General features: G+C 37.0%; 4 protein-coding genes across 11 annotated transcripts; 3 read left to right on the top strand and 1 right to left on the bottom strand.

Moving 5' to 3' along the window:
* The first annotated feature begins 22,146 nt into the window (after window positions 1–22,146).
* LOC122009218 (phosphatidylinositol/phosphatidylcholine transfer protein SFH8-like) lies at window positions 22,147–31,211 on the top strand. Its single transcript, XM_042565291.1, has 15 exons — window positions 22,147–22,371; window positions 22,454–22,563; window positions 23,549–23,843; window positions 24,427–24,526; window positions 25,441–25,707; window positions 25,801–25,878; window positions 25,973–26,074; window positions 26,164–26,213; window positions 26,288–26,387; window positions 26,470–26,568; window positions 26,648–26,764; window positions 29,310–29,442; window positions 30,078–30,481; window positions 30,836–30,910; window positions 31,015–31,211. The coding sequence occupies exons 2-15, from the start codon at window positions 22,530–22,532 to the stop codon at window positions 31,033–31,035; spliced, it is 1,875 nt and encodes a 624-aa protein (XP_042421225.1). The 5' UTR covers window positions 22,147–22,371; window positions 22,454–22,529; the 3' UTR covers window positions 31,036–31,211.
* A 2,469-nt stretch (window positions 31,212–33,680) lies between these two features.
* On the top strand, window positions 33,681–37,935 carry LOC122009217 (proline-rich receptor-like protein kinase PERK9). 2 transcript variants are annotated; one of them, XM_042565290.1, is made up of 10 exons: window positions 33,689–33,794; window positions 33,857–35,029; window positions 35,264–35,674; window positions 35,755–35,841; window positions 35,912–35,982; window positions 36,072–36,148; window positions 36,246–36,393; window positions 37,146–37,307; window positions 37,383–37,572; window positions 37,660–37,935. In XM_042565290.1, the coding sequence occupies exons 2-9, from the start codon at window positions 34,252–34,254 to the stop codon at window positions 37,566–37,568; spliced, it is 1,920 nt and encodes a 639-aa protein (XP_042421224.1). In that variant the 5' UTR covers window positions 33,689–33,794; window positions 33,857–34,251; the 3' UTR covers window positions 37,569–37,572; window positions 37,660–37,935. The 2 variants fall into 2 exon arrangements, with proteins under 2 accessions (XP_042421223.1, XP_042421224.1); XM_042565289.1 differs by having other exon boundaries at window positions 33,681–35,029.
* Window positions 37,936–39,237: 1,302 nt separating this feature from the next.
* Window positions 39,238–49,273, top strand: LOC122009216 (paired amphipathic helix protein Sin3-like 4). 7 transcript variants are annotated; one of them, XM_042565286.1, is made up of 25 exons: window positions 39,238–39,635; window positions 40,054–40,221; window positions 40,308–40,476; window positions 40,550–40,648; window positions 40,730–40,900; window positions 41,127–41,436; window positions 41,554–41,687; window positions 42,041–42,116; window positions 42,231–42,260; window positions 42,444–42,688; window positions 42,790–42,944; window positions 43,150–43,274; window positions 43,416–43,670; window positions 43,793–44,440; window positions 44,528–44,616; window positions 46,035–46,634; window positions 46,712–46,812; window positions 46,900–47,038; window positions 47,122–47,274; window positions 47,551–47,723; window positions 47,784–47,895; window positions 47,986–48,090; window positions 48,385–48,488; window positions 48,630–48,739; window positions 48,882–49,273. In XM_042565286.1, exons 1-23 carry the CDS (start codon window positions 39,592–39,594, stop codon window positions 48,421–48,423), a joined length of 4,140 nt encoding a protein of 1,379 aa, XP_042421220.1. In that variant the 5' UTR covers window positions 39,238–39,591; the 3' UTR covers window positions 48,424–48,488; window positions 48,630–48,739; window positions 48,882–49,273. The 7 variants fall into 7 exon arrangements, with proteins under 7 accessions (XP_042421220.1, XP_042421218.1, XP_042421221.1 ...); XM_042565284.1 differs by having other exon boundaries at window positions 47,986–48,171; XM_042565287.1 differs by lacking the exon at window positions 48,630–48,739.
* A 1,490-nt stretch (window positions 49,274–50,763) lies between these two features.
* LOC122009215 (exonuclease 1-like) lies at window positions 50,764–61,815 on the bottom strand. The gene is made up of 12 exons (XM_042565281.1): window positions 61,635–61,815; window positions 61,477–61,513; window positions 61,218–61,392; window positions 60,841–60,919; window positions 57,624–57,668; window positions 57,401–57,550; window positions 57,209–57,323; window positions 56,168–56,268; window positions 55,576–55,673; window positions 55,411–55,503; window positions 55,028–55,245; window positions 50,764–51,343 (listed from the first exon to the last, which is right to left on the bottom strand). Exons 1-12 carry the CDS (start codon window positions 61,710–61,712, stop codon window positions 50,991–50,993), a joined length of 1,542 nt encoding a protein of 513 aa, XP_042421215.1. The 5' UTR covers window positions 61,713–61,815; the 3' UTR covers window positions 50,764–50,990.
* Window positions 61,816–71,120: the final 9,305 nt, after the last annotated feature.

The following is a 71,120-nucleotide window of genomic DNA, read 5'->3' as shown; positions in this document are numbered from 1 at the left end:
GTGGTACCTGCTCTGATACTACTTGTAGAACCGGAAAGATGCTAGAGTAGGGTGACTAGCGTTTGTCGAAAAATCGCGACTAAAAACATGTACACAATGGAAGAATAAAAGACAACGCTAACAAAGTAAAGTTTTACTTGGTTCGGAGCCTTTTGACGACTATTGCTCCAAGGCCCACACTCGTCGAGTGCTTTCGTTGGGCAATCACTATCAGTTCTTAAAAAGTGTTACAAAAGTTGAGTACAAGAACTGGAAATAATAAAGTTATAGACAAATAGAAATGAAACAAAATACAGTCTCTCGTTCCACAAACTCCGGAGCAACCTTTCAGTATTGTCGGAGCCTTTTCAGAGTAGCACGCAAGTGAGAAACTTGTAGTAGTTGTTGTTCTAAAGCTCCTGGTTGAACACCTTTATATAGGCTCATTCCGAACGTCTGGACCGCGTGGGTCGGTCAGTCGACACACTCCACATCAACTTGTAGATGAGTTTTCGGGTTCGGGCTCCTGGACCAACTCTAGGCACTCGGACCGCCCGGGTGCTCGCGACAGTCGCTCGAGCGAGCCTGGTCCAGGCGCAGGGCACCCGGTTCCCTTCAAGGTGCTCGGACTCTCCTTTTCTTCAGTAGCTTCTTCCCTGCAAAAAGGTTTGTTCAGACAATAGAAAATATATTTACCCTACAAAATAGAGTTTGTGCAACATAATAAAATAGTAGTAGTAATTAGATCTTGTCTCCTCGAGGCCAGGATTTAGTTAAAGTCTCAACTTAGGTTTCCTAAATGGACCTAAGCTGGATCGATGCCTACAGTTTTCTCAACGGGGAACGCGTCCTCACTGGATCTCTCCTCCAGTTGCTTACCTCCACTTACCAACTACAGTCGCTTGACTTGTCTTTGACCCACCAGGTCTTTCTGCCAATTGTCAGGTACGTAAATCCAACTGAATTTCGGCCGATGGTCAGGTCCCGCAGACCCAACGGGACTTCCCACCATATATCACTACAAGAAAAAAGCCTAACAACAACGGTTTTTCACCGTTGTCGTAGCCCCTTTAGAACTATTGTTAAATGTCGTGTTGTTAAAAGGGGTGCCCAAAGACAATAGTTTTTTACCGTTGTCTTTGAAGGCAAAGACAACATTTTTACAATGGTAAAAAACTGTTGTCTTTTTCTTCAAACACAACAGTTTTTCACCATTGTCTTTAAGCGTCTACCTTTAATAACAGGGGCTTCAACAACAGTTTTAAACTATCTATGACAACGGTGAAAAACCGTTATCTTTTTTAGATAAAAAATAAAAAAAATTAACACACAATTTTCCCATATTATAAATCATTCAAAATACTAAATTTCAAAATAAAATTTAATATACAATTTTCTAACATTCAAAAATAATATCTATAACATTCTGAAGAAATTTCATAAGCAACCAACAAAATGATAACACTATTAAAACAAAGGTAGAACAATATAACACGAGATTTTCTACTTAGATGTCGGTGAAGAGGAGGGATTGCAGCTCCTAGTGCTCCTTAATTTGTTAAAGTTTCTCCATTTTGTTAGCTTGTCGGCATTCTTCCCAATACTCTTGAGGACACCTATTCGAATAAAGATATATATTACAAATTAGAAATTAAACTATACACGTGATTCTAATTGCACTGCATAAATATTACATAACCACAAAAACCATTTGATATAATCATGTAACAAAAGTGCAAAAAGCGTTATCTATGTAACATAAATGGTAGCCTCTTGAAACAATATGGTTGCTCTTAAATTTTTTATTAAGCAGAATTTTCATTCTATGTCACTGCATACAAAACTTCTATTATAAACCATGCAAACATTATTTTTCCCAGTGATCAAGTAGCATTAATTCTAAAAGGTACAATCTAATGCAAACATTCCCACACACTCCATATGAGGCTAAGGAGTAAGTCATACATTAAATTCTAAAAGGGACCATTAAAGGAAAGAATGTCTTAAATAAAAATGAATCCAGAAAGTTACCATAGGCTTTGGATTAATACTTTAAGTTTACATTGATCATGAGCTAAATCATAAAAAGAGAAGTGGAATGGCATGTTACATCAGTTGACTTTCTAATCTTTAATTTAAGTTTCACCATTTAAAGAAATAAGTCTATTTCTTCCTCTTGGAATCTCAAGATCTATTACATCATCAAGCTGATGCATAGGATACCAATTTAGATGTTAGCATCTTATAAAGTATATTCCTCATCAAATTTGTGTCCTCACCTTAAGAAAATCTGAAATATACTATTTTAAAGTCATGAGCGCGTTAAGGTTTTCACCAATTATAGTAGGAATGACTACAGTAATTACCTGAAACAACATAAATCGTTAGTTTTGAAGGCAGAGTAGGGAGATGTCATGCAACTTTTAGAAATCAATGCAACATAATCTTAAAGAATAACATTATAGCAGGATAAAGATGCTAAAAAGAGCAGTAGATTGAAACTAAAAAAACCACCAAAGAGTCTTTAATATGTACAAAACACCTTTTAGCTTTATGTTGAATACAAAGTGAACATAATCGAATGAATCGAGATGCAAATATTGCAAATGTAAGTTAAGAAAAAAAACTAAGAAATGATAAAGTAACTGTAATTTAATCTAACTTACGATTTAATTCTAGATTTGGAGAAGTAAGAAGTGTAAGTAGCTTTTCTAGATCATCATGTACAGAAACTGAAATATTAATAGGGCCATTACTTGTCAACACATGATGCTCCTAAGAGGAAGAAATGGACTTTAGAAATAAGACCAAAGAACAAATACATTAACTGCAAGCATAGAATATGCGTGGGTGATTACATCAAAGGTAGACTATAAACATTTTTAATAAAGAAAATGAGGAAGGAAATGAATGAGATTTTCTACTTAGATGTCGATGAAGAGGCAATGGAGTATATGGTTTCTTCTCCTTAGCCTTTACTTTCTTTTGAACATTCTTCCTTGATAGTGATCTTCAAAATTATATTAATTGTCAAGATGCATGCTATAAAATTGTTCAAACAATCACTTAGATAAAGTATACTGATACAATTTTTGATACTATCACTATAAGCCAAGTTTGATTTTCAAAAACTCATTTTAAATGGGAAAGAAAAAACACAAAACTCTTATATGGTACAAGAACAAAAAACTAATTATTTATCCTTAGAACTAGATGAATAGAGACACGTGTTAAAGATGGTCAAGTGATATGCAAACACAAGCAATGGGATTGGTAGTGTAAAACATACAAGTGCATACTTTAACTTGTTGTCAATTTCAGTGTAAGCTTCCAAATAAGAGTTGTCTATTATTCATAAACCACAGTAGCATAGTTAGGCAATCCAAAGGTCTAGGAATTATGACTTTAAAAATGATGACAGTAGAAAGGGAAATTTCAACAATGATGAGCTTCTGTTCGTGAACTAAAAAATAGTTGAAAATTTTCATCTTTATGTTTAGACATTCAAAGAACAAGATAATATCATGTATGCAGAGGTAAAATTCAATGAATAACCAAACAACACAACAAGAAAATTGTTCATTAGCGGTGTAATATTTTCGTCGCTAAACCAAACAAATACTTACCTTTCACTCATATATATGGTCATGTCATCAGTAGAATATTTTTTTGAAAAAAAACTGCACCATTAAAAATAATCTCGCAGAGAACATGAACCTCACAATCAATAGGAAGAAAATCATAAAAAGGATGGAGAAAGAAAAATAACAAGAAGCCACAATTGTAAAGTTTTCCTAACCTGTAAGGTGAACAATCTATCACTGCCAGCTTCAGAAAGGAGAAAGCCATTAGCCGACAAAAAGGTGATCTTTTTCCACACAACACCAACAAAATACCACTCGACGAAGACATCTAACAAAAGAGATTCAGAAGCACACCTCCCGTTCGTGTAACCATTAATATCAGAGAGAGCCGCAGAAGCTTGGTTAACATCCACTTTGTGTCACAAGCAGCAATGGCAGCGTTGAAGTATATAAAATGAAAAAAAAAAAGAAAAATAATAAACCAGAATTTTGCTGCAGGGCAAATATACTGGAACTGATGATACTCATGAACAACTATGCCCATATTTACAGAGGATGAATTCATTCGCAGATACAAAATCCATCAAATTCCTTCCTTCCTGAGATCCTATAGTTTCAGTCATAGTCAGTTTGAGCAAAAGAACTGTCCATGAACAATTTCAGTTTGGCATCAGACGTCTCTCCACAAGATGTTGTCATCATCCACATCGTGAGGCTTCTCAAGCGCTGCAACCTTAGACCTATTACTTCCGATCACACTGCCTCTTCCCCTCTCCGATTGCTGCGGTAGCTCACAAGCTTCGCTAACTGTTCCACGTTTTACGTCGGCCGGAGGGATGAAACAGTCAAGTGAGAGGCTGGGAACGTTGAAAGCCACTTCATCGATCGTCCATTCCTCCTCCATTCTAGTCTTGCTGTGGCTCATCGCCACTTCACCGAACCGGAAAAGATTGGCGACTGAACGCCCAGAGTGTGCGATCATCACGCCCTCGACCGGGCGATAGTCATCGATGGAGGAGTTAATTGAGGTCTCCCAGTACACAGCATCGCCTCCGGCGCTCAATTGAATCCAGGGCCATCACGCACTACGGCGGTATCACCGTCAAGGCACTACGGCCATCACGCTTCTAACGACCCGACCCTTTTGGCCTCTTGGGCGGCCCTTGTGGCGGCCCAACTGGTGGCCCTTATGTCGTCGGCCCAGCCGTGTCGTTACTCACTAGGACTTTCCACCCCTGGTCAATGGATTTTTGCCTCCCCAGGATTCGAACTCTAAACCTCCAGGCTTAAGTATTAGAGTTTATGAATCCTGATAACCAAGTGAGGTCCTAGACCTCACTTGGTTACCAAGATTCATAAACTCTAATACTTAAGCCTGGAGGTTTAGAGTTCGAATCCTGGGGGAGGCAAAAATCCATTGACCAGGGGTGGAAAGTCCTAGTGAGTAACGACACGGCCAAGGGTCGTCGGTCGACGACATGAGAGGTCGCCAAATGGGCCGACGACATAAGGGCCGACGGTCGATGACCCGAGGGTCGCCAAATGGGCCAAGAGGGTCGGGTCATCTCACTTGATTACCAGGATTCATAAACTCTAATACTTAAGCCTGGAGATTTAGAGTTCGAATCCTGAGGGAGGCAAAAATCCACTGAAAAGGGGTGGAAAGTCCTAGTGAGTAACGACACGGCCAAGGGTCGTCGGTCGACGACATTAGAGGTCGTCAAATGGGTCGACGACATAAGGGCCGACGGTCGACGACATGAGAGGCCGCCAAATGGGCCGCCAAATGGGCCATCATCTCACTTGGTTATCAGGATTCATAAACTCTAGTACTTAAGCCTGGAAGTCTAGAGTTCGAATCCTGGGGGAGGCAAAAATCCACTGCCAGGGGTGGAAAGTCCTAGTGAGTAACGGCACGGCCAAAGGGTCGTCGGTCGACAACATGAGAGGTCGCCAAATGGGCCGACAACATAAGGGCCGCCAGTTGGGCCGCCACAAGGGCCGCCCAAGAGACCAAAAGGGTCGGGTCGTTATAATAAAAAGGCGCCTTTTTATTGTAACGACCCGACCCTTTGGCCCATTTGGCGACCTCTCATGTCGTCGACCGTCGACCCTTGGACTTTCCACCCCTGGCAGTGGATTTTTGCCTCCCCCAGGATTCGAACTCTAGACCTCCAGGCTTAAGTATTAGAGTTTTTGAATCCTGGTAACCAAGTGAGATCACACTTGGTTACCAGGATTCATAAACTCTAATACTTAAGCCTGGAGGTCTAGAGTTCGAATCCTGGGGGAGGCAAAAATCCACTGCCAGGGGTAACCAAGTGTGATCTCACTTGGTTACCAGGATTCATAAACTCTAATACTTAAGCCTGGAGGTTTAGAGTTCGAATCCTGGGGGAGGTAAAAATCCACTGCCAGGGGTGGAAAGTCCTAGTGAGTAATGACACGGCCAAGGGTCGTCGGTCGACGACATGAGAGGTCGCCAAATGGGCCGACGACATAAGGGTCGACGGTCGACGACATGAGAGGTCGCCAAATGGGCCACCAAATGGGCCAAAGGGCCGGGTCGTTACAATGCTGCAGGAGGTCCCTGAACCTCCGCGTAGTCGTCGGGGCGGGAAGGGAAAGGAGAGGCGGTGAAACGGGGAGGACCTCCGAAGATGTCAACGTAGACTGACGAAGCAGGCTTCTTGGAGACACGTTGCCCCTCCATGGCTGGGAGGAAGAAGAGGTGCAGTTAGGGTTTCGCTTGTGCTTTCCTCCATGGCTGGGGCCTGGGAGGAAGAAGAGGCGCGGTTAGGGTTTCGCTTGTGCTTTCCTCCATGGCTGGGAGGAAGAAGAGGCGCGGTTAGGCTTCTTAGAGACACGTTGCCCCTCCATGGCTGTTGACGAAGCTGTAAGGAAGCGCCGAAAAGCAGCAAGAGCGATGAGGAGCGTCTTTCACGGAGGAGGAGTCAGAGATAGGTTTTTGTTCGTTTGAAGAGTCACAGAGAAGTGGGTTTTAGGTTTTTTTTTCATGAAGTTAAAAAAACTGTTGTGTTTTTAGGATTCAACAACATTCAATAGACAACAGTTTAATAAAACTATTGTATATTATCACATAAGCAACACTAAAAGACAATAGTTTTTTAAAACCGTTGTCTTTAACACACATTAGACAACAGTGTTTTGAAAAACTGTTGGTATTTAAAAATATTATGGTGAACAACAACAGTTTTCAATAAAACTGTTGTTAAATGGAAAAAAGACAACAATTTCTTGAAAAATTGTTGTCTATTAGGTGTGGTTAAATCCAAAAATTCTTGTAGTGTATCGGGCCTCACAGACCTATCTAAACTTCCCACCTACTATCGGGTCCCGCGAACCTAGTTGGATTTCATCTTGGTGTTAGGTCCTTCATATAAGTCAACTCCTGCACACTTGCTAGAAGGGTTAGACAAATAACACATCTAACTTTAACTTATTTGTTATACATCAAAACTAGATTATTAGTGTAACTTGCATCAACAGAATCCTCCCGAATATTGATAATCAATGACAAGCCAATTTGTAATATCATCCTCTCCTTATAATTTTTTTTCTTCTCAATCATCATTCTCGCTCTCACACAAATCAAGGAGGGATAACATAGATGTATCTAGGATCGTCAAAGAATTAGTAACACCATCTAAGATTTTAGAGTTGAGCAATGAAGCGAGTTTGGGTGTGCGTGATACCAAACAAACAAAGTGGTCAATGGACGAAGAGATACACCTTACAAAGACATGAATCAATATTAACACCAATTCAATCATCAGTAATGATCAAAAGGAACAAACATTTAGAAATGAATTATTGATTACTACAATAAGTATCAGCCTAATGAATTTGTGGAATGACCTTGGATGAAGTTAAAATCATATTTTTATAGACTTTGTCCGATGGCAAATAAATTTATAGCCATATACAATAACTTTTATGTATATCGTGAAAGTGGGTGCAGCGATGAAGATGTGCTCATAAAATGTGATGGAAAATCATGACAACAAGTCAAACTATAAAAATGTTCAACGAGTTCTCAGATATTGTGAGAAATATGCTCCACATAAAGTTGATCATTATGCTAACAAATGGTTTAATATCTCAAAATCAAGGAGGCACACATCCTCATCTAATCCGAATGCTTCTATAGACGTGGATGATTGTAAAGTCTATACTCGTCTAATTGGACAAAATGTAGCGAAAATAAAGGGTAAATCTAAAAGTAGAGATATTAATGATATGAAATTCGATAATAGATAGTAAAAAATAAAAGAATTATAAAGAGAACGAATTGAGATGCAAAAACATATGATGACAATGAAGGAGTACATAAAAACCCCACTTTTGAGGTTCTTGAATCTTGGTCATCTCCAATGTAGAGAGGTTTTTGTGTGAGCTCCGCCACAAAATAAAGGAAAGTGAACCAGAAGCGGGTCTAAAATTTTGAACCCTGCTCTTTTATTTGTCATTGGCACATCAACATAGAAAAAATTAAATACAAAAAGCTCCGATTGGAGATGCCCTAATGATTCAATTGGTTAGACCCCACGTGGAGTATAAAAAAAATAAGAGCAATGATATGCTCAAGGAAAAAAACTCAAGGAAAAGCTCAAGGATAGACACATAAAGTCATGATCCATCATTTCACTTTTTATGGGCCCCATCACTTTATGTGTCTATCCTTAAGTTTTTTTCCTTGAGCATATCATTTTTCAAAAAATAATGAATCAGATAATATTAAATATGGAATGACTGATTTGATCTCATGAAAATTTTTTACTGGGAAAAAAAATGATAACTTAGTTAACCTCATTGACTAACTTTGGGGTGACTAGTCCGATCCTACAAAATTTTTCTACCGGTCACTAAGATAAATCGGGAAGTACGTGTGATGGATTATTTAGAATATTTTGATTACATGTTCTATTTAGAAGAAATTTGTTCCCAAATATATCATATCTAAGGCTCAAATAATGAAAATATCTAAATTATAATCTAAATATCTTACCATAGTACTATATTCCCAGGAACAAATTTATACTGAAAAACTTCTATGAGAGATGCCCTAACGACTCAATTTGCATGTGTTGCACGTGGGGTCGAGTGAGGAGGAGGAGAATTCGTACGAGTGTCGTTTGGGGGTAAGATCGAAAATTAGATAGAAAATAAATCCAAGAGCTTTATTATCTTTAATTTTTCTCCTTTAGTTTTTTTGCCTATTATAAATTTTCCTTCTAAAGCAATGGAACATAGCAAATGCCATAATTAATTGGAGAAATATATTTCAAAAATTATTCCTTGTATTTATTTGATGAAAAAATTGGCATACCCAGCAAGTAATAAAAAAAATTGCTCCCTTTCACTTTCAAACAAGCAAATTCTATCCGCATTAAAAATATATTTGGAATAAATTATATTCCTTGTGAGTAGAAGTAAAAATGGATTTACCTCGAAGTTCATAATACAATGGACTTGAATTAATATCATTAAAGAGCACTTCATTAGAAAGATATTAAAATAATATTGCATCTATAATTTATATGCTCAAAATTTTGTATTTGAAATTCATCTTTGATTAAGTTTAATTAAACTATACCACTTTAAAAATGCACCATTTTAAAGAGATTTAATCAAAGTTATATCTCGGCATTTTACCTATCATCTATTTTATCAAAGAGGCATCTGAGTTTAGAATTTTTTCAAAAACCCCACCGTACTTTTATATTTTTCAAAGTGCGCTTTTTCCTAACATGCTGTTTTTATTTTTAAAAAAATTATGATCTTTGCTAGCCACCAGAGCGACTACTAGGGGTGAATAGTCAATCCGTCAAACCGACCAATTCATTTATGTAGGACCGTTACGACCAGCTGGAAGGGGAGGTTGTTGGATATCCTATAAAATAAAGCAAACAACCCTTTCTCGAACTCTTTAAGCTAACACTTGTAAAATAAACAAAGCAGATAAATAAAACATTAAAAAGACGAGGCACAAGATTGACTTGGTTACAATCGGGGAGGTTGTTAATCCAAGGAAAGGATGAAGCGCACTATCAATCTCCTTCAGGCGGAGAAGCCTCTTACAACGTCGAAGCGCAGAAAACAGAAGCTTTAAATACAACTCTAAAGCACATAAGCGTTGGAAATGAATTACTGGAGTTCGTTTAAAAAGCTTTTTGACCAAGGCTATATTTATAGCCTTAGTCGGGGTGTCTGGAAGGGTTCTGGGCGCCCTGGGGGGATAAAACTTTATCCACCAACGTTCAGAACACATTAGACGCGCTCTGGTCAAACATGCTGGCCCGGGCGTCCGGAGGGGTTCCGGGCGCCCCGGGCTGGTCCGAGCGCCCCGGACCAGTAAGTCAACCCGTGTTGACTTTTTCATCCGGGACCACTGCTCTGGTTCAGTTCACCTCGGTCCGGATCTTCAACTCCGGATCCGCTCACTTGGGTGATCATTGACATCCGCAAAAGAGCTCAACCGAACCCAACTTTCGGTCTTCTCGAGCGTGTTTCCCTCCGGCTTCTCGTCCCTCGTAATCGCCGCGTGTTTCCTTCTCGTCCGCCAGCATACTCATCCGCAGTCTTCATCCCTCGGTCGTCGACCTTCTCGCTAGCTGCGTCTCTTGCTCCTCGAGCAATCTTCCGCTCCCGCTTTCGTCCCTCAGAACCACCGCACGCTTCCTTCTCGTCCGCCGGTGTACTCTTCCGCAGCGCCTCATCCCTCAGATGCACCGTGTGCCGTCCTTCTCGCTAATTGCGTCTTTCGCTCGAGTACCTGTGCTCCTAAGCTCCTGCACACTTAGACACAAGGTTAGAAACACACAGGACCTAATTTAATTTGATGATCACACCAAAATAACCTTGGGATTCCAACAATCTCCCCCTTTTTGATGTGATCAACCCAAGTTAAGCTAGAGTCTTAAATGTTGGGGCAATATCCCTTAGGTCAAGGTTGACCTGGTTGACCAAGCTTGAGTCTTGGTCATGGTTTCAATGTTTGACAATACATATAGACAACACATGGAGATTGCAGGTGCGATTGTTCATGTGGGGAGATGGTTGAAGAAGAAATCAAGTAGGTCAAGGTTGACCAGATACTTGATTGTGAAAGTCCTAGTGAGTAAAGCTAGGCAGTATGAAAATCCTGTGAGTGAAGTCAGGTGAAAGACCTAGTGAGTGAAGCTAGGTAGTTGGAAGTCCTAGTGAGTGAAGCTAGGCAGTGAGAAAATCCTGATGAGTGAAGCCAGGTGAAAGACCTAGTGAGTGAAGTTAGGCAGTTGGAAGTCCTAGTGAGTGAAGCTAGGCAGTGAGAAAATCCTGGTGAGTGAAGCCAGGTGAAAGTTCTAGTGAGTGAAGCTAGGCAGTTGGAAGTCCTGGTGAGTAAAGCCAGGCACGGGGAAAATCCAGATGGGTCAAGGTTGACCAGACATCTGGTGAAAATCCAAGTAGGTCAAGGGATTGATTGGATACTTGGCAAGAGGAGAAAAGTCCAAGTGGGTCAAAGGGATTGACTGAACACTTGGTGAGCGAGTTCTAGCAGGTTAAGGGTGACCGGATGCTAGACATGATAAACCAATAGGTCATGGTTGACCAGATGTTGGTTTAGGAGGCTTTAGACTTGATTTTAGGGAGAAATCATGAGCTGGATCGATCACCCGATCGATTGGCTCATGCCCAATCGATCAGCCGATCGATTGGATGAGTCTTCATGATATCCTCCTCCCAATCGATCAGTGGATCGATTGGGACAATTGCGCGATCGCACAGAACAGTTCTGGATCGATCGGTCGATCGATCCAGATACCCCAATCGATCAGTGGATCGATTGGGAGCTGCGATTTCGCACGATAAGCCCTGGATCGATCACCCGATCGATCCAGGCAATTTACCGAAAGGACAAAGGCACTCTGGATCGATCAACCGATCGATCCAAAGCCTCCCCGATCGATTGGGAGCAATCCAATCGATCGGGATCCGACCGTTAGCGTCGATAAAAGCCGCAGACGTTCGATTCCTTCGGGAGCAACTTTACGATTCATCTCCGATCCTCTCCAGCAGCTCTCCACACTTCTTCTCCACTCCACCGCCAGTTCTTGAAGGGTTCTTGGAGCAAGGTTGCAAGTGATCCAAGATCAAGAGGCGGGCAACAACAAGAAGTTAGGGTTAGGGTTTTTGCTACATAACTTGTAAGCTTTTGCTTGTATTTTGTTTCCTTTTCCTTCTTCTTGTATTGAGAGTGTTATAGGGCTTCTCTGCCTTTTGTAGTTATCATAAAGGAGTGTTATTCATAGCGGAGGGTGTGTGTGTGCGTGGATCCTTGGACTAATCACCTCTTGTGAGGTGGATACCAAGTAAAATCCATTTGTTAACGTTGTATGTTTTTGTTTCTTTGTATTTCCGCTGCACATCCTTGAAGAAACAAGCAACGAAGCACACAAGTACGCGACGAGCTATTCACCCCCCTAGCTACTTTTCGGTCCCAACAAGTGGTATCAGAGCGAGACCGCTCTTCACCGGAATCATCGTCAGAAGGGGCAAAGAGCTAGAGGGTGAAGAAGTTGGAGAAAATTCTACAAGTCGAAGACTTCATCAAAAGGCTCAACTTCAAAATGGAATTCCAAGATGGACTTGGATTTGACACAAGGGTGGCTCCACCATACACTTCAACAAGTTTCGATCTTTGGAAATCAAGGATCGAGAATTTCTTAATGGTGGAGATAGAGCAATGGTTTGCTCTTATGGAAGGCTTCGAAGCTCCAACGAATTCAAAGGGAAAAGTTCTCAGGAGGAGCAAATGGAGCCCGGAGCAAGTCCAAAGGTGCGAAGCAAATGACAAGGTAACCAAATTATTGGTTAATTTATTGTCTAACACAATTCTATGCAAAATTGGAGAGTTCAAGGATGCCAATGAGCTATGGTGCAAATTGGCATCAATTCATGAGATCCCCTCCACTGTACAAATCCAAGAAGAATCCAAAGAGGGTGACTCATTGGAGCAAAATCAAGAGGAAGAGGAAGAGGACTCCGAAGTTGAGAGATGCTCAACTTTCGAAGAAGAAGAAGTTCAAAAAAGCATCATCCTCAAAGGAGTACAACCAAAAGAACAAGGAAGGAGCATATTCCTTGTTTAACGTGCAAGAGGATGAAAAAGAAGAAGAAGCCTCCACCTCTAGGATTGAGGGGGAGCAAATTTCAGTGACATCGGATCAAGGAGAAGAAGAAGTCTCCACATCCGGGTCAAAAGAAGAAGAGGATGAAGAAGCTTCCACCTCCACAAGTCAAGCTAAATCAAATGGGGGAGCTTCACTATCGGATCAAGAGGAAGCCTCTACATCCACATCACATGGAGGACCAAGTGTCATCCCTACATGTGAAGGTATAAACATTTCAATTAAAAATAAAAATCATATTATATGTTTTGAGTGTAGGGAGAATGGACACTACAAGAGCAAGTGTCCCAAATTGGCTAAAAAGAAGGGCTAAGTGGCACCCAAGGGCAAGGAGAAGGCCAAGGAGACCACCCCCACAACAAAGAAGAGCAAGGAGCACATTGTGTGCTTCTCTTGCAATCAAAAGGGGCATTACCGAAGTCAATGCCCTAAGGGAAAGAAGGTGGTCAAGGTTCAAGGAGGAAGCTCAATTCAAGGGGGAGCCTCCAAGGTAAAAAGGAAGGTATCATTCATTGAGCATATCCCTTTAAATTATGGTAAAAAGCATGCTAGTTCTAACTTATATCATTTTAACGCTATTTACCATAAAAATAGGAAGCATGATAAAGTTAAGAACAATCATGTAGCTTTTCATGCTAAAACCTCTCAACCTAAGGCTAGGAATGTAGATAAAACTCTGGGCAAGAACACTAAGATCAATAACTATACGTCTAGAAATAAAAACGCTTAAGGATTAAATAGAAAACCAAAATCTAGGGATTTGTGGGAAGAAAATCAAGTCTTGAGGTCAAGACTTGATAAAATGGAGAGGACCCTAAAAAGGATGGAAAATATCCTAATAGGGCAAAATGAGCAAACCCTAGGGCTAGGAGTATCAAAGTCATCCAATGACCATAAAGGTTTGGGATACAAACCAAAGGTCAAAAAGGATGTAATTTCCTACCATAGAGTTCCATATAGTTATGGAACAAACCCTAGGTCTAGTAGGCAAGCCAAAAATACTAGGGAGATTATCCCTAGGAGTATTTTTGCAACTAAAGTGACTAAGACTTCTAAGAAATCTAACAAAGTCACTAAAAAGGTCACAAGGGAAGAAATTCCTAGGGTTGACCTAGAAAATGTGACCAAGGCTTCTAAGAAGCCAAATAAGGTCACTAGGAAGATATCGAGGGAAGTTATCCCTAGTGAATACCTAGAGCATCCAAGGAGTACAAATAAGCTTTGGGTTCCTAGGAGCATTTTCTCTACCCCATAAATGGGTTAGAGAGTGTCAACTCTAAGAAGGAGGGTAGTTAACCCAACTTTGAAGAAATTGACACTCAAGGAGCATTTTCAAGGTTATTATTGGCCTTTGAAAATGAAATGGATTTATGATTCACTCTTTGAAAGAGTAAAATGTGCCAAAATTGAGAAGTATTGATTTTATTTTAAAATGACACAAATTTGGGAAAATATAATAAATAATAAGTTGGGATTTTGGTATTTTCTTAGTGCTACTCTTGAGGAAAAATGAAATATGCCAACATTTGAGGAATAAGTTTAATTTAAATTGACATAAGTTAATCAAGAGAACTAGAAATGCCAATTTAGGTTTTGACATTTTCTTGGAGCGTTTAGAGGGCAATCTAGGTTTAATTTTTTTAATTTAGCTAAGGCTTAAGGACACTTAGATAGGTAATCTAAGTATTTTATTTTTATGCTAAACCTTGCCATGCCTTGTTTGCTCATTATATATCATGACATCATGATTATTTTTGCATTCATACCTTATGATGAAAAACACAAAAATACAATGTCATGACATACATACATCATGTAGTTATAGGAAATTTTCTTTTGAAAATCATTTCTTTTTGATGTATGTCATAACATTATCAAGCATTATGTTTATTTCCTTAAAATTAAGGACAAATGACATTTATCAACAAGTATCAACAAGTGACATCCTAGGTGGATGTTCAATATCCACAAAATGCCTAGATAGAAATGCATGATCCCTAGATTAGGGCAAAAACTAAATTTTACATCTCACAAAGACCCATAAGGTGACTTGTATGTGTTTTAGTGCACATTAGATACAAGTGAGATGTTAGGATGATGAACAAAACTCAAGATGGTGATTTAGTGCAGTCTTTTGAGTTTTAAGTTCATCAAAATCCATAGTTATGTGTTTTCCCATAGTTGGGAAAGCTAATGTACAAGTCATGTGCATTAAGCCCAAGGAACATGGTGGGATATTGGTTTTGAAAATGTTTTTAAAATGATTTTGGAAAACCTTGGTGAAGACTATCTTTTGATAGTAATCATCATTGAATAGTTAGACACAAACTTGAAGAAAACACTAAAGTTGTTGCAAGTTTTCAAGTTTGTGTCAATCTTTGAAAATATGATGTATTTTCATAGAAAACTATTTTTCCATGATAATATATGCCCTAAATAATGTCTACAATGATTTTCATGATTTTTGAAATTTTGTAGAATTTTCTAAGGGTTTCTGAAGTTGACTGAAATGAAATTTCAACAACTATCAGACCTCAATCGATCACCCGATCGATTGAAGGGTCTCAATCGATCGGGCGGTCGATTGAGAGTAGGCTTCTCGCGAACAAAAGCCTTCTGGATCGATCCACTGATCAATCCAGCCCTCTTGAATCGATCAGTGGATCGATTCAAGCTGGTTCAATCGATTGGAACCCAACTCCAATCGATCGAAGATGCTGATTTTGGCTGGGAAAGCTTATTTTTAGCATTTTGAACCTATTTTAGTCCAGGTAACCATTCCAAACGCCTAAAAATACATTTGTATACATAAAAAGAGTATTTTCATGTTGAAAACAAGGATGAATTGATTAAGGAAGACTAAATTGAAGTTTAGGTTGAGGTTTGATTCAAATTTTGAACTTTTGAACCTCAAAATTTCTAAATTTGGGTTTCCTAAAGGTTTAGGGATTCTAAGTCATTGTTGGTGCAATGATAGAAGTTTACAATCATGTCTTTAGGGGGAGGTACTCTTTAAAGACATGAAAACTATTTTTCATACACCTTGGAAGGTGGTTAACCTTCTTTTAAGTTATAAATGCTCAAGGTTGGACATTTGTCTACATTGGGGGAAAATGTAGGGTTAAGGATAAATGAAGGGTATGAGACCTTCATTATCGTATTGATCACAACGAGTGAAGTTGTGAACAACGATGAGCAACTCTTCAAGGGAAGAGTCTCAAAGGGGAGAGTTTTCAACAAGAAGTGTTTTTCGACAAGTAAATTTGTTGATGTGTGCCAATAGGGGGAGAAATATAGGGTTTAAGTTAGGCCTCCATTATCTAAGAGGGAGTCTGCCTTCTTAGAGGGAGAATGAAGGTTGTAACTTACGCCCTCATTACCTAGTGGCATGAGAAAGATGTTGAGGCTATGGGACTAGCCTAACTTAAAGATATTGTCAAACATAAAAAATGGGGAGATTGTTGGGGCAATATCCCTTAGGTCAAGATTGACCTGGTTGACCAAGCTTGAGTCTTGGTCATGGTTTCGATGTTTGACAATACATATAGACAACACATGGAGATTGCAGGTGCGATTGTTATTGTTCATGTGGGGAGATGGTTGAAGAAGAAATCAAGTAGGTCAAGGTTGACCAGATACTTGATTGTGAAAGTCCTAGTGAGTGAAGCTAGGCAGTTGGAAGTCCTAGTAAGTGAAGCTAGACAGTGAGAAAATCCTGGTGAGTGAAGTCAGGTGAAAGACCTAGTGAGTGAAGCTAGGCAGTGAGAAAATCCTGGTGAGTGAAGCCAGGTGAAAGTTCTAGTGAGTGAAGCTAGGCAGTTGGAAGTCCTGGTGAGTGAAGCCAGGCACGGGGAAAATCCAGATGGGTCAAGGTTGACCAGACATCTGGTGAAAATCCAAGTAGGTCAAGGGATTGATTGGATACTTGGCAAGAGGAGAAAAGTCCAAGTGGGTCAAAGGGATTGACTGGACACTTGGTGAGCGAGTTCTAGCAGGTTAAGGGTGACCGGATGCTAGACACGATAAACCAACAGGTCATGGTTGACCAGATGTTGGTTTAGGAGGCTTTAGACTTGATTTTAGGGAGAAATCATGAGCTGGATCGATTGGCTCATGCCCAATCGATCAGCCGATCGATTGGACGAGTCTTCATGACATCCTCCTCCCAATCGATCAGTGGATCGATTGGGACAATTGCGCGATCGCACAGAACAGTTCTGGATCGATCGATCGATCGATCCAGATACCCCAATCGATCAGTGGATCGATTGGGAGCTGCGATTTCGCACGATAAGCCCTGGATCGATCACCCGATCGATCCAGGCAATTTACCAAGAGCACAGAGGCACTCTGGATCGATCAACCGATCGATCCAAAGCCTCCCCGATCGATTGGGAGCAATCCAATCGATCGGGATCCGACCGTTAGCGTCGATAAAAGCCGCAGACGTTCGATTCCTTCGGGAGCAACTTTACGATTCATCTCTGATCCTCTCCAGCATCTCTCCACACTTCTTCTCCACTCCACCGCCAGTTCTTGAAGGGTTCTTGGAGCAAGGTTGCAAGTGATCCAAGATCAAGAGACGGGCAATAACAAGAAGTTAGGGTTAGGGTTTTTGCTACATAACTTGTAAGCTTTTGCTTGTATTTTGTTTCCCTTTCCTTCTTCTTGTATTGAGAGTGTTGCAGGGCTTCTCCGCCTTTGATAGTTACCATAAAGGAGTGTTATTCATAGTGGAGGTTGTGTGTGTGTGGATCCTTGGACTAGTCACCTCTTGTGAGGTGGATACCAAGTAAAATCCATTTGTTAGCATTGTATGCTTTTGTTTCTTTGTATTTCCGATGCACATCCTTGAAGAAACAAGCAACGAAGCACACGAGCACGCGACGAGCTATTCACCTCCCCCCCCTCTAACTACTTTTCGGTCCCAACATTAAATAGATATGAAATAAAACCAACTTAATTTGCAATTTAAGTGCAACAAGATAGAAACATTAAATTTCAAAAATTTCCAATATTTAATTTTCTACCTCCCTCTAGACTTATATTTTTTCTTCTCCCCCTTTGATCACATAAAAAATTGGGGTTGCAAGAAAAATCTAAGAGTTGACACTTAGAAAATTTATTAAAAATCTATTTCAATGGTTTTCTGGAAAATATTTCTAAGTCAAGATGATTTTCTGGAAAATATTTCTAAGTCAAGAAATTTTTTTAAATCGCTAAGAACTTTTAGAAAATTTTGAGAACTTTGAAAATTTTGCAATAATTTTCACAAAACCAATCTAAAAAATATCAGAGAAAATTTTAAAATTTTTTTGGAACGTGTAGAAATAATTAAAAAAAATTATGCATTTATTTTTAATTTAATTTAATTTTTTTTATGCTTTTATCATAAAGTTTTAAATTTCCATTTTAACTTATTAAAATTTCTCAAATTTGAAGTAAGAAAATTTGAGCATACGAAGAATTGTATCATGTTAATTTCCGTTAATAGTTCGTTGAGATACTTTAATTGGCAGGTTATTTCTTTCAGCTTTAAAGCAACAAATGTTAAACATGCAAGAAATTGTATTGACGAAATAATTGGTAAAAATTCGTTTGACAATTTCTCTAATTTGCAAGATTCATTCGACAAAATATTTTGTAACTTGCAAGAATCTTTTGGCAATATTTCTGATTTGAAAAATTCTGTTGACAAAATAATTTGTAATCCACAAGAATCTTTCGTCAAAACTTTTTGCAATTCGATAAACTCTTTCGATAATGTTTCTAGTTTGCAAGAATCTTTCGTCAAAATATTTTATAATTCAAAAAATTCTTTCAATAATATTTCTAATTTGCAAGAAGTGTTCGGTAGTTGATTTTCTAATACGAAAAACTTTTTCGATGATTCAATTTTTAATTCGCAAAAATCTTCAGGTAATTTTTTGATTAATTGAACCAATTGTTTAGAGGGTAGAGGTCATACCTTACTTACCTCGTCGGCCGTTGGTTCTCCCCCTGTTGAATTACTTTCTTCCGAAGATTCTCCCCATTTATCGATGTTTGTCTCGGTTGAGCTTTCTTCATCTTTTGGTGGGTCTTCTGCTATGATTGCTGTTTCGGCAATTTCTTTTGTCTCGGATTCGGCTTCTTCTGATTCTTCATGAATCTTCAAGAACTTTTTCCAAAATTCTTTTGCGCTTTTGTACTCTCCGACTCTGTTGATATCTTCATTTGGTATTACGGTTAGAATGTGAAATTCTGTCCGTCCGTTTGCCATCGATTCATTATGCTGTTTGCTGGTCCAGAGGTGTAAATCAATTTCTTCTTCATTCGCGTTCTTCGGTTCTTCATAACCAAATTTCATTATTGAAAAAAATACCAGAATCAGAGTTTAGATATATCCCCATTTTTTGTTTCCAAACAGCAAACTCCCCCTCGAATGCAGGTGGGTAGTCGTTGGCTCCGGCCATCACTTCGTTGCTTCAGACGGCGGTTAGTCCTTCTGAGGCGTCTCGGCTCTGATACCACTTGTAGGACCGTTGCGGCCGGCTGGAAGTGGGGTTGTTGGATATCCTACAAAATAAAACAAACAACCCTTCCTCGAACTCTTTAAGCTAACACTTGTAAAATAAACAAAGCAGATAAATAAAACATTAAAAAGACAAGGCGCAAGATTTACTTGGTTACAACCGGGGAGGTTGTTAATCCAAGGAAAGGATGAAGCACACTATCAATCTCCTTCAGGAGGAGAAGCCTCTTACAACATTGAAGCGCAGAAAACAGAAGCTTTAAATACAACTCTAAAGCACACAAGCGTTGGAAATGAATTACTAGAGTTCGTTTAAAAAACTTCTGAACCAAGGCTATATTTATAGTCTTGGTCGGGGCGTCTAGAAGGGTTCCGGGTGCCCTAGGGGGGGATAAAACTTTATCCACCAACGTTCAGAACGCATTAGACGCGTTCTGGTCAAACATGGTGGTCCGGGCGCTCGGAGGGGTTCCGGGCGCCCCGGGCTGGTCCGGGCGCCCCGGACCAGTAAAGTCAACCAGTGTTGACTTTTTCATCCGGGACCACTGCTCTGGTTCGGTTCACCTCGGTCCGGGTCTTCAACTCCGGATCCGCTCACTTGGGTGATCTTTGTCATCGGGAAAAGGGCTCACCCGAACCCAACTTCCGGTCTTCTCGAGCGTGCTTCCCTCCGGTTTCTCGTCCCTCGGAATCGCCGCGTGTTTCCTTCTCGTCCGCCAGCGTACTCATCCGCAGTCTTCATCCCTCGGTCGTCGACCTTCGCGATAGCTGCGTCTCTTGCTCCCCGAGCAATCTTCCGCTCCGGCTTTCATCCCTCGGAACCACCGCGCGGTTTCTTCTTGTCCGCCGGTGTACTCTTTCGTAGCGCCTCGTCCCTCTGACGCACCGCGTGGCGTCCTTCTCGCTAGCTGCGTCTTTCGCTCGAGTACCTGTGCTCCTAAGCTCCTGCACACTTAGACACAAGGTTAGAAACACACAGGACCTAACTTAACTTGTTGATCACATCAAAATAACCTTGGGGTTTCAACAGTTTATATCGACCCGAATCGAATCGAAAAAAAAATCCTCCGGATATAGAGTCGGATGTAGGGTCTTGATATTACATTATCCGTTCTAGTAGAGTCGGATAGTTTTTTTATCCAAATAACCGAATCAACCCGATTCGCGATCATCCCTACTTGTAGCAACTACTGTTGATAAGTTGCTACATGTTGTAGTAGCTATTACGGATAAGTTGCTACATGTTAGAGTAGCTACTGCCGATAAACTGCTATACGTTGTAACAGCTACTGACGATTAACTACTACACCATGTAATGAGTAATCTTTATTATCATTTTAAAATATTTTTTTATTATTTTATATTTATATTTTATATTTTATTGGATATATGGTCAGATATCCAAATAAATGACAACCCGTCGGATATCTAATACATAATAACCACCGGATATATGACCGGATGTAAGTCCTGATATTGTATTATCTGATCTAGTAGAGCCGGATAATTTTTTATCATATAACCGAACCAATCCAATCCATGATCACCCCTAGCAACTGCACCTCCCTGGCCGTTAGGTCAAATTACACAATTATCAAATGACCTGGATGAACCAGGTCGCCTAGCTGCATGGTCGTTTGGTAGCCGCCCGTGATTTACCTCCTCCGTGTTGGCCTTGGGATGGGTTGACAGGGACACTGAGAGCGAGTGTATCTACCTTTTACTATAATGGTCGTTTGGTAGCCTGCCTGGTCGCTGAATCGCTCGATTGCCCTAGCGCTTGGCTTGACCGTGTGACTGTCTTTTTTTTTAAAAAAAATAAAAAAATTTTAAAAAAAGTGTGCATTTTGATTTTTTTTTAATGAAATTATGATGCGGAAATTTCGAAATACAAGTACCCGTTTGGGAAAATGCTCTAATATGAAAGATGCTTTTGATTCAAATTATTCTGATTTATTTTGATTAAAGTCAGGGGTGGATCAGTGGGAGGATTAAACTTATTTTTAAATCATTTGAATGATTATTTATATTCATAAGATTAGGCCAATTAACGACAAATGATAATTTGGATAGATAAAAATATTATTTTAATTTTTTAAGTATAATTTTTTTATATTTTTATGGTTCAAAGAATACTCCCTTAATAAATATTAGTAGGAATGAATGATCTTCACTTATAAAAAAATAGATAGAAATTATTTCTCATCACCAAAATATATATATATATATATATATATATAGCATCTTTTGAATAGTACAAAATCGAGCTAGAGGATCCCTTCTCCAATTTTTAAATAATAATAATAACTCTCTTCGTATAATTTCACACTTGTTTAATTTTTCCGTCCATATTTCATAATTTACGGGAAAAAACTTAGGACCTAACTCTTAAGTCAAAGCTTAATTAATTGGGCAGGATTAGACTTGCAACCTGCCGGTGCATTATGATCCTAACTACTAGTCCTGAGCGACCGCTATAATTATGATATATCGTGGTTATTTCTCTTCAATATGTTGACGTGTATGCTTGCAATGGCGTCTATGTAACGGCCACCTGCTGTATCGTAGCTAGCCCTAGCTCCAACATAGGATTCTTCTCCACGTCAATTGTCAACAATCACACATTCCCGTATTTACCACCTTCTTACACACCGTAATCGACTCTGCCCCAACCATCAGCTGCTGGAACCAGCGGGTACGTTTGGAGGTGGACGTATGCATAAGCCAAAATAATAAACCCGACGCCTCGGCAACGGTGCGCGGGCCCCCACCACACTGCGTCCTCTCGTTTCGCTGGGACCACCAACACTCGGACTTGCTTCCTACTTGCCGTTTCGGCTCGCTTCAATTTCCGAATTATTGCCCTCGAATACTCCGCACTGCTTTCCTTTTCCTTCATTTCCTCCTTTTCTTTAATCGCGCACCCTTCTCCCTTATTACTTTCTCTCTCACAACCGCCCGCTCCTCGGCTCGTCTTCGATCTGTCGGCGCTTCATCTTGCGCACCGCCCTCCCGTCGATCTCGCGCATAAGCGGGTCTTCCGTTGTGGAGGATCATCCACGGAGTTGTGACTTGGTTCCGCGTGCAGCCTGATCATTTTGAGGTACTTCGATCTGGTTTTGGTAGGGTTTCGGCGAGATCCTGAAGATTTTGGAGCTTTTGAACTGAATGCAGTTTCTTTCCAGGGGAATTGGCCAATTTGGTTTTTATCAGTCATCTTCCTCCGAGTGGTTTTCTCTCTCTCGTAATTGGTTGGTAAATATGTCAGGGCCGCTGGATCGGTTCGCTAGGCCTTGTGAGTTGCTCTCCCCTTCTATGTCAGATTACATGGACCGTTAGAAAATGTGCGTGTTTATTTAGATACTTGTCGTAGATCAATCTGATATGCCAGGTTACCTAGCAGCTTTGTTAAAAATTGAGATTACTTGATACATGCAACTAGCTGACTATGTTATCGAATTTTTTTATCATAGTAATGGGGCCGCCTGTCAGCTTCAATTTCGCATTGTTTACTTTTCACCACTCTCATGAATGCCAAGTATGTGCCACCCCAATTTTTCCTCGCATTTGCCATCAACTAGTTCGCTAATTGAGAGGATTTGGAGGGTCTAGTTAGTCTATTATCATAAACACGAGCTTAAAAATTTAACTAGTGGTTCAAGCCTACCAAATCAATGGATAGCTTCTTCATCAAAATGTTAGTGGAGTTCAAAATTTTTAGGCCACTTTGAGAGAGAGAGAGAGAGAGAGAGAGAAGGGGGGGGGGGGGGTGTATTTAAGTGTATCAGTTTTCTCACTTAACGTAAGAATCTACTTGAGGTTGCTAGTTGCATTGTTTTTTACCCAAGTATTTGGCTTAGTAATCGAATTCTTTGTTTAATTTTTAATCAGATTGAATTTTCTCTCAAGTGCACTCGGAGCTTTACCCATGCCTTTGATCGTATCTCTTATTTCTTTTGACCATTACTTGTTTGATAAGTTAAATAGGATATAATAATCTTTAAGTAAATTATTTCTCAAATTTCATTCTAAGTTTTTGTGGTTAATTGAAAATTTTCTAAATATTCTTATGGCTGATCAAGAAGTCCTCACTTAATTCTGTTCAACTTTTCTCTAGTTAAAATAAAGTAGAATTTTCCTTGTTACAATTTGTTCCTTTGTTTTTTGTTTGCTGATAAAAAAGTCATTTGATAAATTACATGACAATAACAACAAGAAACCATGAATCCCAACTATTGGGGTCCGCTACATGGATCTTATACTTCACTAATTTCTCATAGGTTTTGAGGGTTTTTCAAGTCATGATGAGCGAAAGGAGCGCAAATCAGATATTGAAAATTCAGAAGATGAAAGAAGGACAAGAATTGGGTCACTGAAGAAAAAAGCTTTGGATGCATCTAGTAGATTTAAGCATTCTTTGAAGAAAAGGAATAGGAGGAAGAGCGACAGAAGAGTTGTTTCTATTGAGGATATTAGAAATATCGAGGAGCTAGAGGCTGTTGATGCTTTTCGCCAATCATTAATTTTAGATGAATTGTTGATAGCTAAGCATGATGACTATCATATGATGTTGAGGTAAATTAGTAGGCTTTAGTAATTATTTTGACATTACATAACTTTAATATTCTTCTGCCATTATTCAGTAGTGTTCCTTTTGTGTGTTGCTTAATCCCATTGTGCCTTTGTTTTTCAATTCTTGCTGGTAGCCAGTCATGATTAACTAGATTCATAATGATACTATATCAAAAAATTTGCTTTCAGAATGATCTCATTCTTTTTGCATTTTTAGTTTGAAGTAGTTGATTTAGTTGTACTTATTTTCTTCCCGTACTGTTGTCTTCTTTTCCATTGTATTTCTAAAACTTTGCTTGTTTTTGCTGTGCACTCTAAGTTAAGACACGATTGTGCTTTGATGTTTGACTTGCATGTTTTCCTTTTCTCATATTAGTTATTCGATTTCTGATTTAATTTCATTATTTCTCCTACCTAGCATAATAAAACTGGCATTTTTTTTATAGATCTAATATTTTAAAATTCCTATTATAGCTTTTCCAAGCATCATATCCTATAATCTATGTTTCCATCTGAAATAATTTTCTTTTCTTTGCTATGTAGCTAACCTTCTTACCTAATATTTCAAAGCCTTCTTATTGCTTAGATTTCTTAAAGCAAGGAAATTTGATATAGAGAAAGCAAAGCACATGTGGGCTGAAATGCTTCAGTGGAGAAAGGAGTTTTGTGCAGACACAGTTATAGAGGTAGGATGTGTTCTGTGTTGGCATGTGGGTTTCATCTTTTGCCAAGTATTTTTTTTTTTTTGAGAATTATATCATACCTTTATCTCTTCTTGATACTGTTATAACTAATAAATGCGTCTCTTACCTGAAATACCTAGCAAAAATTACTATATACACATGGCAAAGTGCCACAAGTTTAAGATCAACCACAGTTGCATCAAGAGCGAGATTAAATACATGCCAAAAATGCACTTACTCCTTATTTTAACAATAGCAAAGCGTTTGTGGTCACATAAATATCGACAACCACACATTTTCATCATCAGTTCAGCAAAAATGGAACATAAGGACTTGGGTAAAAGCGCCCCTAATCAGATATGAACACTGAACTGGTTGTTTTGGATTGCATGCGTAACTATGTGAGATTTGTTGTTGCTTTTGATAACTTGATTTGTCTTGCTCTTGTACTGACAACATATAAAACCAAGATCCCCATAAAGAAGAAATTCAAAATATTGAAAATTTGATGAACTATATGGTATTCAAATTCAAGATCCCTGTATATCAAAAACATGGATGAACTATATGGTATTCACAATATTGTTAGCAGCTTGTTAAACTGCAAGTTATCATAATTGTGACCTGATTATTAACATGAAGAATTGCTTTATATTTATATTTATAATTCCTTAAGTATGGTACTATATGGTATTCACAATATTGTTAGCAGCTTGTTAAACTGCAAGTTATCATAATTGTGACCTGATTATTAACATGAAGAATTGCTTTATATTTATATTTATAATTTCCTTAAGTATGGTACTATATCTATAATTAGATCCATGGGATGTTTTCTGAACTATAAATTGCAGAACCTACTTGCCAAAACCAATTGGCTTTATTTTTACTGTAACTCTTGAGTTTTTTTTTTCCAGGACTTTGAATATTCCGAACTAAATGAAGTTCTGAAGTATTATCCGCATGGTTACCATGGGGTGGATAAGGAGGGAAGACCAGTTTATATTGAAAGGCTTGGGAAAGTTGATCCTAACAAATTAATGCAGGTGACCACAATGGAGCGATATGTCAGATATCATGTGAAGGAGTTTGAGAAGAGCTTTGCAATTAAATTCCCAGCTTGTTCACTTGCTGCAAAAAGACATATTGATTCAAGTACAACTATTCTTGATGTTCAAGGAGTGGTATGGTATCAGAGACTCCATATAATGCTGAATTTATGAATTTACATGTCATGGAACATCACTTATTCTTACTGTGGCACTCCTGGTTTATAGGGATTGAAGAACTTCAGCAAAACTGCTAGAGAATTAATTCAGAGATTACAGAAAATTGACAGTGATAATTACCCTGAGGTGTTCTGAAGAATCTTTTTTTCAGTTGTGTTTTCAGATTTGTTTAACAATATAGGTTTTGATTAGAGATATAATTGTGTGAAAATGTTTGTAGACCCTGCATCGTATGTTTATTGTCAATGCTGGCCCAGGATTTAGGCTACTATGGAATACCGTGAAATCCTTTCTTGACCCAAGAACTACTACAAAAATTCATGTAAGTTTCTTATTCTATTCTGATAGAGTATCACTTTAATCAGAAACTGGAGGATGCATATTTAAGATTATTTATCAAAATTTCACTAGGTTCTTGGAACAAAGTACCAGAATAAGCTCCTGGAGATAATTGAGCCCAGGTGTGTGCTTTCACATTGTCTTGTAGCAATTTGAGAATTAAGAAAGTTCTCTTATCTTTGATTTCTATTTCTAGTGAGCTGCCAGAGTTCCTTGGTGGTTCTTGCAATTGTTTAGAGCATGGAGGATGCTTACAAGCTGAGAAAGGTCCTTGGAAGGAGCCCAATATACTGAAGGTTTCTGTCCTTCACAATTTCTTTTTAACCTTTTCCTTTTTCTTCATGTATTGTATGCCAACTGGCTTTTGTTTGCTTTCAGATGGTGCTTAGTGGTGAAGCACAATGTGTCAGGCAAATTGTAACTGTTTCCAATGGTGTGGGAAAGATCATTGCCTATGCAAAGCCACCCTACCCAACAGTGAGTTGTATTTCAATTTTTTCCTTTCTGACATCTAATTTATTATGCATTGAAGTTTATTTTTTTTTCATGGCAATAGATAAAGGGCAGTGATACATCTACTGCTGAATCTGGTTCAGAAGCTGAAGACATCACTTCTCCAAAAGCACCAAGGAATTATCTGTCAAATCCTCGCTTGACCCCAGTACATGAAGAGGTATTCAATTGTATCTTTATTGTTTGTTTGTTTTCATTTCCTGCTGCTCAAATGCGGTGCCCCAGGATTTTCAAAATGATTTTGGTGTTAATTTTATGACATGGCTTACATTCCTTCATATTTCTTTTGTGGCATATACATTAGTTACTTGTATATTCATCTGTGATGATTGGACCTTTTTCTTCTCTTAGCTTCAACTTAAAATGACAATTTTCTTTTGTGGGCATGAAATTTTCATAAGCAAGACTTTTAGATATTTTGAATCTATTGTTCAAGGAGATGTTGATGAAGATACGGATAAAGAATGGATGTGTGAAATGGAGAGTATCCTTATAAAGATCTTGTGCACACCATCTTTAGCAAAATTGGTAAATCCTGATATGAATTGGTCGACTTGGATTTTACCTACATTGGTTGATTTCATTCCAATTGATTTCTGAGACACCGAAATTCTCACTCTCTCTCTCAAAAAAAAAAACTAATAATGGAATAGAAGGAAAATTGATAGAAACATAGAAAATAAAGGAATCAGCCAATTCTGTCACTTTGAGAAGAGAAGCGATAAAATTGTCACTTTCGTGCAAGCTTCAACTTCTAGAATCAGACTCTCAATGACAAGGAAGAGGAGCGCTGAATTTTATTAGTTTAGATTGAATAAAATCAGATTGAATTTAATTGAACGAAATTTATCATAACTAATTTATTCTAAATTATTTATTAAAGATAAATGATTTAAATTAAATTAAAATCAAATTCATCCCAATTTACTTTTACGAATTTAATTAAATTATTAAAAATCAGATTTAATGATTTAATTCAATTAAATCTAATTTATTTAAACTTATTTTTTTAAATACAATTTATTTAACATAATATTTAACTTAATTCATTTATTTAAAATCAAATTCAAAGAAATCTGATTTAAAATTAGTAAAATAAGATTTAAATTAATATAATTAGATTAACTTTAACTAAAATCAGGCTTCGGTAGATCAGATTTAACAAGCTTTAATTTAATTAAATCTAAATTAATCTTAATTTTTTATTGACAATATAATCTAATTTAGTTATTTATATCAGATTTAATTAAATCCAACTAAGTTAAATCAAATTTAATTATAATCATTTTAATTTAAATTAAAAAAATAATTTTATCAAATATAGATTAAATTAAAATTATATTTAATTAAAATCAGATTAATTTAATTACGATCATATTATTTTAATTAAATTCATATTTAATAGATTTAATTTATTTAAAGTTGGATTTAACTAAATGCTGATTAATTCAGATTTAATTTAGTTAAAATCAGGAATGAGAACTACTTAATATCAATCAAAAAATTTACTCCTATACTCTCAATATTAGTATTCATATTTAATAAAATAAAATATGTATTTTTCTTGGGTTCTTTGAATATATTTTGTTATCTTATTATTCATTAAACAAGTTATTTTGTTCTTTTCATATTCTTCTTTGTTTAAATTTCTTCTCACCAATTTTGATTCTACCGGTCCCACAGATCTGTTACAGGCAGTGCCTATGTATTAGAACATCTTATACCCATCCCGATATTGATAGCCATAGTGCAACTGCCATGTGCCTAACTCAGTCTACTTTGTTGATCAAAATACCGAGCTATGAGCAAATACCACATATAATTTAATGTAATAGAGATTTGAATGCCAATATTGATGTGGAGTTCCTAGGAAGATTAATATCTGAAAGTATTTAGCTGTTGCAGCAACAAATGATACAAAGAGAGAAAATAGGTTGAGATTCCTTTGGACATTTGCAAAGGCAACTAATACTTTCTATTGTTGGAAGAGTTAAATTGATTTGAGTGGAAATTTAGTATAGAAAATACAAAAAAATAAAAAATTGATTTGATTGAATTAAATACTATTAGTGATATTATCTTATAGAGCTCAATGGAGAGGTAAGTTTCATGTAGCTGATTTCAGTAGTTGGGATAAGTGTAACTTGCATATTTCTCAAAAAAAAAAAAAAAAAAAAAACCTTTGTCTATTCAATTTCCTGTGAATTTTGTGGAATTTAGGTATCTTTGTGCTTGAGGCTTGCGGTAGGAAACAAAAAGATATGTAGTTTCCATTTGTTAGTGTGGTACAGGATGACCATGCAATAATTCTTTTGGTTTTTGCTGCGTCTTTTTGATGTTTGTAGGCTTGGTATAGCATAAAAGATTCAAGTCTTGGATCATTCATGCTAGTGACATGTTCAACGGAATTTCTTTCCCAATTTCATTTTATATTTAATTGAAATCCTAATTCTGGAATTACATTGGCTTTTCAGTATTTCAAAAGTATAAAATGTATGTTTGTGTACTCCTTTTATTGATTTTGTGTTTGTTTTGTGCTACAAAATTATGTTTTTTCAAGATATAGAAAGGACTTTCTGGAAGAAAATTGGTTTACCTTTTTTAATTGATAGCATGGCTCCAGTTTTGCCACTTCATAACAATATCTTATGGGTTTTGATAGAAGTTATTCCCATTGTTGCCTTTGCATTTTTCTATCTTTGCAGGCCAAAATGATGAAGACAACTAGTTTCTCTTCTGGTTTTCAAGAGTATGATGAACAGGTTCCCATAGTGGACAAGGCTGTTGATGGTGGATCCAAGAAAGAAATTTCTAGCAGAAGGCTTTATGCGCCTAAAGGTTGATGAACCAAATATCGTTTTTGAATTGTTAAAATGTCCTAATTTATATTAGTTGGTTTTCTACTTCTATGCTAACACAGGGAAACTAAGTTTAAATATTTTTGTCAATTTGATTTACCTTGGTTGTGCATTCATATAAATAGAATTAGCTTAGTTCTTTATTTCTTTTTCATATATAAGTCTCCCTTGGAGTGTTAACAATACTCTTTTGCTATCATCTTGTTGGAGGATGATCAGCTTTTGTGCCCAACTGTATGTACTTGCTTGCAAACGTACTTGTCCCAACTATATGGTCCTTCATTTATGGTTCCAATAATTAACAAATTGTCTTATAATAAATAAATCTATCCCAATCATCAAACTCCAAGTAAAACAAATGCTGGTTTTAATCATTTTGATCATGTGATCTGGAAATTCAATATTTTGTAATTTTCGGCATCTGATTAAACCTGCGCCTACAAATTATTATAAATTCTGTTTAATTCGGTGTTCTAGAAAAACTTAGATGAGCTAATCCAAAGACCTATGGTTGCTTTATTGCATGACACTTTGCAATTATGTGGGCTAATCCAAAGACCTATGGTTGCTTTATTGCATGACTCTTTGCAATTATGTGGTTTATTCTCATTGCAGGAGAATGCTCCATCCCTGAAATCCCTGAGTCTTCTGAAGGAGTCAAAGTTCGAATGACTCAATTCGTCATCACTCTCATTGCCTTTGTTTTTACAATGATTTGTTCAGTGACCAATTATATGTCGAAGAGGTTCCAGAATGAAGTTTCTCAAACAGATGGGCAAAATATTCTGCCATCTGTTGACACTATCACTGAAGAAGAATTCCGTCCTCCTTCCCCTGCCCCTGCATTTACAGAGGCAGACCTCCTTTCCTGCGTTATGAGGAGGTTAGGAGAGCTAGAAGAAAAAGTGAATGTTCTTCAAGCAAAGCCATTTGAAATGCCCTCGGAGAAAGATGAGTTGCTCAATGCAGCTGTTTGTCGAGTGGATGCACTTGAGGCTGAGCTTATTGTCACTAAAAAGGTTATTTCATTTTATTTCCTATTCATTTTATGAAGCTCAAATCCTACATATATATAGTGGAACTTCACGCTCAACCAAGACCTGTTTGGTGCGGACACACTTGTCAAGTGTTGTCAGTCTGTTTTATTAGTTTTTGTTCCTATGATTTCAAGGTTTTCATGCCGTATTGTCGAGTGAAGCCCTTCTCAGTCTGTTTTATTAGTTTTTGTTCCTATGATTTCAAGGTTTCATCTCGTATTGTCAAGTTACATTTACTCATTCCCCTTCATAGACCAGTGATATTTTTGAGATGTGTCAAATTATAATACTTTGCAAATTATTCTCAATTGATCCTTTTATCTATGGCGAACTTAGGCACTGCATGAGGCTCTCATGAGGCAGGATGAACTTCTTGCATACATCGACCGTCAAGAAGAGGCAAAGATGCAGGTTAGTGAATACTGATCTGGAGTTTTGTTTATTTAGTCTTTTTGTTTAGTTTAGTTTTGTTTTGCTTCTCAAGACATACCAAAAATTTTTTGTGCATTCTGCAGAAGAAGAGATTTTGCTTTTGAGGCGAGAGTCCAATTATAGCTTTCAATGCACAAACCCTGTTGTTGCTGCGGTTAAATGGTATTTAGATTTTTCTTTTAATGAGTTGTTAAAAAAGCACATTGGCTTCCCTGACAGTAAAAATTTAAAACTTTGACAATGAAGCATACGAAGTAAATATCTGTTCGGTTTACGTTAATTTTTTTATCATCGATTCAGTTTGCATTTGTCCAAGCTGTATGGTGGAACCAGATACAAAGCACATTTCCACAATCGTAAATAAACAAATATTATGTTCTTATTAGTTCAATCTATTCGCTGTCAACTACTCGTGAACTCTGAAATTGTTTGTCCTTGGGCACAAGAAAGCTATGTATTAACGTCTGCATAGGGCCGGTGCTGAATGGTCAAAGAAAAAAAATGGCATTATTATTTTAGTGAATTGCATGCATAACTTTCATAATACTCAACTTATATTTTATTTTGAAATGTTCTTTTTTTTAATGAAATAATCATGGGATTTTTTTATATATTTTTACTATATCCATTTAATTATTGTTCTTAATTTACATTATTAAATTCAGATGGGAAGGCATAGATGTCAGATTGGTGTTTGTGAGGTTGGTTAGTGAGTATTATTTGTAATGAGTGTATCAGTGTTCTAAGTCTTATAATAAATTTGTGATAAATTGTCTTATAATAAACTTGTGATAAATTTTATCTAGTTGTGACAAGTTTAAAAATTATTATTTTCAATTTACAGTCAAATTGAGATTCAAGGGCATAACTACATTAACGTGGCTTGCAGGATTATTTTAGTTCAAGTTTAAGTGATTTCAATTTCTCTAGATTTATTACTCAGTTTTAAAGTTCGGTAGGGAATGTAAATTGAGAATTTAGATTGCATTAAATCTAATTGATTCGTGTTTGAGCACGATTGCTATCGTTGAATGTCTATCGTTGAATGTCGGATTTTTCCAGATAAAAATTGCCTGAGTAAATCAATCAATATTCTATCATTTAGATTATTTTCATGATATATGTAGAGGTAGATATTTTGGTCCATAACAAAATGAATTAAAAAATGAATCATTTGTAATTATAGTCGGATCATGATTATAATTGGTTGCGATTTCTTCTTGAATTCACTGTCTCTCCAAGTTATAATTTGGATCGGGGCAGATGGCCATAAGTCGTTGATGATAAACAAGTGGCTAGATAATTTGGCGCTAAGTGGGGAGAAGTTCTGGATGACTTCCAATCATCTATCCCAACTCAAATTATAATTTGAGGAGATGATGAACATAGAAAAAGATTACAATCAATTACGATGAGATTATAATCATGATTCAACTATAATTATAAATGATATATCCCCTAATTTACTTTTTAATAGATCAAAAGATCTAGGCTCGACATGTAGCACCCCATCATTAATTCTCGATCAACTCTTGGCGTTTCAAGCTAGTTGGTGAGAGACAGTGAATGGCTATTTCTTAACCGTTAAGCGACAATTTGTTCCGAGTTATCAAAGGAGGCTCGTATCTTAAGAGTATCAAAGGAGGCTCGTATCTTAAGCAAAAAGAGGAGAAAAAGAGAGTTCATCAACTCCTCTTCCATGTTCTCCATCTCTCACCGGACAGTTTGGCTTTCTGCTTGAGAGTTCTCCCAATGTTCAAGTATTGTTCAATTTGCTATAAATAGCAAGTATTTGGTTGCTAAATGTGGTTGACGCATTGTATTTTGGAAAACATACATCCATGTAATCTCTAAGTACAGTGGAAGAGGGGACAAATATATTTTAAATAAATTGTCTCTAAGCCTTTGCAGTGCTCAACACACCTCCTCGGTCGGTAGCTTAGCCTCTCGCTTCAACAGCCCTACTTCTTACTTGGTAGCTTGGCCTGCTTGAGAACCTTGTCATCCCTTCCCTTGTTGGCCTCTCGGCTCAGTAGTTTGGCAACTCCCTGTTAGGTAATCCCATATTGACATTTTGGCTTCCTAGCCTGGCCTCCAGGCTCAACAGTGCGACCTCATTGTCTGGCCTCCCCACTTGGTAACTTGTCCCACTCAACACTTAACCAGCTTAGTCAACTTGACAACTTATCTTTCCTTAGCAGCTCGGTCTTCCTAGATAGCTAGACCTTCCCAACCAATTCCATCTTCCCTACAATTCGATCTTCCTTGACAACTTGGCCTACCCAGCTCAACTCTTCGACAGATGGATCTTAACAGATAGCCTATATTCTTCATAAGTTTTTCGAACTATCCAAGTGTGATATACTTTAGATGAGATTCATACTCCGTCTAAGAAGTCCGTCCGCTTACCTTCTCTTCTCACTGTAGCACGGGGACAGGCAAGAATTGCACCACAATGATCAATCATCAGCTGTAATTAAATATCAGGGGAAGGAAATTTTGGGGGGTCCAGCACCCAGGAACGCGTTTGCTCAGGCACTGAACGAGTCAAAAGTCCACTACTTTTACTTTAGCCCAAATCACTGCGCGTTCAACGCGCATCGTCAGAAAAACAACAATTTACTTATTCATTTTTTTTTTCTCCAGTAATATTTTACTATATTTTTTTTTTTACATTTATGAGTTATACTTCTTTATACACTATATAATTTCACATGGAGAGATTTTTTTTTTTGTCCAAAATTAGCAACCTGTACCGAGGGAATAATACAATACAAGAGCTACGTAAGTAGTTTAAGTTGGTGGCGTTGACGAGCTTACGAGATCGCTGGAGTTGCCGTCACGTCTGAGCCGAGGAGGCGAGGTCTTTGCCTGTCGACAGCTATAACTTCTATTTTCAAATCTTACTTGAAATTCGCTTCTCAGGACGTGCGGAAGTCGCCCTGGATTTGTTCCTCCTAATCGTTAATTTGCATTTCCCCATCCACCATCTTGATCAAAATCTGAATTTTATGAAGCTCTGCCCTGCTCATTTTGATCAACATTTGCATGGGGAAATTCTGTAAAAGGTGGGATCTTGCATCTTTTTTTTTGCTCCAAGAAAGTTCAGATCTTTTGGATGAATATGAATGGCTTGCTTAGATTGTGCTAAGTCTGCGACCGCTAGGGAGTTCGTGTTCTTGAAATTTGCTGTTTTCGGCATTGCAATCTTCGTGTTTAATTGATTGGGAAGGAATACCAGTCGAAGAGATTTCCATCATTGACCATGAACTCTACTACGGAATCGTAGTAAGAGTTGTTTCTCTGGAAAAAAACTAGTAATGGCTTCCCCTCCATCGGCTGACTCGCCTCCATCACCGCCGCCACTTTCTTCTCTCTCCCCTCCTCCGGCGTCTGACTCACCGCCCCCTCCTCCTACCGCCCCTCCTCCTTCTCCTCCCGCCCCTCCTCCTTCAGCTCCCGCTCCACCGCCAGCTTCATCACCTCCCCCATTACCACCGCCACCACTTCCCCCTCCTGTTGCCCTTACTCCTCCGCCTGATGTTACTCCTCCTCCACCGCCGCCGCTGGTCTCTCCACCGCCGTCGCTTTCTCCTCCCCCTCCAGACGTGACGCCTCCTCCCCCACCTCCTTCTGCCTCTACCCCTCCCCTTCCTGATCCACCGCCACCGCCTTCCGCAACGCCTCCTTCTAACACACCGCCGCCGCCGCCACCTGCCACGCCAGCTACGACTTCTCCGCCTCCACCGTCGCTGGCCGCACCTCCATCTGACAACTCTACAGGCATAACACCTCCTGCCCCTCCAAACCCCCCTTCTGCGCTCCCATCTCCCTCCACACCCCAAATTCTACCGACTCCGATCAGTCCAAGCTCCAACAATTCAGGAACTCCTAGTTCGCCCATAGAGCGCAACAGTAGTCCATCTCCTGGCGGCGTGAATTCAGGAACTGCTGCTGGTATTGCTATTGTAACTGTGGCGGTGCTGCTCAGTTTTGTCGTCGTCGTCTTATGGATGGCAAGAAGGCGTAAGAAGCCGGCTCTCAACTATGAAACAGGGTTCGCCAACCCATCACCATACCAATCATCAATAATGTCAGGTAATGCTCATTCTTCCTCATAGCAATTACTTCACCACTGATAAACATTCTGACTGTAGTTTGTTCGATGAAACTAGATGTTTATACATGAATCTATTTTGTATTCATATGGATTTAGAATACTATATTGTAGATTTGTGTTTCCTTCATTCTTATTATCTTTGAGTTTAACAAACAATTCATTTTTTGAATTAGCATATGCTCATTGTGGGTGACCATTCCTTTATTTATCAGATTCTGCTTATTCAAGATCTCCATCTGCTCCTCTTGTATCCAACTCCCACCATAAGTCTGCAAGCGTTGTATCGGAGTCAATAGGCGGCGCAATGGCTGGCTCGACATCGTGGTTCTCTTACGAAGAGTTATACGAGATCACTGACGGCTTCTCGCCTCAAAATGTTCTTGGGGAAGGAGGTTTCGGTTGTGTCTACAAAGGTTGCTTGTCCGATGGAAGAGAAGTAGCTGTGAAGCAATTGAAAGTTGGCAGTGGGCAGGGAGAGCGTGAGTTCAAAGCTGAAGTTGAAATAATTAGCCGTGTGCACCATAGGCATTTGGTTTCACTTGTTGGTTACTGCATATCGGATAACCAAAGATTACTCGTTTACGATTACGTGCCTAATGGAACGCTCGAGTCTCATCTACATGGTAGTGAATTCCCTTATCAACAACTACATACTGATGGCTCATGTAAAGACCACTGATCCTGTGAAATTTACCATTTGTAGGGAAGGGACAGCTAGTTATGGAGTGGACGACTAGGGTTAAAGTTGCAGCTGGCTCGGCTCGTGGCTTAGCGTACCTGCATGAAGATTGTAAGCTTTCCTCTCTAACATTTAGTAATGAATTAGTGATCTGTTTTTAGTGATTTGATATTTCAACCAGGTCATCCAAGAATTATTCATAGAGATATAAAGACTTCAAACATTCTACTGGATAACAACTTTGAAGCACAGGTAGTCAAGTCATCTTATATAAGACTGTTGATCATAATTAACATTCTCTATACCTTTAGTTATATTTAAAACTTCTTGTCATTTATCAGGTTTCTGATTTCGGGCTCGCAAGGTTAGCTATGGATGCCTGTACACATGTTACTACGCGTGTAATGGGAACTTTTGGGTATGTTAATGCAAAGAAAACTATAATTCAAGTAGAAGATTCCGAAATTGTTTGGTGGATTGTGTTCATTATTTTGATATGCTTTTCCTAAATTTAGATATTTGGCCCCAGAATATGCATCGAGTGGTAAGTTGACTGAGAAATCCGATGTATTTTCGTTCGGCGTTGTGCTTTTGGAACTAATAACTGGAAAGAAGCCTGTTGATGGCACTCGCCCTTTAGGTGATGAAAGTCTTGTTGAGTGGGTAAGAAGTATTTCTAATTTCCTAGTTTCTTTGATCATATCAGCTTAGATGTTGCCGCTTATTTGTATTAGAAAATCTGGTGAAAATGCATTTTTTTTTAAAACACAGTTTAGACATTCATCGCGAATGAAACATAAGTTATACAACCATCAAAACTTGTATCATATTCAAAGTACTGAGAGCACCTTAAAGTGATGTGTTGGTGCTTCAAGTTTTTCTTTTCCTTTTATTCTTTGGAGGACATTTTGCGATTCACTTTCATCTAGGAAATGCAAAAAAAAAAAAACACTGAATTCAAGGGATGTTCCCTACCATAGTTTCAAAGATGCACTTTAGTTTTAATGCTTCATTATGAATTTATGTTTTGTGCTGAAGCATTTATTTAGCTCTAAGATAGGCAGATGAAACAAAACAATAATCAATTTGTCAGTCACTAGAGAAATTTACTCGATAATCTGTTTTTGCTAAGTTAAGCATTTATGTATTAGTTATGAGATATGTGTTTGTAACACAAGCATTTCTACAAGGACAAGTCCTATTTCGTTTACTCACCATGTTCTTTTACTTTGGAATTTCTGAGAACCACAATTTGGTACTTTCTACATTGATCAAGGAAATCAGTTGATGATGTGGGATCCAAGAGTTATACAAGTTATTTAAGTTCCACAAACATTAGTCATGCATTCCGAAAGATATGCAATGTAGGCTAAGTGTGACATTTGGTTTAATTTGGTTGAATTGTGATCTTCCAGGCACGGCCGTTGCTTGCCCATGCAATTGAAACCGGAGATTTCGGAGAATTGCCTGACCCCAGGCTTGGAAATAACTACAATGAAACTGAAATGTTCCGTATGGTTGAAGCAGCTGCAGCATGCACACGCCATTCTGCTTCAATGAGGCCTCGTATGGGAAAGGTAAGCACGAAGAAGAACCGAATCGACACACTATGCTCTCTAGCTACATTGCACACAAGTTGATTTGTTTTTCAGGTGGTGCGAGTTCTCGATAGCTTAGCAGACATCGACCTCACCAACGGCGTCAAACCAGGCCAAAGTGAAATGTTCAATGTGGCACAAACCGCCGATATCAGACTATTTCAGAAGTTGGCATTTGGAAGCCAAGAATTTAGTGCCGAATACAGCCAGTCAAATTGGAGTCGCCAGTCAGAGCTGTGATCAGGTGTCCTTTGGCTCTTGATTCTCTAATTATTCTAATAGCAATGCTGCTTTTTTCCTGATAGATTTTACTCCTTATGTTATATTGCAGGATAAGTTTGTTGGTCTTGGAACTGTTTCTACCTCTCTGCTGGCACATTGCACTAGCCACTACTTGCCTACTCTTCCTTCTTTTTTTCAGAAACGTTGTTGGAGCCTTTAGGTTCCTATTACTCTGTTGATCCTTATCAGGATCAGAGATGTAAGCTTTTGAGAGAGTTTCTCAGCTCAAGGAGGATCTTGTATTTGGTATCAACATCATCTGCATTGTAGATGCAAAACTGTCACATTGATTTTGATGATATCTAAGTCCTTATTTTTTCATTTCTGTTCCAACCTTTTGGACAATCCTGTCTTTGTAGAAAATGAATTAAGGGTTGCTGCTTTTTTTCTTTTTGCATATAAATATCTAAAATTCATACATGTTCCTCTTCTATTACAATCCTTTTTCACTGGATTTTCAAAGATATCTTTCAAATCTATCATAAAAGAAAATGCTAATTCATTAGGAGGCCCAAGAAAGAAAATAGGTATAATGAAATGTTAATTAACTTCTATGTGCCCCATTCTATCATTTTTGAACCTAAATTATTAGCAATCTAGATATAGTTTGATTGCCATCCACAAAAAAAAGGCATTTATGGAGAAGAATGGTGGTGTTTTATTAGGGAAATTGTTGGTACAATCATACTCATTTTGGTATAAGTTTAAGTTAGACGTATTAAATCTTTAGTGTTAATGATGTTCAAATAAGTTGAGGTGGACAAAAAATTTGGCAAAAGTAGAAAGTCCAATAATATTGATAGATAAAAAGCCTATAGAGTTGAGAGATGAAAAATATAATACAATGTCACAAAAAAAGATGCAATGTGTAATCTGACGATCTTTCACGATTACCATATATAATTGGAAGTAAGGAAATTAGAAAATTAAAATTAACCATCACATGATAATAATAATAAAAATCTAATATAATGTGGAACTGTCACATCAGCGACTCTCTTAGAGCCGATATCACGGATATGGAAAGAGATAAATATAGATACATAGTTGAAAGCAAATGACAAACAAAAATCTAATATAATAGATTGTGCGTCGTATGATGATGGGAGGAGAGGTGAATATCATTTTTGATATACAATGTTCACCCATTTTTGATATCACTGTGTTTGAGTTATTCTATTTTCCATTGTTTTCACTCGAATTATAACAAATACAAAAGGTAATCTATTTTACCACTATGTTAACTACCTTTAAATAGAAATTTTATATTTATTTTACTATTTAGTATTTGTATTCATGTTAACACGTAGAAAAGAAACTTATTATCGGATAAATAAATAAATATACTAAAATTATGGTTTAATAAATAAATAAATAAATAAATATATATATATATATATATATTACAAATGCAACAGATAAAGACGGTGAGCTTACCGGTCATTCGATAGACGTTCCAGACTCCCAGTGCCAGTGCCAGAAGCAAAACTTCCTACCCTAGAATTCATCACTTTATCTGCCGTCCACTTTCAAATCCAACGGCCACGACAGGAGAACTGGGAGAGCTGGAGGTTTCGGAAACTTCTCGGTTCTATATAAGGGTTTCGTCACCCCATCGCTGTGCTTTTTCTGTTGTTTGGTTTCAAGCCCCTTTCTTCCCCGCTCGCTTCTGCCTCGCCCTCTTCATTTCCATTTCCTGGCGATGGCCAAGACCTGGAGCTCTTTACGCCCTCTTCCTCACCACCAGTACGCCTAATGCTTCTCTTTTCGCGCGAGCTTTCTTCACCTTGACCCCCCAATTCTCGCTGTCAGATCGGGCCGGCCGAATTGGACCCGCCGGTGGAGATCAAGGATTCGTCTTTTTCCAGGTTTTATCTCTGCAATCTCTTGGTAGGGAAGGAGGCGAGTTTACTAAGAGTGTTTGGTTTTCCACTGTCGGTTATTTCATGGGTGCATGTGAGGAACGTAGGAGGAGGTTTTGATGGGTTCTCAGCTCAAGTGGCCAAACGTTTCTCGAGCGGATCTGTAAGTTTCCTTCCTCTTATCCGTATCGGTAGTTTGTGGATTTGTTATTTTTTGAGATTCTATTATTTGGGGGGCTTGCTTCTTCTCGGTTCTTTGTTTTTTCTCTCATAGTTTATATTTTTGCTCGTATATTGTAGTTCTACGAATTTTTAATGCTCATGTTGTCCGATGAAAGTACAAAAAGATTGTCTTTTTTGTGTCGTAAGTAGGTTTATTGTTCTTATTTTTTTTTTCTTTAGGATTTCTGTTTAGATTTAGTATACAAGTTGTTGCAATCATGAAAGGTAGAGGAATACCGATAAAGGCTGCTCATCTGCTTTACTTATTGTTTATGGTGGTTGTCGCCTTTAATTTAGGTAGGGGATGATATGGTTCTTAGATCTGTTGCGATTCAACAGATTTTTGTGTTTCTTTACAGGTCTGGGCAAACTCATATGGCGCCAGCACCTGCGCCTGTTGGAATTACCCCGAAGCTCACAACCAACGATGCCCTAGCCTACTTGAAGGCTGTGAAGGATATATTTCAAGACAAAAGAGAAAAGTATGATGAATTTCTTCAGGTCATGAAGGACTTCAAGAGTCAGAGGTTCAACTCGATTTCCTTTTAACTGATATACTTTTATATTTTTCTTATGACGTTTTTTTTAATGCATTTTATTGGACTCCTTGCAGGATTGATACCAATGGAGTTATTATGAGGGTGAAGGAGTTATTTAAAGGGCACCGAGATTTGATCTTGGGGTTTAACACCTTCTTGCCAAAGGGTTATGAGATTAAGCTACCAGAAGAAAAGAAACCGGTTGAGTTTGAGGAGGCAATTGATTTTGTTAATAAAATTAAGGTATGAAGGTTTTAAAAATTATTCTGTGGCAGAATATTTTTCGCAAGTGCTTTATGCCTTTCTTTGATTGCAGAGCCGTTTTGAGAATGATGAGCATGTTTATAAGTCATTCTTAGATATACTGAATATGTACAGAAGAGAGAACAAGTCAATCCATGAGGTCTATGAAGAGGTAATTTTCTCTAAATTTGTTACATATTTTCTGCCAATACAAATCTGTGAGTTTAACATCTCACAATGAATATCTTCATAGGTAGCAGCCCTATTTTTGAACCATCATGATTTGCTCGAGGAATTCACACACTTTTTGCCAGATGCCTCAGCAATATCTGCTCCACATCACAGATATCCTGGTCATGCTTTTTCACGTCGAGATGACAAGAGCTCTATCATGCTTCCATCAAGGCATTTTCATGTGGACAAGGTACAGACCTTGTCATCATAAATGCTGTGGTTCTGAATTGCAGATGTTTTTTAAAACTAATTGATGCATTTTTGGTTGTGTGGGATAATCTCATATGTTACATCCCTAAATTGCTGGCTACATTTCAGCTATTTATGTATATGCTCGGGCACACACATACATGTGTGTGTATTTTTTTACAACATAGCACTGATTTTTTGAAAATTAACCTTTCCTTTGTTTCCAGCGGGACAGAGCTTATACATCACAAACTGATCAAGATTTCAGTGTTGATTGCCCTGATATAGAGCATGATAGAAAGAGAAGGCGTCCGGATAGAAAACCAGATAATGATAGGAAAGATCATGAACGAGATGAGAAGGACTTGGAGAATGATAGTGGGGATTTAGATAATCTACAGCATAGGCATAAACCTTTATCTCGAAGGCCTGATGATTCTATTGCTGAACATGTGCAGCAAGGAGCTGATGGTCCTGAGAACATTGACATGTATAGCATTTCATCTTCAACAATTGATGATAAAAATGCTATAAAGAGTAAGTCTTTTTATCATGCCAGTTGATTCAGATGTCTTATTCCATTAAGCTACATATGCTTGCATATGTTTCATATATTCTGAATATTTCATCTTTTGCTCAACTTATTTGTGGCAGGTGTATATACTAGAGAATTTAATTTCTGCGAAAAAGTGAAGGAGAAATTGCATCCTGACACCTATCAGGAATTTTTGAAATGCCTTCACATATACAGCAAAGAGATAATAAATAGAACAGAGCTAAAGAATCTGGTAGGCTATTAATACTTGAAATCTTGAATTATATGCAATGTGACCATACTTCACTTAGCATGCCTTAAATAATAGAACCATTTCAATTTGCAATAACCTGTTGAATATTGTAGTATCTAATTAATCTCTCCAGTTTAGATCCCCCAAATGAAACATATCATAGTTGCACCTTTGCACTTGATAGCTTGACTATTATAGTATTCATGTGATAATTTAACATGTGTTGTTAGTGACATGATGCTGTAAAAATTTTTGTTAGTAACATATTTTTTAGCAGATTTCTCAGACATACTCCTGGCGCTTGGAAAGATATAAATTAAGAGATATGCTCTGAAAACTATGTTTGTTTACAGGTAAATGACATCCTTGGAAAGTATCCTGATCTTATGGAAGGTTTCTATGAATTTTTGGCCCATTGTGAGAATATAGGTGGGCTTATACATCTTCATGATGCCAGTAGTGCATCTATTTTTTTTTTCTCTGTTTTGTCTAGATCTTCTTATATGGATTTTCAGATTTTTCTAATTAAAACCTTTTCCGCAGATGGATTTCTTGAAGGGGTTTTCAACAAAAGTATGTCCAAAAATCTTGTCCTTGTTACTTGTTAATGTTAGTTGAAATTGGTAACTATGTTTCCTTCTTAGGAGAGTTATTGATATAAATTCAACAAATTCACTACTTCAAGTAATATCATTTTTCCTGTGCTGTTTTCTACTATGTTATTCCTTGTCCTAACACTACCCTTTTGCAATGAAGGACACATGACTAAGCCTGTTAAGATAGAGGATAAAGACAAAGAAAGGGACCAGGAAATGGTTGAAAGGGAGAAAGATCGTGAAAAGGAGAGAGTCACTGAAAGGGAAAAAGTTGATAAAGGCATCTCACAAAAAACTAATTTATTCTCAAACAAAGAAAAACATAATTTGTGGAAACCAATTTCAGAGCTTGACCTTTCAAATTGTCAGCGATGTACCCCAAGCTACCGCCTTCTTCCAAAAAATGTAATGTTTGTCAAAAAGTTCGAGCATCTGTGCCATCCTTTTGCAATTTAGTCTTGTGTGACTTTATTTTCATCTTTGTTTCTTTGATTGTTGTTTCTCAGTATCCTATACCTCCTACTAGCCACCGAACGGAACTCGGAGAGTCAGTACTAAATGATTTTTGGGTGTCGGTGACTTCTGGAAGTGAGGACTACTCTTTCAAGCACATGCGAAAAAATCAATATGAAGAAAGTTTATTTAGATGTGAAGATGACAGGTGTTGACATAGATCTTTTCCTAGTTAAATTCTCTTTCATTGTAGCCAAGGCCACTTTGTAATGATAAATAATGTCTTTATATTTTGGCTGTATTTTGGCTGTATTTTGTTCTTTGCCTCATCTTATTCATTCTGCACTTTGGTCATTGGGTCTTTCACAGTGACATTTTCTTCCAGTGACATTTTCTTCATGATGTGAATGTAGATTTGAGATGGATATGTTACTGGAATCAGTTAATACAACAACTAAATGCGTGGAGGAATTGCTGGAGATGATGCAAGACCCTGTCAAGCCAGAGAATCCTGTTCATATTGAAGACCACCTCACTTGTTAGTATACATGTTGATTTTGTAGATCTCTCACTATAAAGTATCTTAAGTTTCTTTTAATCATTTAATGTGTTGGTTTGAAATAATGCTTATCTTTCAATTGTTTTGAATTTCTTTGTGTTCTTTTGTCCCTTCAAATAGCTCTGAATTTGAGATGCATTGAACGATTATATGGAGATCATGGTCTTGATGTTATGGATATACTACGGAAAAATGCTAGTCTTGCATTGCCAGTGATATTGACTCGCCTGAAGCAAAAGCAAGAGGAATGGTCTAGGTGTCGTTCAGATTTCAATAAAGTGTGGGCAGAAATATATACCAAAAATTATCACAAATCACTCGACCATCGCAGTTTCTATTTTAAGCAACAAGATTCAAAGAATTTGAGCACGAAAAGTATGTAGTTATTTTATCTTTTACAATTTTTGAAGTGTTATAGAGAAAACATTTATTGAAAGACATTGGTTCCTTTCTTGTTTTGTAACCCTGTTAATACGTCTGCTGTATTTTCTGGACAGCTTTGTTGGGTGAAATTAAAGAAATCAATGACAAGATGAAGAAGGAAGATGACATTCTTCTTGCAGTTGCTGCCAAAAATAGGCATCCAATCTTTGCCAATATGGAATTTAAGTATGCAGATGTAGACATGCATGAGGATTTATACGAGATCATAAAATACTCAAGTGGAGAAGTGTGCACATCTTCAGATCAGTTGGACAAAGTCATGAAATTATGGAGTACATTTTCGGAGCCCTTGTTGGGCATTCCCAATCGAAATCAAAGTTCAGATGCTCTAGATGTAAAACTGAAGGGGTGCTCTGTCAAAACCAGTATCGCAGGTTTGGCTGAAAACAATGTACATCCTGGTGCTACCAAGCAATGTAATGGTGATGGGAACAATCTACATGAACAAGTAGGTACATGCAGACCGGGTTTAGTAAATGAAGATGGGACCAATATTGAAAATTGTTCCCACAATGTGGACCGAGGCACTCGCCATTGTGAAAATCATGTCATTCAAGGAAGAGTGCAGAGTAGTCCTCCTATATCTGATGAAGGTACTCGAGCAGCTGTGCTAAACGTTCTTGCAGAACATTTTCCAGGTGGTAACAATGTTGCAATTAGAGCTGAAGTTCACACCAGAACAGGCCTGGAGAATACATCAGGTATGAATTCAACTGTTACTTGTTCTTAGAAACTATCCAATTTTTGTTTTCACTTTTTTCTCACCATCTGTCATTTTGCTTTGGAAGGGATCACTGGCGCTTTAAGAACAGTGCATCTTGGAACAGAGATTCTAATGGAAAATCAAGTAACTAGTGAAATGTTACCTACAGTGGAGGTGCTAATTTCTGCTCGATAGTTTTTTTTTTGCTCAACCCCACTAACAACTTTGATATATATTTTAATCATTAATTTAACCCATTTTTTTATTGCTTGAGCTATATATTACACCCCTTATTCTGGCTTCTCCCAAATCAAGCACCTCTATTTTTATTTATTATTATTATTTTACATCTTCCTTTAGAGTGTGATTTGTGAATGAAACAATGTAGGGAGTGTAATATGTAAAAAAAGCAAAACTTAGGTATGCGCCTATGCCTGCTGGAAAATCTGCTGAAAACCTAAATGAACCCATTGTGATATCTACCCAAACACTAAGTACCAAAATTATCTCTTTTTTATTATATATAAATTTTTCTATGGTCCTAAATTAATTATTTTTATGAAAAAGTGTGGATTTGTGAGAGTGAGTGCTACACCTAGTTTTTTTTTTTTAAAAAAAATTCTCTTTGAGTTGAAATGGTTTAAAATGGATCATGAAGGTGATTTTGCACGAACATTTTAGGACTCAATGCTTGCCAAAAATATTAAATACTTTACTTCTTGAACTCCTTCGAACTAAGATCTTCTTACAATATGGGTACTGTAGGGTCATCAAAGTGGTTTTGAAAACAAAAGCACTTTCTTGTCCTTAACTTGCTAGAATACGAAACAAGAACATATTTTTGCTTCTTGGACTCTCAAGAACCTATATTTGCCTTCAATTTTACCATATGGGTAGTGCAGTATCAGCAAAGTGATTTTGCGCCTTGGGTCCAAACACCTTGTCCCAGATGTTGTTCATGATAAAAAGGTGTTTGTTGCTCCTGTAAAAAGAAGAGATTATATTGATGCTCCTTAGCCTATCAGGAGTCTGCTCATATTTGCTTTTATACCAGTTGTATGTGTAGGATGACTATGCAATGATCAAAGCATAAGATAAAATCATATTTTTTGCTTATTAGACTCTCCCAGGAATTTGTGTCTATTCTCATTTTGGCTATAGGAGCAATGTAGGGTCATCATGGTGTTCTTGGTAGTTTTGTATTTGTCAAAAATGTAAAAATGAAATCACAAATTATTTCTACTAGAAATAATTTGTATTTGTCAAATTATTTCTGGTAGAATAATTTTGATCTTATCTTTTCTAGGAATCCTGCACATTCATCTTCACATTCTCATTTGTTATGAGTTTTCTAAATTGCCTGTTATTTTTTTAATTAAGTATGATGGATTGTGCCCTATTTTATAAAAGCATATTTCATCTAGGATAACACAACTATCACACAACTTCCAAAGCTCATCTCCATTTTCAACCATCGATTACTTATCCTCCTATGACGGTGTCCATGACCCTTTGACTTTGCAAGTGAACTTTTATGTTTTAACTTAGAGATGACAATTTCATGTAAACTCAATGTTGTCTTTGTGTGATAGGTTGGAAATTCTGGAAAGCTAGGTATATCAGCAAATGGTGGTGGCAGTGTGGAATGCAACAACAATCTCAGGCGTGAAGGTTCTGCTTCACTTAATAATCTCAAAATTGAAAGAGAAGAAGGTGAATTGTCACCTACTGGAGATTTTGAAGAGGATAATTTTGTGGCTTTTGAAGATGCTTCTGTAACTGCAGCCCCTGAGCAAAAGGATATTTCTAATGCTGAAGTTGATGATGAGGATGAAGAAAGTGCTCAACGGTCCACTGAGGTCAGTGAAAATGCATCAGAGGCTGGTGAGGATGCATCTGGCAGTGAATCTGGCAATGGTGAGGAATGTTCCCCTGATGATCATGAGGAAGATGATGATGCAGAGCATGACGATCATGATGTAAAGGCTGAAAGTGAGGGTGAGGCTGATGGTATGGTTGAGGCACATGATGCCGAAGGGGAAATTACATCATTACCATATTCAGAAAGATTTATTAACACAGTGAAACCTCTTGCAAGACATGTGCCTGCAACATTACAGGATAACCATGATATATCTTCTAGGATATTTTATGGAAATGATTCATTCTATGTGCTGTTTCGGCTTCATCAGGTAAGGCGGTCTGTCTATATTTGAATTCTTTGAGCTCATGTTTGCAGCAGTAGACTATGAATGCCATTTTCATGCAGATGCTATATGAAAGGATACTCTCTGCTAAGACAAACTCATCAGCTGCTGAAAATAAATGGAGAAGTTCTAAAGATTCAAATCCTCCTAATCTATATGCCAAGTACTGTCACAGGACTACCATGTTCCTCATTTATTTTGGTTTTATGGATTCTTATATATACGAGTCTTACAATATATGACTTTGCAGATTTATGAGCGCCCTATACAATCTACTTGATGGTTCTTCTGACAATACCAAGTTTGAAGATGATTGCCGATCTATCATAGGAACTCAATCTTATGTACTTTTTACACTAGACAAGCTAATTTTTAAAGTCGTTAAACAGGTGCCTTATTTGAATATGATAAATAAAAGGTCTTGAAAGTGGTTATTCCTCTTAACATAGAGCATTTGCATGTTTGCTTTCAGCTTCAAGCAATAGCCTCAGATGAAATGGATATTAAACTTCTCCATCTATACTTGTATGAAAAATCAAGGCGAGCTGGGAGGTCTTTTGATGTAGTTTATCATGAAAATGTTCGGGTACTTTTGCATGATGAGAACATATACAGATTTGAATGTGTGAGTTGCTACCTTTTTTTGTCAATATGCTTAGTGACACAAACTTCCACTTATGGCTTCATTTATTTTGTTTGTACTAACTGAGACTGGTTGCAACAATGAATTTTATTTATATTAAGAGAGAAGTAGCTTCCTTGATTGTAAAGAGTGAAATAGAAGTCTCACTCCAAATATTCATTATAAGAGTCAATGCACATAAAACATAAAACAGTACTAATCAGCTAATTTCTTTTGTAATTGTTTTTTGATTTTCATACAATATATTTTTTTTTCCAGTTTTCTCAATCCTCGGATGTGACCCAGCTGTCAATCCAGCTAATGGATTATGGACATGAAAAACCTGAAGTTACTGCTGTATCATTAGATCCCAATTTTTCTTGCTATCTGTACAGTGAATTTCTCTCAAGTGTCTCAGTTAGGAAAGGATTATATGGTGCCTTCCTGGGAAGGTAAAGTTATTTACACATGTTCTTATGGTAGTGAATGTTTTGACTTGATATGTTTTGCAGGAACAAGCGTAAATATGGCAGAGCTGATGAGTATTCCACTATTTGCAAGGCTATGAAAGGAATTCAAGTACTCAATGGTTTGGAGTGCAAGATATCTTGCAGTTCGTCTAAGGTACTCCATTGAACTTCTGCAAGCTTAAGTCTGCCAATCTCTTTAACCTGCAAATCCAATAACTTGGGTAATTTTTGCTTGTCTTCCTAGGTTTCTTATGTGCTAGATACTGAAGACTTGTTATTCCGAGTGAGAAAGAGAAGACGGTACTCAAGTAGAAGGATCATATTAAATAGCCAAGCACACCCCATACAAGTAAATGATTCTAAAGTACAGCGCTTCCATAATTTCATATCCAGTTTCATGTCAGGTTCCTAATGCATTTTGCCTCTAGTGGTATGATTTTTCTCTCATAAAGAGGGAATAGTATTTTCTCCATTGTTTCTATTCATTTGTTTCCAGCATCTAGTTTTGTCCCAGGAATCTCTGTAACTTGTTTCTGTCAGTTATTAGGATATGATTTTAAATATGAGAAGGTATGCGATGTCCGATATGTGCAAAGCTTAATCAGTCTGTAATTACAATGTATTTGTCTTCGTCATTTCTTAGGTGGTCTCTGAATTGAGTCAAACACACCAACAAGCTTGATGGATCTTCTAGGTGGCTTTACTTTGACTACCTTCCATTTCCAGATAGCATTTGGTTGCATTCTGGTACATACATCAGCATATAAACATTATTCTAGTGTTTTTTCCCCTTCCATAACAAATTTGTACATATGCAGCCCCTAACTTTCTTCTCATATGATGCTTAATTTACCTCCACCTTATGTTAACATTTTGCTAGTCAACCAGAGCAAATATGTAAGCATTCAGATGTTAAATGTTTATTCTGCTACATTAAGCACTTCAGGTGCTCATGTCTGTTCAAGTTGCTTATGTGGACATAGGTTCAGGTTGACAAGGTAAATTTTTTCCTTCTAAACATGTCTTCTAAATGTAGTGTCAAGAGAGATTATCGAACAAGGAAAAATTTTTAGCATTTAGTTCACCCTTTTAATCAGATGTGATAATTATATGTTACAAAACTTATTCAACTATATGCAGATAAAGGACTGAATCACCAATATTCTTAGCATCCAAATCAATATATGCAAAAGCTTTTGCGAAGCTCTCAGAGGCAATCTCTTTCCCCACAATAATAGCTTTCTCATCGTGCATAATCTTTTATTGTTTTTTTTTTACTGGTGCGGTTGATAAGAAAATTTCATACTGGACTTGATTGATTAAAAATCAGTTATATTACTCTTACTTTTCATTGTAGACATCTTTGTCTGCAAGGATTATTTTTAAGATTTTCATGGTATTGAAATGATTGCTCACATCTTTGTAACTGTTAATGTGTTAAGGTGATGGATCTACTAACGTTTCAATAATCTCTGTAGCAACTCAGACAACTGAATTAAGCTCTAATGTTGATGAGGTCCTGTTACCTCTCATTGTTGCTGTAGTGACTAATGGCTCTAGTAATGTTCAACTCATTTATGTTGATATCGGAAAACCTTTCTTCTCGATGATAAACTAGTTATCAATTTCAATCATCAAATAATATTCACATCCTACCTTCCCCATCTCTTTAACAATATGCTTCTTTGGCAACTAGTCCTCTGGAGTGGAGTGGCTGAGCTCTAATACCATTTATTGGATAGCAAAGAGAGGCTAGGAGGTGAATAAACTTGTTTACTTGTGTTGTTTGTTGTCTACAATGATAGTATGTGCAACAAAAATATATAAAATAATAAATCAACAAGAGTACAAAATAAAATAAAATAGCAAACCAAAGACAATGATTTAACATCTGTCAGTGGAATACTCTTTGAAAATTCTAATATCTTTCTTGTTCATGCAAAATGTGATAATGTGCATACCGAGTGTTCTTCCAGTCTCACGGTGAGAAGATAAATCAAACATTGAGTGATCCTCTAAATGGGAGGGTTATTTATCTTAGTCACGACTTGAATCCTTGTCAATTGATACAAGGCTACCACTTGAACCCTTGTCCATTAACATAAGGCTACCACTTGGGTATCAAGTTAACTACACCATGACAACACTGGAGGTGAGAAAACTTCTTACGATTTTATCTCCTTACAAAAGAATAACAAGTTGAGAAAGAGAAGAATATACAACATAAAGAATGAACTTGGAATGATTTTTTTTAAAGGGTATTCGAAGTTGTTGGTTGTTAACCTTGGCTACAAGGTGTTGTATTTATAGCCTCGTTAGATTCTACAAGTATTCTATTTGTTTGCGTAGCAGTAAGTTGACTGGAAAATAAAATTAAAAATAGAAAACAGATTATTGTTCACGCATTAAAGGAAAGATTTTAATTGAAAAAAAACTAATAGAAAAATATAATGCCTTTTATTTTTTGAAGATATTAATAAATTAATTTAGTCAGCCTCAAACAAACCAGTAAAATAAATATTAATTGAAAAATATATAAAAATTTCAAAGCTATACACTAAAAGTATCAAATCCACGAAAAAATTAAATGTAATAAACATAAACTTATTTAATAATAAAATATTTTAAAAACCGTATGCCTATTGAATTATTTAATTCAAAATTAAGTAGTATCAATTAACAATTTAAAAATAAATTTAACATAAATACAGATTTTCAAAACCAAAAGAGGGAAAGGATACTAATTGAAAATGCTACCTTAGATGAGAATAGAACGTCGACATTTGATCTCATGTTTGTCTAAGCTCCCTAATCATCATCTTCAATACTCCTGCTGTCTGTCTGGTCTTTTAATCATCATCTTCGATACTTGTGAAACTAGCGTAACATCAAAACTTAAGCCTCACTGGAAAATTGCTAAATTATACATTGTCTACGCAATCAATGATTGATTACTTAATGGAGCAGTAAAGTGATTCTATTTCCCAGTTAGATATCACACAACACCAAGTATTAGTCGCTGAATGTGATCATGCAATATCACATATAAGACAAGTGATTAAGATGAAAGACAACTCAACCAAGTGGCTAATCATTTAACTTAATGAACCAATCAATAAGGCAGTCAGGCAGATAGTAAAAGATGATTCCAAACTTTTGGAGGCATTCTGCAACCTAAAGCTCTCCAGAACCTCAAGACAGCGAAAGCCGTGCTAAAGAAAGATGTGAGGATGAAAAATGTAACATAAGTTATTGTAGCAAACGCTGGAAAAACTTGAGTATACCATTTTTCTCATTTCTTAAGCTCTGTTTTTTCTCTGTCTTCACTTTGGGCTTCTTCTGAATCTTGTCCTTTTCAGCTTGTGGTGTTACGGGATTTGATTGCATGCTTCTCTGCGATGATTCCGGCACGAAGAAATTGATTTTTTCTGGACCACTTTTTTCCATTTTCCTCCTCTTGAATGGATTGTTATCAGGTACCAAGGAAGTTTCACTCAGTTCAATCTCTTGTACTCGTTGGCACTCCTTCGGTGCAACCAACTTGCTTAGTGCTACAGCTTCTTTAATATACATGGGATCCAACTGTGTGACCCTTGTGATTACTAAACGCATCAATATACATTAAGAGATGAGTAAAAGAACATGAAATGGTAATGCAGATATCATGCGGAATGGTGACTAGGGAAAATAGATACTTGGGCTATTTGCTTTCATAAAATATAATATTTGTTGGAAAATAGTTATCAGTTAGTTGGAAAAGTGAGTTCTAGCAATTGTCAATCTTGAAGCACATGATTACTTTCCTTGAGGTTTGATTCAACTCCGCCAATGTGAAACCATTATCTGACATTTTCTTTGGATACAATAAGATTGGTTGTCATTCTTTGAATTGCACTGCAGAGAAAAAACCTATGATCCACCTCTCTTGGAAACACCACCACCAAAATTTGACATCCAGAATATGCAATTTAATGGATGGAGATGTCCACAAAGAGGAAGTGGATTGCTATTGCTTGAGGGAGATAGATGACTTGATGATTGTTGCATTCTTACTAAATTTGATGCATTCAAATTATAGACTTATCTTAAGCCCTTAGATATTTAGACGATCCAAATCTCACTGTCTAAGGCACTAATTCACCCAAACTTATTATGTCAATGGAAAGTCTTTTAAGAAACACCTCTTTTAGGAAAACCCTTTTAATATGGTGTATATATTCGGATTCAGAAATTTTAGGATGTCACGAATAAGTGATTGACCTTCATCAAATCCACCCTCATTATTTATGTGGATCCTAGAACTTCCAATGGCCGCAACTCCTTGCTGCCAATTATCACTGAATAAAACTTAGAGAACCTTCAATTAAGCAACCAAACATAATCATCAAACATACAAGACCTTCATGAACATCTTTATCATATCATTTGTTACATGAAAAGGAAACTTTGCAACATATGAAAAAACATTGAAAATATGAACATGGAAGAGCTTAGTGGAGTCCAATAGAAGCTTGGCAACATACTTGAAGTTGAAAGGTAGATTTCAAGATCTGGGTTTGAGCTTGTGGAGAAGCTCATGACTTAGGTTTGAGCTCGTGGAGAAACATTGAGCAATGTTTGGTAAGACATGCTTAGTGATTCAAATTTGAGCTGGTTTAGTCCTTTTAGCATGCCCATATCAATTTTATAAACATCAAATCGAGACCAAGGTAGACCCAAACCCGGGCGAGGTCCGAACCGAACTCGGCCCAGAATAGGCCGGTTGTCCATGGTTAATCGATTAACTGACACCTAAATAAAAAGAAATCAGACCCTTGGAATGGAAGGGCAAACGTGTATTCTCATGCAACCAAGGAGGACACTATTGAAACCAATGTCTAAGAGGAAGGCACCCAACTAAGGATAAGAGAGGAAACTCAAGCTTAGGGAGAGCTTTTAAGATAAAACTTAAGATATCATTTTATAATGAAATTCTTTTTTATTATAATAAAAAAGCATGTTAGAACTAAATTTTATGATTTTAGTGCTCCTTATCATGAAAAATTTAAGGGCAATTCTAAATTATGTCATGGTAGACCTACCTCAACCAAGGATAGAAAGCTAGAGAGAAATCTAGATAAGAATCCTAAGAATGATAAACATATTCCTAGAGAGAATAAGATTCAAACTAGACATGAAAAATCAAGAATTGAGGATTTAGAGATGGAAAATTAAGTATCGAGTTTAAAACTTAATAAATTAGAGAAACCCCCTTGGAAAATGGAAAATGCATTTAGTGGTTAAAGAAAGAAAATCTAGGATTAGACAAGAATTATCCAAGGACAAAAAAAAAGTTTGGGATACAAACCAATGTTCAAAGAGAGTATGACATCCCATCATAGAATTTCATACAACTATGAAACCAATCCTAGGTGTAGCCGTGTAGGAGTGGAGTCAAGGTTGTAAGGGAGGTATCCCTAATGTTGATTTGGATGAAATTAGCATGACTAAGATTTCTAAAGAGCCCAGAAGAATCATTAGAAAGATATTTGGAGGTTATCCTTGGTAAATACGCAATATACTCAAGAAGCTTTAATAGGTGTTGGTTTTTAAGAGTATTAAGTATGATGCCTTCATACTAAATGGATTTAAAGTGTTAATTTAAATTGAAAAGGAAGTTAACCTAACCATAATAAAGACGACACTTTAAAGTATTTTCTAAATATAACCATAAAGTACTTCGAAAATTGAAAGTGAAGTATTATAAAACAACGATTAGACCTGTTAAGTTATATGAGATTAAATTTTAGGCTATGTAGTAAACACACAAGTAAAAGATGAGAATTATAAAAATGAGGATGTTAAGGTGGATGTGACATACGAAGATGGACAACATAAAAAATATTTTAAAAAATTAGAATTATACTTGTTGAGGAAAAACTCCTAGAGATATATTTAAGAGGATAAAAAACATATACTCAAGTCAATCAATAATGTAAGAGGATCCATATAGTTAACTTTATTTAGTGGGATAGACTTGATTGTTATTATATCATCAGTTGTAGTCAAAATTGTTCATTGTATCATTGACTTGTGGCCATGGTTTTACTTCACATCACTGGCTTGTAGCCATAGTGTTACTTACCTAGTTTCATATTCTCTTTTGTTTTTTGAACCCAATAGAGGTGCTCTCCGCCCTTATTTTTGGAAAGAACGTGTGGGATAGATAGAGTTAGGTTAGAGGGTATGCCTTAACCAAGGCTTTCTTTTCCTTTCTTATTCTTTCCCATTGTCGCCTTCATTGATAGCAAGATATTTTCCATAAGAACTCTCGGTAAACATTAGCAATGTATTGTTGAGTCTTCTTGGCATCAGCATGACAATGACTCAATATTGGATCCCTTGTCATTTCTCATCTTTTTTTATGGCAGTTATTCTTTTATTGACAAAGCATGTATCGAATCTATTCTCGGTAAATTGTAAAAAATTCCTTCAACTACAACTCATTGCCACATTCAAATCATAAAAATATACTTGTATATTTTGTTGAGATTCTCTTTAATATTTAGCAAGTTGTTGTAGAGATTTTAATAGCCAAGTGGTGCACACATTTTCTTCTTTGTTAATACTTTTATCTGTGGATGCTAGTGTTTGGTGCTTGGAGATGCACAACAAATTCAATTTTTGAAGATGGTCAATCATGAATTTGACCAAAACTTTTCCACATTGATTTTGGATTCTAACTATTTGACTTGTTCTACCCAATTTGCATCAATATGACTTAATCTAAATTGTTTCGGGTTTGAGTCCACTTAAAAATCACGATCATCTAACAAAGCAAAATTAACATTAATAAAAACTATAAATCGCTCAGACATAACATTACTTTAAATTAGACTCGTGTTAACATTTAATTAACCCAAAAATGGCCATATAGTGTTGATATCCTTCATATTTAAATGTCATCAAATAAATATACTACAATAATTAAACTCAAATTTGTTACAATGTTTAAAGGACACTATTAGAAACATCATTCAATAAATGTTTTAAAAAAGATAAACCCTAATGGAATATGTGCAAGAATTTTGAAAATTTAATTTTAAAGTGGCAAATATGTAAAATAATACTTTTATAAAGACATGCGATCTTTCCTAATTCCAAACGATAGTGTCAAGTACTCTTAAATATAGCTGGTAGCAAAAAAACTGGGATCCTATTTCTTGGTGTTAAATGATATGTATCAGTAGCATAATATGATTGGTAAGGTTAATAAAGAAGAGCTGACTAAATGTAGACAAACTTACATTCAATATCCTCCTCGTCGGTTGGCTGAGACAATAACATAATGCAGCTATCCTCTTCAAAAGGTATTTTGAGTTCATCGGTAGGAATAGAGTTGAAACAGGGGGTGCTGGCTGAGCCCGAGCATGCTTCCACTTCAGGGAGGTAATCAAATTCTTGCAAGGTAATAGGGTTTAACTTTCCTTCTGCAATAGCAGCAGCTACTGACCGCTGGAGTTCCCTTATTTATAATCAAGGAAAATTTTCTCAAAAATAAGAATTGGAGATACTTTGAAGAGGACCATTGGATCAATGAAAAACAAATATACTTCAATAGATAACTTATACCTTGGTTTGGTAAACAAAATTTTAAAAATGTTAAGAGATTTTTTTTTATGTAGGATACGGTCCCAGAAGATCCAGGTCGCCAGTTAGTAACTCAAGGTGCTCCCCATCCAAAGGTTTCAAATGCGTAAGTGCTCGAGTTACAGCATCATATCTGCAAAAATAAATAAATAATGAATGAACCAAGACTCTAGAAGAGAAAAATTTGTTGCATTGCATGTCTTACACACGAGCATGCTGAAAGACTGCTACTGCTTTTCTGAAAGAATCACAATAATGTTCTGGCATCTTATATCGCTTCTCAAGCTTCAAAACTGAAAGTACCTGAAACAATATTAGAACATTAGCATGAGTAAATGATCAAATATCAGTTACAGTAATTCCTATCATATTTCTGATGGATTCCAAGACATTTCTTATTATCATCAGCTATAACTAGTGATACAAAATAAAGAAATAAAAAATGACTAAACATTTTTGCAATTGAAGCCGAAGCCTAATGGCATGTATGAGAAATTCAACCAGATAGTATAGGTGCCAAAATGAACAACAGAAACTGGATGGTCCATCTGCCAATCTTTGCACAGAACACTACATGCTGCTCCTACAGCCCACTAGAGTAATAGTTTCCAAACACTTGATCAATGATACAGAAACAACCAATCAAACTCGAGTCATAACTTCTTTAACATCCAAATATGCTTATTAGGACTGCAAGATTCATAGGCTCACTAAGAAGGAACATTTGATTCTTGTTTCTATGAGATTTGGTGATAATGATTTGACTTAAAACATAAGAATGGAACAAACAGGCTTACACGATCCAAATTTTTATACTTGGCAACCAGAGAATAAGCTCTTTTAATTCCAATGCCTGGGATAGAAGGAAGGAAATCACATCCAGCCAGCACACACATGCCTGTCAACACATGAGAAGACCTTGAGAATTATCATTAACCATTTTAATAATAAACCTAATGACTAACAAAATTAATAGAAGACTAAGAAATTTAAATCACATATAATACATAACATAATTATGATTCTTTAAATAGAGGTATGCACTATAAATTGATGAAAATCAAGGAAAATAAGGACCAACCTGGATATAAAGGGGACAAACCGGTAAACATATATTCAGCTAAATTAGAGATTAGTGTGAACTAGCAAAATCAGGTTGCCCAACCAAAAGATATCGAGTCCAGAATTTGGATGAGCTGATCAGCATTCGTTATTCCTTAATATTTAATGTTCTTTGCAGATGGGAAAAAAAGGGTGTAATAACAGAAAATTCGAACAGAGTAAAAAGCATGTCAATTAAGTCACTATTTTCCTTGGTCAGGCAGCAAGTACAGATAACAAAAGCATCACTGAAAACATTTTAGATTTTGAAGGGTTGATATGAAAGTCGTCTCCATATTCAAACAACATTGCAAATCAAATTACTTGGATGTCACCTAACTGTGCCACCACCTGTATCTGTAGTTAACAGATGAATTTGTCACTGAAAAAGGTTATTACAAGTTGACTCTTTAGCTTTATCATAGTTTTGAGCTTCATAGAAAATGTCATTGGCACATAAACTAAAAAAAGCTATAAGTTACTTCTTTTGGTAACTTGTAAAATTGATTTCCAGAAAGCTATATATATTACTCCATCAATGGCATATAAAGTGATCCAGGTCAAAAAAGTTGTTATAAGTTACCTCTTTAATTTTATCATAGCAAGTTAGAGGTGCAAACCATTATTAATTGAGTTTTCAGTGATTACTTAAATCAAACCTTGAATTTGGAACAGATTTTACAGAACTACTTAAGAATAATAGTTGTATTAAAATGCCTAATAAATGCAACTCTGACCTGTGAGCAATTCTTTATCAAAGTCTTTGAAAGAAAGTTCATCAGAATCAGTGTCGAAGAGTCTATCCATAATAATTTCCTCTCCGTATCCATAACGATCCATCTTGAATACAATCTGGAACAAAAGATTCTGATCAGTCACTCTACGAAGTCAAGAAAAAAAAACACTAGAGGATGTTCTAGCATTTATACAGCTTGGCAACCATATGCTATGAGGTCACTGTCTTCTGTAATTATAGCAGCAATGCCACCTTGATCAGGTTCACGCGAAGATAAATATGCTAATTGAGCATCAGCCTCATAAGGAGCAACAACGAACTCAATAGATTCTGATCTTAGTTTCTGTAATAAAAAATATGCATTAATTAATTGGCATCAAACATAGGGATATAGCTTGTTATGATGGTAACTTTACCTGAATCAGTTTATATGCCATTGATGGAGTAACATGTATAGCTTTCTGGAAATACAATTTCACAAGTTACCAAAAGAGCATCAAAAAGGAAACATATGTAGCTACGAACAGGATAAATGATTACAGTAAAACTGACATCACTCTTATTCATTCAGTGAACAAAATAAGCATGCTCAATTTACTAGATAATGCAGAGAAAACTAGCAACTTAACAGAACTTTGAAAAGGATCAATAGTGCCTCACCATGATACTCCTTTGCCACGTCACACGTTCCAACAATAATTATTTTGACCTCATCCCCCGTAGCAATTCTAACTTGCCAATAGCTTGATCTCAAGTCAAGGTTCATGAACCATGATGCCTTATTTAATTTGTCCATCAAATGTTGCACTAAAGGGACTGGATACTTGTTTTTCTTCGTCACCTTGTTCAAAGCACAATAGTCGATTCACATTCTCAAGAAGCCATCTTATTTCCTCTAAATAACAAAGGGGCATTGGCTGGAGCCTTGGATGGTTGAACAAGTCCTACCTCTAACAACTCATTCAATTGTTTTCTCAATTTATCAAGTTCAAGTGGAGACAAGCAATAAGAGGGCCTTGAAGGAGGAACAATACCAAGGATCATCTCAATCTTATGGTCTATAGCTCTCCTCAGTAGCAAGCTTTTTGGCAAGTCTGGTGGCATCACATTCAACAAACTCTCTCAAAATTTCAACACAATAGGCAACTCAACCTTCTTATCAAATTTGATCTCAATTGAGGCAGCCAAATAAGTTTCTTTACCCCGCTTCAAAGCTTTCTCAAGTGACAAGGCAGATATGACTTCTATTTTCTGCTTATCTAACCCTTACCATGAGGATGCACACATTAAACAAAGCAAGGGCTTACATCACCATTACACCATCCAAGTGAGGCATGTGTTAGAATTAAATCAAAATCCTTAAGTGGAATTACCATCATATTTGTCTTTCCAACCAAATTGCCAACAACTACAAGGACATTGTAAATCATACCCACAACAACCTATGCTTTTGCATTCATCTATTTGATGTAACTTGGGCATTTTGCTCACTGATAGCCCATATTGTTGCACAAGTTTGGCAAATACAGAAGTATGAGTACCACCAGTGTTAACCATAGCATGGATAGCCTTCCCATTCACTTCAGCAATGTGCAAGAGTAGCAACTTCCTGTTTTCGGCTTTTGAAATTTTCCTCTACCATGAGAGTATTTAACTTCTCTTATTTGGGAAAATCCTTGGCTGGATGAGGCCCACTACACAAGAAGCAACCTTGGTTATTCTTGTAGTTGTTCTTGCCTTGGGAGGTAGCATGATCATTCTTGCCCTTCCACTAGTTGTTTTCCATGTCTTTCTTCTTACCATCCTTCTTCCACTCCCCTTTCTTATCCTTTTGATTGTTCTTGGATTTGGAAGATGAAGGGGTGTTTGGATTGTGTTTGTTTACTTGAAAATCAACCAAGGCATCGGTAACAACAATTGTCCTAGAAAGGGATTTCATATTCTGGCTTTGAAGTTTTATCTGTGCCCAAGGCTACAAACCATAGAGGAAATTATACAACTTGTCCTCCTCAGATATAATCTAAATCTAAAGCATTAAATATCTGAATTCTTTAACATAATACCTTACAGTCCCCTTTTGTTTAAGACGTTTTAAACTATCTCGTGCAACCCATGAAGTGTTGCTTAGAAGGAACTAATCCTTCATTTCCTTCTTCAACTGATCCCAGTGTCAATTGTTGGCTCACTAGCACTAGCATCATCTACCATACAAGTTCTCGACTATAATTTCACATCACCCGCAAGGTACATGCTAGAAATTATCACTTTGTTGATTTCTAGCAAAAAAAAAAGGCACCCGGTGCACGAAACTCGCGTTATGCGGGGTCCTAAGGAAGAATCAATTGTACGCAACCTTACCCTATTTTTTTGCAAGATGCTGTTTCTAGGATTCGAACCCATGACCTTTTGGTCACAAAGCAACAACTTTATTATTGCGCCAAGACTCCCCTTCTTGTTGATTTCTAGCACTCTAGCAATAATATAATAATGCTCCATGTCCTACAACAAATTAAATTATCAATTTTCAGCACAAATCATCATTGTTGTCTTTGCAGATTTGTGTCATTTCCTCAACTAGAGAACTCTGGATTTCATCCACATCAGCCTCCAGATTAGCAATCTTCGCAATCAGATTAAAATCATCTTCTCCCTCAAGAACAAGTGTAGTATGGATCAAGCCTTCAATTCTCGTCATTCTTTACTTGATATTGTTGTTGCCTCAGGCTATCTTCTGTGTGCTTTTGTATCAATTGTCACAAGGTTAATTTTCTACCTTAGAAATTCCAACAGTGTGGCAACCAAGTTCAACACTTGATTCGGCAAAGCAATATTTCACACAATCCTCATAGGAAAGCTACAAACACATATAGTTAAACGAGATTGTTTAATTACAAGCAAAAGCAACACACAATCTAATCTATCAGGTTGCATTGCATGTGCTCCCGCATGCCTCGACTTGCATTTGTCAAATGTGCTTGGCTAAATGCTCAAATCCATCATGTCAATCCTTACATTTGCTAGTAAAAACTAAAGTCTGCCTCATGCCCAACTTGTGCCTCAACAGCCATGCACACTGACACAATTCTTGGTACTGCTTGGCATGCTCAACTCACATGCCTAATAGGCTGGATCAAAGGAGCAGCACCCAAATCCTTATGCCCAACCATGCCACCAAGTTCAAGTGGCTAACATGTCACTACTTAGCTCCTAGTCCCAATTATCAATGTCATGTTCCTACAAGGCTAATATTACATTTGTGCTTTATCTTAGTTTCTAATAGGGTCATCTTCAGATTGATTTCTCAAAATGGACAAGATACCAAGTTGAATAATTTTGGTTTTCATATCCAACATTAGTTACATATTTAAATTTGTATATTAAAATCAGAATCTTGGGTAAGTACTATTTTCTTTGCAGTATTTGAATCTTTTTCAAGGTATACTAATTTATGTCATAACCTAAGAATCAGTAAAAAATGAATGTTTCAAAAGAAGAATTTTTTAGAAACTAAAGGAGTTGAGGGCTTTTTTTTCAGTTTTAACTGCCACTTATGTGAACGGACATAAGTTTCAATAGTTTATTGAAACGTCTTTCTGTTTCAGTAACTTATTGTGTATAAAAGAGACATCTTACTCGGAAAAACTCAGCTGCATCAGCAGCATTGCCCTCTTTAAGCTTTTTCTTTGCCATCTCAAGATTAGCCTTCCTTCGGCTAAATCAAAGTAAATTTCTGTCAGACACAAACTCTCAAGACATACAGCTTATACTGACAATTAAGTATTACAAAGGTAAAAAAAATTGAAAACCCAAAAAAAAAGTTCTATTTATATTCCATTTTCAGCAATTTGTCTGAGTATAATTAATAAACACCAGGGAACTAGCTAGGCGTAAAAAAAGATGGCATATGTTCTAAGCTACCTCCTATCAATATGATATACACGAGTAAGAAAAGGGACAAAAGAATTGTAGCTAGCTTCTAAACATTCTCTTTTTGTATCTCTTTTACTTGCCTCTGGCGTTCGTGCTCCGTGGCTGACTTACAAGGGATTTTGCCACCGTCAAATACTACCACTGGGGTTATCTGATGATGCCGGAGAAGATTAATATGGTGCATGAAGTAACTGAGGTACCTATTCGCTACATCCCCCGATATGTCCAAGCAAAGTTGCATGCTACAAGAATAAGCTACCAAAAACAAGGAAAAAGGAGACATTTTAAAACATTTAACTTTCTCAAAGCCAAATGAGGCATTTTGCAGCAGTGGCTCACCTCCTTTGTGAAGCCATGAATAGGCATCAATGCCGACCTGACCAAGAAATAAAAAGGAAAGATAAGCTAAAGAAAACCCTAAACAGACCATCAGAAATCGATTCGAAATTTCAAATGCGCAAAAAAGGTCAATGGGGAATGTCCTGCTGAAGATCTACCCGTTTGCCGGCGTACTTCTTGATGTGGACAGGGCGGATGAACGGCTTGAGGAATCTGAGGAGGTTCTGGATGCCCATCTTCGGTCCGCGGCTGCCGCCCTAAGTTTGCTCCGCTGCGGTGGAGGATATTGAAGGTAGGCGGCGGCGCGCGTTTGGGGAGGAAGCGGAGAAAGGAGTAATCAAAAACAGGCACCGGGGTTAAAATGGCCAATTTGTTCCGCCACTTCGTTACCTTTTTGTTTTTGTTTCCCTTTCCGCACTTCGTGCTTTTTCCCGCCTTATTATTTCAGGGAACTTTTCACGATGCCCCTATCTTTTAATTTCTTTCTGAAAATGCGCCCAACCTTTGTAAATTGTCAAAAGGACCCCTCATTTATTTTTTTTTGAAAGGACGGCCCATCAAATATTTTCTTCAGATAATACTCTTATTATTGTAGTCAACTAATCTTTAGATTTTAAGCACGATAAAGTCAATCGTTGACCGTGTTTTTGCTTGACCATTCGGCATCTTTTAATTAACCAACTCTGAATTCTTTGGAGTTATTTATTTTTAGTCAAAAAAAAATTTGTTGATACAACAAATGTGGTCGACTAACTGCTTCTATCTGGTTGACCAACTCAAAATAATTTTGAGTTTTTTATTTCTAAATTTTTTTGTTGACTGCGTCCAATGTGGTTGACTAATTGTTGTAATCTGATCAACCAACTTGCTATTTTCTAAATATTAATAAATAAATTTAAAATATTTGAAACAAACATAATAATAAGCATATATAATTATAGGAAAAAATATGAAGCATCTCATCAACGAGGATTATGACTTGATAAGTCAAATTCATGGAGCTCCTTTTAAGATTTAATTGGTTGGAATTGACCAAGGTCAACTACCTATTGACTTTGATTTCGAATATCTATTAGTTTCTTGGTCAAGTTATATGCCCAAGTTGCAAAAAAGTAACTCTCGGTTAGGAATACAATTAAATCTCACTTTAAAAATATATAAAAATAACTTAAATTTATAAGATTAAAAATATCTTGGTATAAAACCTTTTAAATATAACTTAAAAATAAATCCACAAGGACTTATTACTAAGATATAAAATGAATAATATCAAATCATTACGGATATATATGAATTCTTTTGGTTCTAATAAGTGGTCGAGCATGTGGACTATGACATATCCTTGTGAAGATATGTAAATTTTTTTTGTCCTAATAAATTGTATTAGAGTCATAGTCTAAATCGAGCATGTAGGTGGAACAGTGACCTTGAACAAAGGAGGTGGGGATTCCCAAAGAAGTGAACTCTAAGTGAAAAGCTTAAGCATATCAAAGATGACAGAATGCTTGGCTAAAATATTAGGGGAGCGAATCCTAGATGGTGAAAAAGTCTTAGAAAAATTAACCAAAGTCAACATGACCTTGAACGAACAAGGTGGGGACTCTCAGAGGAGTGAACTCTAAGATAAATACAAGTATAAATCAAGGATGACCAGATGTTTGATGAAAATCATAATGGAGTAAACCTTAGGTGAAAAAGTCTCCAAAGTCAACTATTTATTAACTTTGATTTCCAACATCTATTAGTTTCTTATTCAAGAATATGTTGGAAATATAATCAAAGTCTCAGATTAAAAATATATAGAAAATATCATGGGTTTATAAGATGGAAAATATCTCCATTGGTATAATACCTTTTGAGTAAACCCAAAACTAAATTCATGAGAGCTTACGTTTAGGCCCAAACTGGACAATATCATATCATTATGGAGATATGTGAATTCTCGATTGATTGGATGTTTGAGGGAAAGTCCGTGTTGGTGCAATCGATCTTCAGAGTTTTGATGTTTATTTGTCAATATGTTTAATAAAATTTGGTCAAGGTTGACTTAACCAAGGGTAAGAAGTATACCAAGTGACTAGTCCTAACTAGAGGTTAGGCAAGAGAAAGTTCTAATTAGAAATTAGACATGAAAAGTCCTAACTGGAGGTTAGGTAAGAATGAGAAGTCTACCAAGTGACTAATCCTAACTGGAGGTTAGGTAAGGAAAAGTCCTAACTAGAGATTAAGCAGGTGAAAAATCCTAACTAGAGGTTAGGTAAGTGAGAAGTCTACTCGGTGACTAGTCCTAATAGGAAGTTAGGCAAGAAAAAAATCTTATCTAGATGTTAAGCAAGTGAGAAATCTTGAAGGAGTGAATTTCAAGTAAAGGGAAAACCCTAGGGGAGTCCAAGTAAAGGGAAAATCCTAGGGGAGTGAACCCTAGGTAGTGATAAATCTTAGAGGAGTAAATTCCAAGCAAGTGTGTGACAAAAAGGTTTTCGGTCGACAACGTACAATCAACCGGACCAGTAGATTTTGATAAACTTAAGTATAATGTTGCTAACACTATACATTACTATTATTTAATATTGTGCTAATTTAGTTTGCAAGAAAGTCTTAGTGGATCAAGATGATTAGACACTAGCAGAGAAAGTTTAGATAGGTCTGAAGGACCAGATATTTGGTGAATAAGTTGAGGTAAACTCTTGGAGTAGAGTGATGAGGTCATGTCCCAGTGGCAATTGGAACAAACCTTAGGTGATGATTGGATTAAAGAAACCAATGGAGGTTTCTAAGTCGAGATCAGAAAGTGATATATGTAAATCTCATTCATACATATTATCTATTTTCTAACTTTATTTTACATAATCATTATCATTTATATACTTGTTATGCTAACTTAGTTTTACAACAAGTGAGTTTCTAGTTGATCCAAGATGCAGTTGACTGAACATATCCAGTTGACTGATCAAGAGGATCAGTCGACTGATCCAAAGGGATAAGCATAGTGAAGATTTGGGATCTGACAAAAGAGGAAAGTTTAGTGACTAATAAGGCTTATCAGTCAATTGAATCATGTTGGTGCAATCATACCCTAAATGAGAAGTTTCAATAATTGACAATTATTTAAGTTTAGGTTATATGTTAGATTTAAATTAAGTTACAAGTTTGAAGGGCAAATGAAGTCTAAGAAGGTCTAGTACTAGATTCTTGGCAAGAAGAAGTCCAAGAAGGTCTAGAACTAAATTCTTGGCAAAGATTACCTAAGCATATCACGAGATCGGATACTAGAGTAGATGAAGACTCACAGATAAGGAAGCTCTAGACACAAAGTCCAAGAAACAGGAGGTTCATCTGACATGAGGTAATTAGTTAAGATTGGAAATGTGTTTGAGGGATTAGAGTTGAAAACCCTAGTTTAGGTGTACCAATCGATTGTCAATTTATGCTAATCGATGGACAATCTAACTCAATTAGAAGGAAATAGTCTAATCGATCAACCAATCAATTAGCGCAATTGATTGTATAGTTCTCTTCGTGAATAGAAGCTTTCCAAATTGATTGACCAATTAATTATGAAGGAGCTAATCGATTGATGCAACTGATTTGGAATTCTCTTCGTGAATATAAGCTTTCCAAATTGATTGACCAATCGATTAAGAAGGAGCTAATCGATTTGGAATTATTTTCGTGAACAAAAGCTTTCCAAATTGATTGACTAATTGATTAGGAAGGATCTAATCGATTGATGCAATCGATTTAGAGTTCTCCTCGTGAATAGAAGCTTTTCAAATCAATTGATCAATCAATTAGAATCTTACCAATCAATTGGTGCAATCGATTGGTGTCGTTTACGACAAAAGAAGGTTTCCTAATCGATTTGGCTGGATCAATTAAGACTGCAAATAAATTGGGGGCTCTTATTAATCGATTCAAATTCAAAATGGAGTAATCTCAGCTATTCATCTAAAGTCAATGACCGTTCAACAAATAAGTCAGAAAATTTGTAATCTATTGGGAATTTTGCTAATCAATTAGTAGTGACGAAAAGCTAAATAAATGGCTAGATTTCGAAGCTTTAAAAAGGGGAGATTTGAGCACGAAGAAGATACACTGTTCCATTGTTATCATCCTAGTGCCAAGCTCAGATCTTCAATCTTCAAGCAATCAAGAGAATGAAAACAAAGTCAAAATTTATAATCATTCATTTCTTCCTCTCCTTTGTTGATATAGTCTTTTCAAAGCTTTGAAAGTTTGTTGTGAAAGGTTTCTCCACCTTCGGTGTTATTCTGAGAAGGAGAGTTTTGGTACCCCGTGATAGTTTTGATGTGATCAACCAAGTCAGGTTAGCTCCTGTTGGTATTTAACCCCTGTGCCTAAGTATGCAGGAGCATAGGAAGTCGAGCGAGAGACGCAGTTAGTGAGAAGGACGGCACGGGAAAGAGTCGACGGGCTCGGTGCGTCCGAGAGATGAGGTGCTGCAGAAGAGTACACCTGCGGATGAGAAGGACACGCACGACAATCCGAGGGACGAGAAGCCGGGAGGAAGACTGCTCGAGGAGAAGACTGGAAATTGAGTTCGGGTGAGCCCTATTCTAGTTGGCCAAAATCACCCAAGCAAGCGGAGCAATGGAAGAGCCAAAGGAGAAGTTTGGAGCTCGGTAGTAGCTACTGGAGGCACCTTCAATGGATTGAAGGCACCCTCGTAGCCTTTTGGTGGAAGGTGTCTTCAAGCACTTGAAGGCGCCTTCAACCCTTTATGGAAGGTGCTTTCAATCACTTGAAGGCGCCTTCGACTGGACAAATTTTGTCGTTGGCAAAGGATAAAGCCTTATTCTTTGGTGCCTCGCTGGAGGCACCTTCCAGCCTGTTGGAGGTGCCTTCTAACCCAGGATAAGATTTTTCAGAGGCTATAAAAAGACCCCTGGACCTAGGAAATAGGATACAACATTTGTAACTAAATCCTCTTGAGTTCTGTTCTATAATTGAGTGTGTTAACTGCTGTAAAGAGGTTTCTCCACCTGAAGAAGAGTTTAGTGCGCTTCCAACTTCCTTGGATTATCAACTTCCCCGATTGTAACCAAGTAACCCTTTTGTGACTCTTAGTTTTTTAGTCATTTATTTTGTTTATGCAAGTGTTGATTATTTTTAAGCTATAAAGATCGAGAAATATTTGTTTAAATTTTGTAGGGCTATTCACCTCCCTCTAGCCGACCGCCCAAGGGTCCAACAATTAGTATCAGAGCAAGATTCACTTCAGGAGGACTAACCTCTGAACAAAGTACACGAGATGGTTGAACCGAACATCTATCCACCCAAGTTTGAGGAGGTGGGGGGGGGGGGGGGGGGGGGGTTCGCGAGCTGGAAGAAAATGATGAAGATATTCTTAAAACTGATTTCGATTTGCTCTTAATAATGAAATTCGATTTTGTAGCACCTAAGGGCAAAGAAGAATATCAATGGATGAAGGAGCAGACCGACTTCGTGGCAAACGATAAAGCAGAGTTCCATCTACTGAGCATCTTATCGCCATAAGAAGTTAACCGGATCGGAGTCTACGAGTCTACCAAGGAGCTTTGGGAGAAATTCCTGGAACTACACGAAGGAATCTCTGCTTAAAAACCATATTAGCAATATCAAACTAGAAGAAGGTGAAACCATTGACGACCTTCACTCAAAAATCAAGGAGTTCATCACCGAACTCATGAATCTTGGAGAAAAGGTAAGCAACAGAGATTTGCTAAGGTACGCGCTTAACGCATTTCCTAGAAATACTGAATGGACATCATTAGTAGATGCTTATTATATATCTAAGGATCTAGAATTAACTACTTTAGAAGAATTATTTTCAACTTTTGAAGTCCATGAAACGAGATGTGAACATTGCCTTAAAGGCAAAAACAGATGAACGAGACACTGAATCTTCTCTCAACAATGATGAAACGATGCTCATGGTAAGAAAATTTTAAAAATTATTTAAATCTAATGGATTTAATCAAGTGCAGAATAAAAGAGGAAGAAGAAAAATAAGATGCTCTCACTGTAATGAAGAAGAGCACGTGAAAGACAACTACCCTAAATTGAAGAGCAAGGACAAAAGACCAGTTCAAATGAAGCATCTAAACCTAAAGGAGACGTGAGATGAAACGTCGTCCGAATCAGAGATAGAAGCCCTTGCCGGACTTGCGCTAGTGGAAAGTCACCAAGAAGACGGAGACGAAGCAAGCTCGTTTGAAATGAGCATCGAGAGCATCAATGAAGGGAGAGTGACATCAGAAGAAAGTAGTACCTTAGGGGGAGCTTTGGATCACGGGATCGACAAGGTAAGTCAAGTACGGTCTCTTCCTCCTGACAAGTTATTTCAGTTCATAAAACTGTTATCGAAAAGTTATTGTAAGTTAGAAAAAGGAAATAAGGAACTAAAATCAAACTTAACTAAATCTTGTCGATTAGAAGATTTTTATAAAATGAAGTTGGAAAATGATAAATTGAAAATAGAAATAGAAAATTAGAAAAATCATGCATGCTCACATATTATAAGATATAATAATTTAAATTGACACTTTAGATATCACAAGGGCCAAATTAGAAAATTATCAAAGGAGTATATACCTAAGAAATTTTTAATTAACCCAGTAGGAAGGAACATATATTTGTTGGTCGCTACTTGGAATTCCGTTCTGCTTCCCCTATACAAAAATTTGTACAAGCACAGAACTTTCCTAACAACCTATGTGTTCCTCATGAGTTAAACTTGAATTGGAAACATAACTTAACATTTTTACTTCAATTTCAACTCATGTGTTCTTCAGTAGTTAAAACTTAGATCGCAAATGATACTTAGCATTATTAATCCAAGTTCATCCCATGTTACAGAAGTTGATTAAATATCTATTTCAAGGATTGGCTTCCATTTTAAACATGGTGAGGCACTCAACCTTCTTGGGTATGAGATCATCCACCACTTCCTAGACAAAGTCTTTCAAAGAAATTGGATATTTAAACTTCTTACAGTAACCCTAGGTTTAACTACAGAGACCTTAATAGAAGCACAAGATCAAAACACTAAATCGAAACACAAAAATGAAACACGAAATCGCTAGCCTCTTGTGTTGGTATTTCAGGATCCATACAAAGGAAAACTAGTTTCGCTATGGAATTAAGAAATAATTATACCTTTCTTTGTAAACAAAGACCTCTTGATCTTCTGCTATATTCCTCTCCTCCTTATGGACGTCGTGCGGGCAACGATCTACCAAGATAAAATCCACCCGAACCACTTCTTCTCCTCCAAGAAATTCCGGCCACCAAGAAATTCCAAAATAGGAAACTTTCTTCTCTTCTTCTTCCTCTCAAGCAACCGACCACCAAGTGCTCATTCTTTTCTTTCAAGTTTTGGCCACCAAGAAGAGATGGGTGCCGACCTTAGAAAGAAGAAAGGGAGAGAAGAAACAAGGTGCCGCCGGCCTTAGGAAGAGGAAAGGGAGAGAGGTCGGCCACCAAGGAAAAGAGAGGAGAGAAATTGTAGAGATATGTATATATTTTTTTAAGGCACCCACTACCTCTCTTTTATAATCCTTGGTCATGGCAAAAAAATAAAATTTTTATAATAACTAAAATCTCTCCTTTTAAAATTTCATATTATGATGGCTACAAAAGGAAAGTTTTAAAATTAATCTCTCTCTTTTAAACAATGTAGAAGGCTACAAAAAGAAAGATTAAAATTAAAACTTCTCTTTTAAATCATGGTTACAAAAAAGGAAAATTTTGTCAAAATTAAAATCTCTCTTTTTAAATATTATAGATAACTATAAAAAAAGGAAAGATTTTAACAAAATTAAAATCTCTCTTTTAAACCTTTGTAGATAGCTATAAAAGGAAATATTTTAAAATTTAAAACTCTATTTTAAAACCATGTGGATGGCTATAAAAGGAAAGATTTTTAACAAAAAATAAAATCTCTCCTTTTAATCCTATGTGGTCGGCCCCTTGCTTGGGCACCAAGCTTGGCCGGCCACCTCTTGGGCTCCAAGCTAATGCTTGGCCGACCCCTTTACACCTAGCAAGGATGTGTCCGACCCATTACTTGGGTAAGAAGTGGACTTTGTGGATACAAAGCTTTATAGATGCTACAACAGGGATCGAGAGGAGGAATTGGTTTTGGTCTTCCGATGAGCTTGAGCTTCCTGTGTTCGACCCGAACACCCAACTCAAGTTCATCAATAATAACTCATACCACTAAAGAATTATTATTGAACTACCGCACCAATCCCATATTACATTATGAGCTCCTTATTATGAGTGCGTTAATCTCCCTGTGTTTAAGATATCGAATGCCCATTAATTAAATGAGTTACTGACACTCACTTAATTAACATCTAGCTCCAAGAATAGTACCACTCAACTTCGTTGTCATGTCGGACTAGGTCCACCTGCAGGGTTTACATGACAATCCTTATGAGCTCCTCAAGGGGACATTATCAACCTAGATTACTAGGACACAACTTCCTTCTATAATCAACAACACACCATATAAATAATATTATTTCCCAACTTATCGGGCCTATTGATCCAACTGAATAAATCTCATCCATTGATAAATTAAAGAAATAAATACTAAGTATATGTGCTTGTTATTATATCGGGATTAAGAGCACACACTTCCATAATAACAGAGGTCATGTTCTTTTATGCAGTCAGTATAAAAAGAACAACCTCAAATGATCCTGCTCAATACACTGATAGTGTACTAGTGTAATTTTATAGTCAAGATAAACTAATACTAAATTATATTACGACCGTTCCAATGGTTTGCCCCTATCCATCTTGGTTGTGAGCTATTATTTATAATTTATAAGGAATTGATAAAATGATCTTCCGTGTGACACCACACACCATGTTATCTACAATATAAATTAAATGGACAACTACATTTAACATAAATGCAAACATTTGACCAATGTGATTCTCATTTCAAAATAAATGTTTATACAAAAAGCTAGGCTTTTAGTATACATCCTAACAATCTTCACTTATACTAAAAGACTATGTTGCCATATATGCTGCCATACATCTAATTCTCATCCCCTCAACATGCCTATCAAAAGCTCTCGCTGGAAGGGCCTTAGTAAAATGATCTGCCAGGTTATCTTCTGATACAATCTTGGCGACAACAACTTCTCCTCGCTTTACGATGTCTCGTATCAGGTGGTACTTGCGCTCAATGTGTTTACTTGCCTTATGGGCTCATGGTTTCTTCGAGTTTTCTACTGCACCACTATTATCACAATAAATTGTGATAATTTTGGGCAAGCATGGAATCACATCTAAGTCCATCAAGAAGTTTCTGAGCCATACAACTTCTTTAGCCGCCTCAGAGGCTGCCACATACTCAGCTTCCATGGTGGAGTCCGAAACACATTTCTGCTTAACACTCCTTTATGTTATGACTCCACCTCCCAACGTAAACACATACCTCAAGGTCGACTTACTATTGTCCCTATCTGATTGAAAGTCTGAATCCTTGTAACCCAAAGGGAGCAAATCATCTGCCTGGTAAACTAGCATATTGTTCCTGTCGGGAAGCTGAGAAGACGAACCTGCTGGCGTGACGTGTCTGGAAGGTTGACCGCATCCCCATGGCCTGGTTAATGAGTTGTCTC

This window comes from Zingiber officinale, chromosome 8A, assembly GCF_018446385.1.
Source record: "Zingiber officinale cultivar Zhangliang chromosome 8A, Zo_v1.1, whole genome shotgun sequence".
NCBI lineage: Eukaryota > Viridiplantae > Streptophyta > Magnoliopsida > Zingiberales > Zingiberaceae > Zingiber > Zingiber officinale.
Note: the sequence above shows the minus strand (reverse complement) of the source record. Positions and strands in the feature narration are given on the sequence as shown.

What these genes read in the sequence shown, in the direction of transcription:
- LOC122009216 (XM_042565284.1), top strand. Translation starts at nt 39,592, where the DNA reads ATGGGTTCTCAGCTCAAGTGGCCAAACGTTTCTCGAGCGGATCT. An exon ending in AGGCCTGGAGAATACATCAG is followed by an intron (nt 44,441 to 44,527) that starts GTATGAATTCAA and finishes TTGCTTTGGAAG; the next exon opens with GGATCACTGGCGCTTTAAGA. An exon ending in TATGGTGCCTTCCTGGGAAG is followed by an intron (nt 47,724 to 47,783) that starts GTAAAGTTATTT and finishes TATGTTTTGCAG; the next exon opens with GAACAAGCGTAAATATGGCA.
- LOC122009218 (XM_042565291.1), top strand. Translation starts at nt 22,530, where the DNA reads ATGTCAGGGCCGCTGGATCGGTTCGCTAGGCCTT. An exon ending in GTGCAGACACAGTTATAGAG is followed by an intron (nt 24,527 to 25,440) that starts GTAGGATGTGTT and finishes TTTTTTTTCCAG; the next exon opens with GACTTTGAATATTCCGAACT. An exon ending in AAGAAGAGGCAAAGATGCAG is followed by an intron (nt 30,911 to 31,014) that starts GTTAGTGAATAC and finishes TGCATTCTGCAG; the next exon opens with AAGAAGAGATTTTGCTTTTG.
- LOC122009215 (XM_042565281.1), bottom strand. Translation starts at nt 61,712, where the DNA reads ATGGGCATCCAGAACCTCCTCAGATTCCTCAAGCCGTTCATCCGCCCT. An exon ending in TGATAAAGAATTGCTCACAG is followed by an intron (nt 56,269 to 57,208) that starts GTCAGAGTTGCA and finishes ATGTGTTGACAG; the next exon opens with GCATGTGTGTGCTGGCTGGA. An exon ending in CGACGAGGAGGATATTGAAT is followed by an intron (nt 51,344 to 55,027) that starts GTAAGTTTGTCT and finishes TGATGCGTTTAG; the next exon opens with TAATCACAAGGGTCACACAG.
- LOC122009217 (XM_042565289.1), top strand. Translation starts at nt 34,252, where the DNA reads ATGGCTTCCCCTCCATCGGCTGACTCGCCTCCATCACCGCCGCCACTT. An exon ending in AGCGTACCTGCATGAAGATT is followed by an intron (nt 35,842 to 35,911) that starts GTAAGCTTTCCT and finishes TATTTCAACCAG; the next exon opens with GTCATCCAAGAATTATTCAT. An exon ending in TGAGGCCTCGTATGGGAAAG is followed by an intron (nt 37,308 to 37,382) that starts GTAAGCACGAAG and finishes TTTGTTTTTCAG; the next exon opens with GTGGTGCGAGTTCTCGATAG.